This window comes from Brachyhypopomus gauderio, unplaced genomic scaffold (genome assembly GCF_052324685.1).
Source record: "Brachyhypopomus gauderio isolate BG-103 unplaced genomic scaffold, BGAUD_0.2 sc101, whole genome shotgun sequence".
Classification (NCBI taxonomy): Eukaryota; Metazoa; Chordata; class Actinopteri; order Gymnotiformes; family Hypopomidae; genus Brachyhypopomus; species Brachyhypopomus gauderio.
The window spans coordinates 302,754-363,701 of record NW_027506922.1 but is presented as its reverse complement, the minus strand read 5'-3'; the positions used below and the strand labels follow the sequence as shown (position 1 = coordinate 363,701).

Here is a 60,948-nt window from a genome sequence, read left to right as displayed (position 1 = left end):
TGGGCGTCACCTTTGATAATGAGCTCAGCTTCAAATCACACATCATGACTACATGCAAGACAGCTTACTTTCATCTTCTACTTAAAGTACAGTTAAAGGTATATTTAAAGTGTAAAAAATTGAAACTAAATTGAAATTATTGTATACTTAAAACATATAAGTAGTAAACTATAATTATTATGTTAAGTTCAAAAGTAAGCTTATTTGTATACTGTTAGTTTACTAGTTATATACTTATATCCCACTTTTAAGTGTATGAAAGTACACTTTTAAGAATGCTCTTAGTAAACTAGCAGTATACAAATAAGCTTATTTTAGTATATTAACAGTACAAAATAAAACCTAAATGTAAACTAGTTGTGTACTCAAAGTTTACTATTCTTACACTTAAAGTATACTTAAAAGTGTACTTTCATAAACTAAAAACTAGACTAGAAGTATATAACTAGTAAACTAACAGTATACCTGTAAGTTTACTTTTAGTATAGTTGTAGTACAAAATAAAACTTGAATATAAACTAGTTGTGCACTCAAAGTTTACTACTCTCTCACCTAAAGTCTACTTAAAAGTATACTTTTATAAACTAAAATGTGAGCCAATTTAGTCCCAAGAAGTATTGAATTAGTAAACTTACCAGTATACCATTAGTACATTGATATTAGTATACTTACTACATAAAGTATACTTGGGAAATATACTTAAGTTTACTTTAAAAAATTACCTTTAAGTATACTTTTTTTTGGTAAGGGAGGAGATGCCCAAGTACAGGCAACACATCGCGTGCGCTACACGTGAAGGCAACGCGCTGGACAAACGCTACACAAGCATCAAGAATGCCTATCACGCTGTTGCGCGCGCCACTCTCGGGCTCTCTGATTACAGCCTCGTTCACCTCATTCCCACGTACCGGCAGAAACTCAAAACCAACAAGCCGGCCGTTACAACAGTGAAGAGGTGGACCAGTGGAGACACAGAGAAGCTGCAGGGCTGCTTTACATCCACAAACTGGGCTGTGTTTGAGGAGGCGACAGACGGACTGGACGAATACACAGACGCTGTGACGTCATACATGAGCTTCTGTGAAGACAGCTGTATTTCAACCAGAACACGTCTTAAACACAGTAACGGCAAACCCTGGTTTTCTATAGAACTGAATCAGCTTAGGCGAGAGAAGGAGGGCGAGAAAAAAGCCAAGTACAAACTGGAGAAAGAGGGAAAGCAGCGAAAAGAAAGTTCTCAGAGCAGATGAATAACCACATCACAGCTAACGACCCATCGTCAGCCTGGAACAGTCTTCAGCTTCTCACTGGCTACAAGGTGAGAAAAACCTCCTGAACCACCGACAGTTCACCAACGACCTGAACGAGTTCTTCTGCAGATTTCAAACAATAGACAATCAGCAGACTCTCTCACCCCATCATCAACCCCCCTCCTCCCCCACGCTGGCTCTCACACCTCCACCCCCAGCTTGTCTCACCATCAGCCTGCAGGACGTCCACAGGCTCTTCATCAGACAGAAGGTGAGGAAAACCCCGGGACCTGATTCAGTCTCTCCATCCATCCTAAAACACTGCTGTGAGCAACTAGCACCAGTCTTCACCAGCATCTTCAACAGATCACTGGAGCTCCGTTGTGATCCAGCCTGCTTCAAGACCTCCACCATCATCCCAGTCCCCAAGAAACCCACCATCACTGGATTTAATAATTACAGTCCTGTCACCCTGACATCTGTAGTCATGAAGGTCTTTGAACGCCTGGTCTTAGCCCACCTAAAGACCATCACAGACCCCCTGCTGGACCCCCCAGTTTGCATACAGAGCAAACAGATCTGTTGATGACGTGGTCGACCTAACTCTCCACTTCATCCTTCAGCACCTGGACAGCCCTGAAGTTTGCGGATGATTCCACCCTGGTGGGCCTCATAGCCAACAGTGATGAGTCTGCTTACAGAAAGGAGGTTGATCAGCTGGTGTCCTGGTGCAGCGACAACCACCTGCTGCTAAACACAGACAAGACTGTAGAGATGGTGGTGGATTTCTGACGCAACCCACCCCCTGTATCCCCCCTCTACATCAATGGCTCTGCAGTCTCCACTGTAGAGTCACTCAGGTTCCTGGGCACCACCATATCCAGGGACCTGAAGTGGGAGAGGAACACCGTCAACATCACCAAGAAAGCTCAGCAGAGAATGTTCTTCTTGAGACAGCTCAGGAAATTTGACCTGCCGCAGACCCTGATGATCCAGTTCTATACAGCGATCATCGAGTCCATCCTCACCTCATCCATAACCACCTGGTTTGGTTCCTCTACCTCAAAAGAAAGAGCCAGACTCCAGCGCATCATCAGATAAGCAGAGAAGATCATTGGATGTAACCTGCCAACGCTTCAGGAGATCCACACCAGCAGGGTGAGGAAACGCGCTCACAAAATGACACCTGACCCTTTCCATCCTGGACATCACCTCTTCCAGACTCTCCCCTCTGTTAGAAGAATAAGGACCATCAAAACCAGCACAACACGACATGCTAACAGCTTCTTTCCCAGAGCTGTAGCTCTCCTTAACCACAGTGGACTCCTCTGAGTCTTTAAACCGCTGAACTGAACCAACTGGACTTAACTGCACTGAACAGGACATGTCGTTCACTTGCACTACGCTATTTTGCACAGCTGTACAATGTTAACATCATCCGCAACATCTACAACATTATTAAACATAAACCTACCTCAGGAACATCTGGATACATATTCATACTCACATATTCATACTCACATGTGTACAGTACAGTCTACACGTTGCCGTGTCCGTTAAGTGTTCTCCGTGCGCTATATGCGCTATCTGTGTAGAATAATAAAAGTGACGTCTATCGCAGCCAAGGATCCCGTGTGTCGTCCTTCGCCGCTCCGCCGTGCGTCACAGTAGGTAAAGTGTTTAGGAATGTGGACGCTATTAATATCTAGAGGACAAAAGACATTGCAAATGTATTGTGAGATGAAGATGAAACATAATCATGACAAAGAAGCGATTGGGCTCTGCACAATACTAAAGACATTCATACTAAAGACATTCATACTAAAGACATTCATATTAAAGACAATCATATTAAAGACAATTATGAGACAGTGCTAGGCTTCATTCCTTCACTAAAATGAAAACACTTGTCTGTGTTGTGATACGTGTCTCTCTCCGTTTGGTTCAGTGCCACTGTACATAGGCTATTGCTTCAATAATTATTCTATAAGCAGCACCAACATATCACAGAAAATTTAATATTTAATGGGGAAAAGGTTCTTTTCATGGTTCATAATGTGATTTTCACTGCTGTGAATTTGCTAGGGTACTATTCATAATGTTTAAGGTTGAACAAAATTATTAAGGGTCATTAAAAAATACCATTTTCATGGTAGTTTAAAATGGTTTTACAGATAACTGTATATAGCTTATAGAATGATTAATGTGAAAAATAGTGAAACCATAACTTTAGCATTTATCTTAACAGCTATATAACAAATGCTTTACAATTCAGGGGAGTTAGAAAATAAAACTATAACGTGCTGAGAGTGCAGCGTATAATGCTGCCAAAACGTTGTAAACAAACAGGACATATTCCGCAAGTATCATACTATTTTCAAACAAATGCAGAGCAACTTTCTAATACTTCACACTACATGTACAAATACGTACCTACAATACGTGCAACTGTCCTTAGTGGATCAGGAGTGCCTTCTGAAGAGATTTTCTCAAAAATACACACCGACTGGTACAAATACACCGCTCCTGGACAGTAGGTGGTGCTGTTGGTATCTTACGAGAGCAAAGACGCAGAGAAATACAAGAATTACACTGATGCACAGCTGGAACGGGCGTCTGAAGATTTACTATCAAAACTGCAAAGGCAGCAAGGATTTTTTACAAAGCTGCAGTCATGAGCTCATTTAATCCAGTGCAATCCACGACGTTAGTTATTTATTCGCAGCTCCCTTTGAAGTTTGTTTCTTATTCATAAAGTGTGTGTTCACGATGCGTGTTTGCTCCGCACTTTGTTTAACAGAGATGGATGAACCGAATGAACATGGGATCATAAATTTAAGAGTTTATTGTTTCCCATACTGATTTTGTTTATGTATGTTATATAACAATATTAAAATAATGAAAGCATTCTTTTTGTAAAATGTTTTCTATTCCAAGTCATTCCAGTTGTATACAGTTTGTACATAATTGATTTTGTTCTACATTTCTACTATATTGAAAACCTTAGAAAGACTCACAGGCAGTTTCACAGACATAGTGATGGCCTTATTCACAGCGGGCCAGATAAACCTGTTTTTCTTCAGCTTTTGGTTGATTTGTGTACTATGCATTAAAGTTCCAGTGATTTTGGTGTCAAATGTTTAATTTTTTTAATGGTATAATATGATAAAATATCAGCTTCCTTACAAAAAGAAAAGAGGGTTGTTGCCATTGTATATATATACACTATATTGCCAAAAGTATTTGCTCACCTGCCTTGACTCACACAAGAGTTTGAGTGACATCCCATTCCTAAGCCATAGGGTTCAATATGACGTAGGTCCACGCTTTGCAGCTAGAACAGCTTCAACTCTTTGGGAAGGCTGTCCACAAGGTTTAGGAGTGTGTTTATAAGGATTTTTGATCATTCTTCCAGAATATATATACACTATATTGCCAAAAGTATTCGCTCACCTGCCTTGACTCACACAAGAAAATTTAAGTGACATCCCATTCCACATCACTAGGGCGAGGCATCTTCAGATCAGGAAGGATGCAGGACGTCTTCCACAACACAGGGACGTGATCTGGAGACTCATGCTGATGTTGAAGACATACTGCAGGACTTCACACGGCCTGCACCGGCTTTAAGCACCCTGGGGGGGGGGACGCCATCGGGCCCTGCAGCCTTATTTGTGTGGAGTCTATTGAGGTGTCTCCTGACCTGGTCAGCAGTGAGGGTCACTGTGGGGATGGTTTGTGGTGGAGAGGTGGAGGTGTGAGCGGGACTATCACGTGGGGGGGGGGGGGGGGGTGAGTGGAGGGGGCAGCAGGGAACAGACAGCAGTGGAGTCAGGATGAGGGAGGGCAGAGCCTGTAGTGTCAAACCTGTTAAAGAACTGGTTTAGTTCATTGGCCCTGTCTTCACTGTCCTCTTCTACTCTGTTGTCGTTGGACCTGAAACTGGTGATGGTCCTAGTTCCACTCCAAACCTCCCTGATGTTGTTCTGCTGGAGTTCACACTCCAGATTTCTCCTGTAATTGTCTTGTGATTGTGGTCTTCATCTTCCCCTGGATCGTTCTCACCTCCTCTTTGACTCCAGCTCTGAATGCCCTCTTCTTGCTGTTAAGGAGGGACTTAATGTCCTTTGTTATGCTGTTTGGGTAACACTTTACTGTCCTGTTTGGGACAATGGAGTCCACCCAGAAGTTAATGTAGTCCGTTATGCACTCACTAAGCCCGTCAATGTCCTCTCCGTGTGGCTCACAGAGTGCCGGCCAGTCTGTAGTCTTGAAGCAGTCCTGCAGTAGTCACACAGATGAACATCAATGTTGGCCATTTTTAATCACACACACACAGACACACTTTTACCTACCAGTTAAACTTAAAACAGCTTTTTGGTCAACTCTTGTCGGTCAACCATGTTGTTTCTGCTGCTTAAAACAGCATTAGAACTTGAATATGTGCCTAAATTCTGCACCTGATGACCGGCACAATAACAAGGGCTGTTTTACAAACGCATCTTAGCAGAAAGATGTTTCAGAAAGCATCATTGAAGACACGTACATGTACATTTAACACCTCTCATGTATCTTAGCAGAAAGATGTTTCATAAAGCATCATTGAAGACACGTACATGTATATTACATTGAAGACACATACATGTACACCCAGCGCACCACTGACTGTGCTAACGGGCCACCCAATGGAGGATGGGTTCCCTTTTGAGTCTTGGTCCTCCCGAGGTTTCTTCCTATTCCCCACCATCATAGGTAGTTTTTCCTTGCCACTGTCGCCTTTGGCTTGCTCATTAGGGATTTGGACCCATACGATTGTTAACCTTGTAAATCCTGTAAAGATTGTAAAGCTGCTTTGTGACAACATGTGTTGTGAAAAGCGCTATACAAATAAATTTGATTTGATATATTTACCACCTCTCATGTTATTCTTGCAAATGTGTAATGGAAAGGACGCTAGATAGTAATTCACAGCACATTTGGACTAAACTCACCAATTTACAGTATTGTCTAAAATTCCACCTTAAATGGTCCCACCATATTCCTGAAGCTGTGAATAAGAAAGCTAGAGTTGACTTCACCTCACTATTATCACATTAAATTCAAACTATAAGCAGGCATGTTTCGACATCAAGAGTTCTGGATGTATTTATCTCCATGTTAACTCCATAACTCTCCCTATTAATTACAACTAACACAGTTGTTGTGTTTCCACTGTATTTAACAGCCCTGTTTCAAACTATACAGCTTGCTGTAATTTTATTTTCTGCAATAAAATAAAGCCAAACGGCGCATGTCTTCCTCTCAGACATTTCAATACTCCGGTGGTGTCTCTCTCTCTCCGTACTGTAAGGTGTCGACTCGAGGAGAGCGCTGAGTGGGCGGGGCCAGGCGGAGCCTACCTGCATGGTTGCTGAGCAACGTGACGGTGTAAAGACTAAAGACGAGAGGGGGCGGGTGCGCTGCTCCGTGCTGTGTGACTATTTTAAGCGAGTAGCGACAAATCTAGAGACTTTTTGTGGTGTTACTGGAGACTTTTGTAGATTCGGAGATGAACACACATGGTCTTCAGTTACTGTCCTCAGCGAGCAGCGGGTGCTGCCGTGAGCCCCGCCCACAACACTCACAATGCAGTCTGACAGTCAGAGCAGACCCACACCGCTCCACGTCCACGCTGCAAATGAACTGCGCATGCCCAAAGCCGCCGCTGATTGACCCCGCCCCGTATTTACAGAGCCGGATGTAAATATAAATGCGTCTTCAGTGTAATACAAAATAAATCACTGAATTTAACTCACACAGTCTCCGTCAGTCACTCTAACATATTTAGGGTATTTTAATCATTTTTTCTCTCCCACAACGTTATTATTTTACGGTTTTATGCAAATTAGGCGATGACGCCATTTTGTGACTTTTAGGACAGCCAATAGCGTCTTTCCTTACTGAGGAGTTGGCAACTTTTACGTTTTCTTGTAAACTTAAAAAAACGTGTATTGTGTTATTTAAATAACATTTAAAGAACATTTTGATCTCTAAACGGTAGCAGTCTTAAGGGTGAATTTATTGGATTTCTATTTCCTGGTCGGAAAACGTAAGCGACACGTAGGAGATGTTGGATTAAATGCAGCTCCGCCCCCTGGACCGACCAAAAGAAACTATGGACGGTGGGAGGAGTTGGATCTAGATCTAGCTCCACCCCCTGGACTTTTGCTTCTGCAGCGACGATACTTGTTGGCAACGCTGCTCTTACAGACAGAGAAGAGACTTTGATGAATCCACGTACGCAGCAGTCGGTGTGTGCGGGAGAGTTAAAAAGATTGAGTATTAATCTTTTTACACGAGTATTGCTCCAAATCAATAGCAGCGTTGGTATCGATATTTGGATCGATCCGCCCACCTCTACCTACCATCACCGTCGGACATTACAGACCACAGGTTTCCTTATTCTCAATATCAGCATCGGGCGTTTAGTGGAGTTGCGCCTATTGTCGTGTTGGTGTTTGGAAGTGTTGGACTACTGGTTGACCTGTAAGTACTTAACTTAGTAATACGTACCACTAACACCTTTTAACCAAATCTTAACCACACTATTTTGTTCGTTCCGTTACCTCACGGTTGAATCTCGTGTCTTGACTAAGTTGGTGGAAAATTCAATGTGTTAAAGTATTTTTATAATGGATGTTGTAGCGCTAACTAACCCAGCCAGATAACGTAGCTACTTATTTGATACTATACGAATATAATTATATTTGGTTCTTTTGTTTAGTAGCTCAGTGGTTCCTGTTACAAAGATAAAAGCTTATATGCTAGTTATGTTGTACGGTTTTATTACTGTGACGTTGGGTGCGAGGCGAAGGACGAGACACAAATCCAGCTTCACAGGCACAACGACACGTTTTAATGCATACAGGTTATTGCGCAATGGCGCACGCTAAACAGACACTTACACACGTAACGTGTAGACTCAAACATTAGACAACGACGAGCACAAGACACTGCGCGAACGCACATTAGACAGACCACATCAACCCCACGTGATGACGAGACGAGCCACAGGTGAGACGGATAATGACAAGACGCACCCGCACCCACGGAGGTACACAGACGCAGACGAATAGACGCAGACAACGTTAACACACGCCCCAAAGGAAGGGTTCGGGGACCGTAGCGTGACAGACGCCCCCACCAAGGGCACTACCCATCCCGGGGTGCCAACAGGACTGAGTGCCCCGAACCCACGTCAACGGGCGGATCTGAAGCGCCCAGTCCTGCGTCTGGGAGATGAACGCCCTCGGCGGAGAGTCCGCCACGCACAGTCTAGAACACCCTCCCTGGGAAGACGGGGGAAAACACGTTAGACACATTTAACGGGACATTCACAAACACACACACAGGTACACTTACACATAGTGGCACGAAAGGGAAAAACGGGTTAGGCACACAAATAGGAAGACTTACGAACACTGGCATACACAAACATGAAACAGGCGCCAGACTACGCGCCAGGAGTAGAGCGATAAGGGGAGAGAGATCGGGAGCTGCCGGTGCTGCAGCGGACGGTCCTCCTCCGGTCCTCGCAGCAGACCCTCTGCGGGGTGCAGCGCGACCGGCGGACTTGCCGGGTGCAGCGCGACCGGCGGACTTGCCGGGTGCAGCGCGACCGGCGTAGGCGCCGGGTGCAGCGCGGCCGGTAGACGCCCCGAGCGGACCGCCTGGGAGATCCCCTGCGGTCTCCATCTCCTCCTCCTCTTCTCCTTGGTCCCACTCCATGGACTGCTCCGGGCTGCCACCCCGGGAGCAGTCCATCCTCTCTCCTCCGTAACGATCGGAGGATGGGACCGTCTCTGGCAGTGTTAATTTCGTTGACGAATAATTTTCGTCATAGTTTTCGTCAACGAACCTTTTTTCAAGACGAAAACGAGACGATAACTAAATTAAAACTATACGAAGGGATAAAAACGATGACGAAATTAAAGGACATTTTCGTCAACGAATAAAAACGAGACGAAAATATTGTCCAGCGACGACATTCAATCAAACCTGATTTAGTTTAGTGAAAGGTAGGGATAAGTTAAGAAGAGATCCAACCGTAACTACTTTAGCGTACACGGAGAGGCGGGACAAACCGGGTAACCATCCAATCAGAACTAACGTCTTCACATCGCGCAGAACCCGTTAGGACAAAACCAGCGCGTGAACTGTGGTCACTCATGAAATTAAACTCGAAGTTAACTCGACAATGTCAGCAGGGAGAAAGATGAGCGGCGATATATGGACACATTTCTCCTTTGACTCCTTTGAGAAAAACAAGATGCTGTGTAAACCATGAGGAATGATGATGTCGGGACAAATACGACAAATGAAACGACATCTGCGGGCTATGGCATTGTTTTACGGCGCCCAGTTTTATATAGAATGTAATATGCATTGTTCATAAACTCCATATGTTTTCAGGTAGAGCGGACCTACTGGTCATCAATGTTTTGTTATTGTTATGCTCAGTAACTATAAGTTCAGGTCAATAGAGTTGTTTGGAAATTTGTTTTTGTATATATTGCACATACAAAAAATAATATTCTGTAACTGGTTAATAAATGTTTCATTTTGTGCAAGTGTATATAATGACTACTACACCATTTATATTTTAGTCAACTAAATTATTTTGATATTATTCGACTAAATTCTAATGATAATTAGTCGACTAAAACTAGACTAAGACTAAAAACAAATCAATGACTAAATTATGACTAAAACTAAATTACATTTTAGTCAAAAGACTAAGACTAAAACTAAATCAAAAATTGCTGTCAAAATTAACACTGGTCTCTGGTGTCCACCTCCCCTTCACAGTCCCAGCGGAACACTCAGAGGGAGGCGGACTGCCTTCCTCCTCCACCTCCTCATCGTAGCCCACAGCGGGGAAGGAGCGTTCTGACGGAGGGTAATCATAGTCTTCCTCTTCCTCACCGTAGCCCACGGCAGGTGCGTTGCATTCGAACGGAGGGTAATCGTCGTCCTCCTCCTCCTCGCCGTAGCCCACGGCAGGAGCGGAGCACTCGGACGGTGGGTAGTCCTCCTCGTTCCCCTCTCCCCCACCATAATCCACTGTGGGGGCGTAGCACACGGAGGGAGGGTAATCCTCCTCCTCACCGTAGTCCACGGTGGAGGCGGAACAAACCGAGGGAGCCTGATCCTCCTCTTCCTCCTCGCCCTCCGATTCCTCCCCCTCGAACTCGCTCTCAGGGGTCTTCTCTGTGGAGCAGAGTTCGAGGGAGCCGACCCTCAGGGGCGAGAGGTCTCTGGTGGGAGAGGGGTGTCGCTCCCTCCACATCCGCACCGCGGTCTGGCGGAAATACTCCGCCAGTTCCCCAGTGCTGGCCTCCCGAGCCCGGAGCAGCATGATGCTGCATAAAGGGTCCTGCTCCATAAGTTCGGGAGTAACGGTGGCGGCGCGGTGTTGGGCAGGAGCAGAGGCATGGCGGCGCTTGCTGGGCTTCTTGCCCTTCTTTGGCCGGGTGGTGTAGCCTGGCATGGCTTGTTGTGTCTCTGGCGGCTCGTCGTTCTGTGACGTTGGGTGCGAGGCGAAGGACGAGACACAAATCCAGCTTCACAGGCACAACGACACGTTTTAATGCATACAGGTTATTGCGCAATAGCGCACGCTAAACAGACACTTACACACGTAACGTGTAGACTCAAACATTAGACAACGACGAGCACAAGACGAGCGAACGCACATTAAATAGACAGACCACATCAACCCCACGTGATGACGAGACGAGCCACAGGTGAGACGGATAATGACAAGACGCACCCGCACCCACGGAGGTACACAGACGCAGACGAATAGACGCAGACAACGTTAACACACGCCCCAAAGGAAGGGTTCGGGGACCGTAGCGTGACAATTACTGCTTTAATGTACGAATTAATTGATTTTATGCTGTTATAGTGGATGTATTGTAATGTTACATACATTTGATTTAGTTTGGTTATTCATTGGAGTGTTTTTACGTTTACGTACTGTTTTACGTACAGTGCTGTGGTTCGGTCTAAATCCTGATTGGAACTTTTCATGGATACTATTTGATTGGAGATAATGGTATAACTGAATGTAAACTGCTTTTTTGTAGAATTTTAGAGATAAATGGGAGATTAGAAATTGGTCTATAGTTGGCTAGAATCTGCGGATCGAGATTCTGTTTTTTAATCAAGGGTCTAATTACGGCGCATTTTAATTGTTTGGGCACATATCCTAGGTTAAGGGAACTGTTAATCATATTAAGCAAGGGCCCTGTAATAGTTGGGAGTAGGTCTTTGAATAGACGGGTTGGAACTGGGTCTAATATACATGATGTAGGCTTAGACGAACGAATTAGTGTTTTGAGCTCTTTTTGTGATATAGGATCGAAGACTCAGTAATATAGCTCAGTAATATTTTCGGATGCGTAGTTACTAATACCTATACTACTGGGGTTGGATTGGAGGTTAGGCTGTGATGTAGACCTATTATGACTCTGTAGTCGGATAATATATATGTTATTACTAAAAAAGTTTAAAAATTCATCACTAGTGTGTGTAAATGCCGTATTAGAACTAGTGTCATTGATATTTCTTGTTAGTTTTGATACAGTCGCGAAGAGAAATCTAGGGTTATTTTTGTTGATTTCTATTAGTGTCGAATAATATGAGGCTCTAGCTTTTATTAGGGCATGTTTATATTTGACCACGGCGTCTTTCCATGCGATTCTAAACACTTCTAGTGAGGTGGATCTCCATTTGCACTCCGCTGCTCGAGCTGCCTGTTTTAGAAGACGAGTGTGGTCGTCATACCATGGTGCAAGCTTTTTCTCCCTAATTAATTTAGTTTTAACTGGAGCTACACTGTAGAACATGTTCCACAAATATTCTATTTGCAAGCAAACAACGTTATTTTCAAACGAAAACAGTGACTTACAAATACAAAATGCGATAGTTGTAAATTCATATGTGACGTTCAAGCAAATGCACAGCAACTTTCTAATACATCACACTACACGCACAAATACGTACGTACAATATATGTCCTTTGTGGATCATGTGACTTTTTGCACACTTTTAACAGGAGTGCTTTCTAAAGAGGCCAACATCATTTTTACCTTTAATCAACCTGGAAACATGGCACAATGAGTAATCGTGTGCACAGGTGAATTTTCTGTGATATGTTGGTGCTGCCCATAGATTAATTCTCTGATGCACAATAATTTAAAAGATCAAATCACACTGCTGGAACTCATAAGGAGCTTCAACAGACCAAAGCAGCTCTGCAGCACCATGAGAGAGAAAGGAAGGAAAAGAACAACTTTGAAAATAAAGTTGATGAACCATACAAAATAAAAGTCCCTATAGACTGGCACATAGAGTGACACTGAACCAAACAGAGAGAGACACGTATCACAACAACAAATGTTTGCATTTTAGTGAAGTAAGGAAGCCTAGCACTGTCTCCTGATGGTCTTTAGCATGAATGTCTTTAGAATTAATGTCTTTAGCATTATGCAGAGCCCAAATGGTTCTTTGTCATGATTGCAAATTCATTGTGAGAAGAAGATGAAACAATGTCTTTTTCCTCTAGGAATTAATGCTATCCACTTTCCTCAACAGGTAAACTTTAAAAAATCCTGTAAAGCGCTTTGTGACAACATATGTTGTGAAAAGCGCTATACAAATATATTTGATTTGATTTGTATCAAAACTAACAAGAAATATCAATGACACTAGTTCTAATACGGCACTTACACACACTTTTTTAGTAATAAAATAGATATTATCTGACTACAGAGTCATAATACATCACAGCCTAACCTCCAATCCAACCCCAGTAGTATAGGTATTAGTAACTACGCATCCAAAAATATTACTGAGCTAAATGGCTTCGATCCTATATCGCAAAAAGAGCTCACAACACTAATTCGTTCGTCTAAGCCTACATCATGTATATTAGACCCAGTTCCAACACGTCTATTCAAAGACCTACTCCCAACTATTACAGGGCCCTTACTTAATATGATTAACAGTTCCTTTAACCTAGGATATGTGCCCAAATAATTAAAATGCGCCGTAATTAGACCCTTGATTAAAAAACAGAATCTCGATCCGCAGATTCTAGCCAACTATAGACCAATTTCTAATCTCCCATTTATCTCTAAAATTCTAGAAAAAGCAGTTTACAATCAGTTAAACCATTATCTCCAATCAAATAGTATCCATGAAAAGTTCCAATCAGGATTTAGACCGAACCACAGCACTGAAACAGCTTTACTCAGGGTAGTGAATGATTTACTAATATTGTCAGATAATGGGCTCATCTAGTTCCTTATACTGTTAGATCTTAGGACAGCTTTTGATACTGTAGACCACAACATTTTGATGGATCGACTAGAAAACACGGTAGGTATTAAAGGAGTTGCACTCTCCTGGTTTAGATCATATCTGACCGACCGCTTCCAATGTGTAAGTGTTAATAATAAAACATCTAAATCTGTTCAGGTTAAATAAGGTGTCCCACAAGGGACAGTCCTAGGACCACTTCTATTTACACTGTACATGTTACCCTTAGGCGAGATTATGCATAAGCACGACATCAGTTTCCACTCCTATGCAGACGACACCCAACTATATTTATCAGCTAAACCCGATGATTTAGGTGTAAACAGTAAAATCAAGAAGTGTGTAGAAGAGATAAAACATTGGATGGCGTGTAACTTTCTAGCACTAAATCCAGATAAAACAGAGCTAATAATAGTTGGGTCTAGGGCAGCGAGAGACAAGATACGTAATGTAGCATTGAATCTACATTCCTTTACTATAACCCCCAGCGCAGACGTAAAGAACTTAGGTGTCACAATAGACCCAGATCTCCCGTTCGATTCACACAATAATAATATAACTAGGGTAGCGTTCTTTCACTTACGCAACACTGCTAAAATTAGAAATATATTAACCCTGATGAGATCCGGGCGTGGTCTACCTTCTAGGGGTCCAGCAGGGTGTGGGGGACCCATTGCATTTTTTGTTAAAATAATCAGCAGATTTAGCCCAATTGCAAGTAAAATAAACAATACATATGTTAAATTAGTTTGCTCTCATTTATTTATTAGTTACTTTTTTATTAAAATGTAACACAATAAGGAAATGAATCATAAATCATGCTGGCTGACAGGCTGGTCCTATGGCTAGCTGCTGACGGGCTGGTGCTAACGGAGCTGGCTGCTGCTCATCCTCCTTTTCATTATCACTATCAGACTCTGATATTTCAGAAATGTGATCCTGAAATTTTTTCTTCTGAATTACCATCAAAATCCTCTGTCTCTTCCAATAGCAGCTGTAAGGCAGTCTGAACTGAGAATCGCTTTGCCATCTTTTATAGCATTTTTAGCATTTATAGCATCATGTCCCCATGATTGGATGACACACACACACACACACACACACACACACACACACACACACACACACACACACACACACACACACACACACACACACACACAGGTCCAGAGAGGAAGGAGGGATAATGAGGGCTGAGAGAAAAGATGCTTCTTTCAGATCTCACCCCTTTGTCTCTATAGAGATTCTTCGTCTGCTGTCTGACAATATGCAATCAACCCCTGATGTGACAACCATCAAAAGTGTTGATGGTTGCTCACCTTTGCATGCCAAACTCCTCTGTCCTTTGTTTGTATATCCTTTAAAGTCATACAGACGACTATCAACTACCCAACCCAATGTTGATTGCCCACTTTGACTAGCCCAGGGCCCAGTGGACCCTGGACCCTGTATGTAATACAAATGTGAAGGGGGGGGTACGGGGGGGTGGTCATTGAAAATATTTTCTGATTTATGTTGCTCACAGAAAATGAGCCAAGGACCAATGAATCTCAGTTTGAAAAAAAAAAAATTGTAGAATTTTTTTAAGCTGATTTTTTAAAAATGGGTCCCACAGACCCTTGGACCATATAAGGGTTAAATACTAGTGATGCGGAAAAGCTAATCCATGCATTCATATCCTCTCGCCTAGATTATTGCAATAGTCTTCTAGCTGGATGTTCTGGTAAATCGATAAACAAACTCCAGCTGGTTCAGAACGCAGCAGCACGAGTTTTAATGAAAACTAAAAAATTTGATCACATTAGTCCTGTACTATCATCATTACATTGGCTGCCAGTTAGATTCCGTATTGACTATAAAATACTTTTATTAACATATAAAACACTGCATGGCTTAGCTCCAGAGTATCTTGGTGAACTTATTGATCATTACAATCCAGCACGTTCACAGGACGCAGGCTTATTAACTGTTCCTAGAATCAAAAAGATCACTGAGACTCAGACACAGTCTCAATGTTTAAAACTCAAATAAAGACTTATCTGTTTAGTTTGGCCTTTGAATAATCTGTTACATATTTACCACATCACATATCTTTCTTCTCCGAGGTTCACTTGTGGAGTAACACTGCAGTTGGAGCCTACAATTCCAGTATCGTCGCTCCGACGCGGAATGAAAACCTGGCGTTCATCATAAGACATTTACATTGACAATATCAACACCCAGAACTTTCACTCTAGTTACCTTATACTTAGCCTGATTGTGTGATTTATTTGTAACTTGTGTATTAGTCTGTATAATTTGTTTTTGTGTAATTTGTGTGTTAATGGGCCGCCCAATGGAGGATGGGTTCCCTTTTGAGTCTTGGTCCTCCCAAGGTTTCTTCCTATTCCCCACCATCATAGGGAGTTTTTCCTTGCCACTGTCGCCTTTGGCTTGCTCATTAGGGATTTGGACCCATAGTATTGTTAACCTTGTAAATCCTGTAAAGCGCTTTCTGACAACATATGTTGTGAAAAGCGCTATACAAATATATTTGATTTGATGTTCTGTTTGTTTACAATGATTTGGCTGCATTATAACTCCATAGCAGAGTTACTGTCCTGATCAGAAGGGTCTATAACCCAGTCTGTGTGTGTATAATGAGATTGGGAGATACTGTGTTAATACTGTGTTAAAGGATGTATAATCCAGCCTGTGTGTGTATAATGAGATTGGGAGATACTGTGTTAATACTGTGTTAAAGGATGTATAACCCAGCCTGTGTGTGTATAATGAGATTGGGAGATACTGTGTTAGTACTGTGTTAAAGGATGTATAACCCAGCCTGTGTGTGTATAATGAGATTGGGAGATACTGTGTTAATACTGTGTTAAAGAATGCATAATCCAGCCTGTGTGTGTATAATGAGATTGGGATATAGTGGGGAAAATAAGTATTTAGTCAGTCACCAATTGTGCAAGTTCTCCCACTTAAAAAGATGAGAGAGGCCGGTAGTTGACATCATAGGTAGACCTCAACTATGAGAGACAAAATGTGAAAAAAAAAAATTGAGAAAATCATTTTGTCTGACTTAAAGAATTTATTTGCAAATAATGGTGGAAAATAAGTATTTGATCAATAACAAAAGTTCATCTCAATACTTTGTTGTATATCTTCTGTTGGCAATGACAGAGGTCAAACGTTTTCTGTAAGTCTTTGTGGATCATGTGACTTTTTGCACACTTTTAACAGGAGTGCTTTCTAAAGAGGCCAACATCATTTTTACCTTCAATCTACCTGGAAACATGACACAATGAGTAATCGTGTGCACAGGTGAATTTTCTGTGATATGTTGGTGCTGCCCATAGATTAATTCAGATTTGTAATGTGCAATTCTTCCTCATCAAAGTCACAAGTGAACTAAAAAGTATCATCTTCCCATCACTAAATTACAGCCTGGCACACAACAATGACCAACACAGCATCAATACAGTGTCAACACATCATGTGTTCATCTCCGAGTCTACAAAAGTCTCCAGTAACACCACAAAAAGTCGCTAGATTTGTCGCTACTCGCTTAAAATAGTCACACAGCACAGAGCAGCGCACCCGCCCCCTCTCGTCTTTAGTCTTTACACTGTCACGTTGCTCAGCAACCATGCAGGTAGGCTCCGCCTGGTACCGCCCACTCAGCGCTCTCCTCGAGTCGACACCTTACAGTACGGAGAGAGAGAGACACCACCGGAGTATTGAAATGTCTGAGAGGAAGACATGCACCGTTTGGCTTTATTTTATTGCAGAAAATAAAACTACAGCAAGCTGTATAGTTTGCAACAGGGCTGTTAAATACAGTGGAAACACAACAACTGTGTTAGTTGTAATTAATAGAGAGAGTTATGGAGTTAATATGGAGATCAATCAATCAATCAATCAAATTTTATTTATATAGCGCTTTTTACAACAGTTGTTGTCACAAAGCAGCTTTACAAGTGCCGAGTCCTAGCCCCCAGTGAGCAAGCCAAAGGCGACAGTGGCAAGGAAAAACTCCCTAGTTTTTTGCATGAGGAAGAAACCTTGAGAGGAACGAAGACTCGGGGGGGGGGGGGGGGGGGGGGGGAGCCCATCCTCCTCTGGCCGTTAAATACATCCAGAACTCTTGATGTCGAAACATGCCTGCTTATAGTTTGAATTTAATGTGATAATGGTGAGGTAAAGTCAACTCTAGCTTTCTTATTCACAGCTTCAGGAATATGGTGGGACCATTTAAGGTGGAATTTTAGACAATAAATTGGTGATTTTAGTCCAAATGTGTTGTCTAGCGTCCTTTCCATTACACATTTGCAAGAATAACAAGAGAGGTGGTAAATATATCAAATCTAATTTATTTGTATAGCGCTTTTCACAACACATGTTGTCACAAAGCAGCTTTACAATCTTTACAGGATTTACAAGGTTAACAATCGTATGGGTCCAAATCCTTAATGAGCAAGCCAAAGGCAACAGTGGCAAGGAAAAACTCCCTAGATGGTGGGGAATAGGAAGAAACCTTGGGAGGACCAAGATTCAAAAGGAAACCCATCCTCCATTGGGCGGCCCGTTAGCACAGTCCGTGGTGCGCTGGGTGTACATGTATGTGTCTTCAATGTAATATACATGTACGTGTCTTCGATGTAATGCTTTATGAAACATCTTTCTGCTAAGATACATGAGAGGTGTTAAATGTACATGTACGTGTCTTCAATGATGCTTTATGAAACATCTTTCTGCTAAGATGCGTTTGTAAAACAGCCCTTGTTATTGTGCCGGTCATCAGGTGCAGAATTTAGGCACATATTCTAGTTCTAATGCTGTTTTAAGCAGCAGAAACAACATGGTTGACCGACAAGAGTTGACCAAAAAGCTGTTTTAAGTTTAACTGGTAGGTAAAAGTGTGTCTGTGTGTGTGTGATTAAAAATGGCCAACATTGAAGTTCATCTGTGTGATGCTATACATTCATCTATAACACGTCTCCAAGTCCAACACCCGAATGCCTTCATAGCCATTTCAGGCGATTTTAACCACTTCACTTTGGCAAAGGCACTACTGAACTTTTTTCAGTATGTGGACTGTCCCACCAGAGAGGAGCGAACACTGGATCTGCTGTACTGCAATGTTAAAGATACATACAGCTGCTCCCCCCTCCCCCCTCTGGGTAGATCTGACCACAACCTGGTACACCTCAGCCCCTGGTATGTGCCTATTGTTAAGAGCCAACCTGTGACCACGCAGACAATGAGGAGATGGTCAGAGGAGACTCGTGAGGTACTGCAGGACTGCTTCAAGACTACAGACTGGCCGGCACTCTGTGAGCCACACGGAGAGGACATTGACGGGCTTAGTGAGTGCATAACGGACTACATTAACTTCTCTGTGGACTCCATTGTCCCAACCAGGACTGTAAAGTGTTACCCAAACAACATAACAAAGGACATTAAGTCCCTCCTTAACAGCAAGAAGAGGGCATTCAGAGCTGGAGTCAAAGAGGAGGTGAGAACGATCCAGGGGAAGATGAAGACCACAATCACAAGACAATTACAGGAGAAATCTGGAGTGTAAACTCCAGCAGAACAACATCAGGGAGGTTTGGAGTGGAACGAGGACCATCACCAGTTTCAGGTCCAACGACAACAGAGTAGAAGAGGACAGTGAAGACAGGGCCAATGAACTAAACCAGTTCTTTAACAGGTTTGACACTACAGGCTCTGCCCTCCCTCATCCTGACTCCACTGCTATCTGTTCCCTGCAGCCCCCTCCACTCACCCCCCCCCCCCTCATGATAGTCCAGCTCACACCTCCACCTCTCCACCACAAACCACCCCCACAGTGACCCTCACTGCTGACCAGGTCAGGAGACACCTCAATAGACTCCACACAAATAAGGCTGCAGGGCCCGATGGCGTCCCCCCCCAGGGTGCTTAAAGCCGGCGCAGGTCGTGTGAAGTCCTGCAGTATGTCTTCAACATGAGCATGAGTCTCCAGATCACGTCCCTGTGTTGTGGAAGACGTCCTGCATCCTTCCTAATCTGAAGATGCCGCGCCCTAGTGACGTCAAGGACTACAGACCGGTGGCACTGACGTCCCACATCATGAAGACCATGGAGAGGCTCGTCCTCCATTAGCTCCGGCCCAGAGTTCAACCACTCCTAGACCCCCCTCCAGTTTGCCTACCTGCCCCGCCTGGGAGTTGAGGACACCATCATCTACCTGCTCGACCGAGTCTACGCTCACCAGAACAAGTTTTTTTACTTCTCCAGTGCATTTAATACCATCCAGCCTGCTCTTCTGGGTGAGAAGCTGACGGCGATGCAAGTAGACATTCCCCTCGTGTCCTGGATTACAGACTATCTGACTGTGAGACCTCAGTATGTGCGTTTGCAGCACGCTGTGTCGGACAGAGTGATAAGCAACACGGGGCACCACAGGGAACTGTCCTCTCTCCATTCCTCTTCACCCTCTACACCACAGACTCCAGCTATCGGACTGAGACCTGCCACCTTCAGAAATGTTTTGATGACTCAGTGATAGTTGGATGTATCAGCGGGTGATGAGGATGAGTACAGGGCTACGGTCACAGACTTTGTTACATGGTGCAGGCTGAACCGTCCAAGGAGCTGGTGGTGGATCTAAGACGGAACAAGGCACCCTTGACCCCTGTGTTCATCAGTGGTGTCACTGTGGGCACTTTAGAGGACTACAAATACCTGGGAGTGTATATAGACAATAAACTGGACTGGGGTAAAAACACCAAAACACTACAGGAAGGGCCAAAGACTCATTCCACCCAAAAGCACCACAGAGCGCCACAGGAGGTCATTCCTACCTGTGGCCATCAAACTCTATAAAGACATAGATGGCAGAGTCTGGTGAGGATGAACTTAACCGGCCTGCACAGAGTCCTGACCTCAAACCAATTGAACACTTTTGGGATGAATTAGAGAGGAGAGGAAAGCCAGGCCTTCTTGTCCAATATCAGTATTACGAGTATGTGACCTCACAAATGCGCTTCTGGAAGAATGGTCAAAAATCCTCATAAACACACTCCTAAACCTTGTGGACAGCCTTCCCAAAAGAGTTGAAGCTGTTCTAGCTGCAAAGCGTGGACCTACGTCATATTGAACCCTATGGCTTAGGAATGGGATGTCACTCAATCTCTTGTGTGAGTCCAGGCAGGTGAGCGAATACTTTTGGCAATATAGTGTTTTATATATATATATATTCAATAGTGTCTTGGCCAAGACAATGGCAACAACTCTCTTTTCTTTTTGTAAGGAAATTGATATTTTATCATATTATACCATAAAAAATTAAACATTTGACACCAAAATCACTGGAACTTTAATGCATAGTACACAAATCAACCAAAATCAGAAGAAAAACAGGTTTATCTGGCCCGCTGTGAATCAGGCCATCACTATGTCTGTGAAACTGCCTGTGAGTCTTTCTAAGATAGGTTTTCCATATAGTAGAAATGTAGAACAAAATCAATTATGTACAAACTGTATACAACTGGAATAACTTGGAATAGAAAGCATTTTACAAAAAGAATGTTTTCGTTATTTTAATATTGTTATATAACATACATGAACAAAATCAGTATGGGAAACAATAAACTCTTAAATTTATGATCCCATGTTCATTCGGTTCATCCATCTCTGTTAAACAAAGTGCAGAGCAAACACGCATCATGAACACACTCTTTATGAATAAGAAACAAACTTCAAAGGGAGCTGCGAATAATTAACTAACGTCGTGGATTGCACTGGATTAAATGAGCTCATGACTGCAGCTTTGTAAAAAATCCTTGCTGCCTTTGCAGTTTTGATAGCAAATCTTCAGACGCCCGTTCCAGCTGTGCATCAGTGTAATTCTTGTATTTCTGTGCGTCTTTGCTCTTGTAAGATACCAACAGCACCACCTACTGTCCAGGAGCGGTGTATTTGTACCAGTCGGTGTGTATTTTTGAGAAAATCTCTTCAGAAGGCACTCCTGATCCACTAAGGACAGTTGCACGTATTGTAGGTACGTATTTGTACGTGTAGTGTGAAGTATTAGAAAGTTGCTCTGCATTTGTTTGAAAATAGTATGATATTTGCGGAATATGTCCTGTTTGTTTACAACGTTTTGGCAGCATTATACGCTGCACTCTCAGCATGTTATAGTTTTATTTTCTAACTCCCCTGAATTGTAACGCACTTGTTATATAGCTGTTAAGACAAATGCTAAAGTTATGGTGTCACTATTTTTCACATTAATCATTCTATAAGCTATATACAGTTATCTGTAAAACCATTTTAAACTACCATGAAAATGGTATTTTTTAATGACTCAATAATTTTGTTCAACCTTAAACACTATGAATAGTACCCTAGCAAATTCACAGCAGTGAAAATCACATTATGAACCATGAAAATAACCTTTTCCCCATTAAATATTACATTTTCTGTGATATGTTAGTGCTGCTCATAGAATAATTAATTGAAGCAATGTGTACAGTGGCACTGAACCAAACAGAGAGAGACACGTATCACAACATAGACAAGTGTTTTCATTTTAGTGAAGGAATGAAGCCTAGCACTGTCTCATAATTGTCTTTAATATGATTGTCTTTAATATGAATGTCTTTAGTATGAATGTCTTTAGTATGAATGTCTTTAGTATTGTGCAGAGCCCAATCGCTTCTTTGTCATGATTATGTTTCATCTTCATCTCACAATGAATTTGCAATGTCTTTTGTCCTCTAGATATTAATAGCGTCCACATTCCTAAACACTTTACCTACTGTGACGCACGGCGGAGCGGCGAAGGACAACACACGGGATCCTTGGCTGCGATAGACGTCACTTTTATTATCCTACACAGATAGCGCATACAGCGCACGGAGAACACTTAACGGACACGGCAACGTGTAGACTGTACTGTACACATGTGAGTATGAATATGTGAGTATGAATATGTATCCAGATGTTCCTGAGGTAGGTTTATGTTTAATAATGTTGTAGATGTTGCGGATGATGTTAACATTGTACAGCTGTGCAAAATAGCGTAGTGCAAGTGAGCGACATGTCCTGTTCAGTGCAGTTAAGTCCAGTTGGTTCAGTTCAGTGGTTTAAAGACTCAGAGGAGTCCACTGTGGTTAAGGAGAGCTACAGCTCTGGGAAAGAAGCTGTTAGCATGTCGTGTTGTGCTGGTTTTAATGGTCCTTATTCTTCTACCAGAGGGGAGAGTCTGGAAGAGGTGATGTCCAGGATGTGTCATTTTGTGAGCGCGTTTCCTCACCCTGCTGGTGTGGATCTCCTGAAGCGTTGGCAGGTTACATCCAATGATCTTCTCTGCTGATCTGATGATGCGCTGGAGTCTGGCTCTTTCTTTTGAGGTAGAGGAACCAAACCAGGTGGTTATGGATGAGGTGAGGATGGACTCGATGATCGCTGTATAGAACTGGATCATCAGGGTCTGCGGCAGGTCAAATTTCCTGAGCTGTCTCAAGAAGAACATTCTCTGCTGAGCTTTCTTGGTGATGTTGACGGTGTTCCTCTCCCACTTCAGGTCCCTGGATATGGTGGTGCCCATGAACCTGAGTGACTCTACAGTGGAGACTGCAGAGCCATTGATGTAGAGGGGGGATACAGGGGGTGGGTTGCGTCAGAAATCCACCACCATCTCTACAGTCTTGTCTGTGTTTAGCAGCAGGTGGTTGTCGCTGCACCAGGACACCAGCTGATCAACCTCCTTTCTGTAAGCAGACTCATCACTGTTGGCTATGAGGCCCACCAGGGTGGAATCATCCGCAAACTTCAGGGCTGTCCAGGTGCTGAAGGATGAAGTGGAGAGTTAGGTTGACCACGTCATCAACAGATCTGGTTGCTCTGTATGCAAACTGGGGGGTCCAGCAGGGGGTCTGTGATGGTCTTTAGGTGGGCTAAGACCAGGCGTTCAAAGACCTTCATGACTACAGATGTCAGGGCGACAGGTCTGTAATCATTAAGTCCAGTGATGGTGGGTTTCTTGGGGACTGGGATGATGGTGGAGGTCTTGAAGCAGGCTGGATCACAACGGAGCTCCAGTGATCTGTTGAAGATGCTGGTGAAGACTGGTGCTAGTTGCTCACAGCAGTGTTTTAGGATGGATGGAGAGACTGAATCAGGTGAATAGTAGTAGACTTCTAATAATAATAATAATAATAATAATAATAATAATAGTAGACTTCTAGTCTAGTTTTTAGTTTATGAAAGTACACTTTTAAGTATACTTTAAGTGTAAGAATAGTAAACTTTGAGTACACAACTAGTTTACATTTAGGTTTTATTTTGTACTGTTAATATACTAAAAGTAAGCTTATTTGTATACTGCTAGTTTACTAAGAGTATTCTTAAAAGTGTACTTTCATAAACTAAAAACTAGACTAGAAGTATATAACTAGTAAACTAACAGTATACCTGTAAGTTTACTTTTGAACTTAACATAATAATTATAGTTTACTACTTATATGTTTTAAGTATACAATAATTTCAATTTAGTTTCAATTTCTTACACTTTAAATATACCTTTAACTGTACTTTAAGTAGACTTACCAGTGGATTACATACATAAAAATAAACAAGACATACTCATGATTAAGAACATATTTCTTTATATATCAAAATGTAACAAATAAATATAACAAATAACACTGGATGCCAAATTAAGAACATAATACAGAAACACAAAGTCTTTAGAAATGTTTGGTATTAGAAACTTTATCATGCAGCCTTTCTGAAATCACTCCCTGTGACGCGCGGCGGAGCAGGGAAGGAAGAGACACGATTCCTCCTGGACTGACGTCACTTTTACTTTTAATGCACAGATATAGCGCACAAAGCGCACGAAGAACATACAACTGTCACAAGAACTGTAGACAACGACGAGCACAGGACACTGCGCGAACGCACATTAAATAGACAAACCACATTAGCCCCACGTGATTACGAGACGATTTACAGGTGAGACGGATTATCACATGACATAACCATAACCACTGAGTTGCCAGGTCCTACAAAAATATCCAGCCCAAAGTCAGTGTAAAATCCGCCCCTCAGAAGCCAAAACTAGCCCAAAGGCCAAAGTTGTTGAGCGGGGGGGGGGGGAGGTGTAAATTGTCGACCGGGGAAGCAGTGTTAAAATGGAGACAAATTAAGTATTATATCGACATTGATTCTTAGTGTTGACATGTAACTCCCGCAGTGGCCCAACTCAAAAGTAGCCCAAAAAACCGCACCTCGCAACCCCAGAATTTTTACCCGCGGAAGGAGTTTTAAACAAGCCCAATTTGGCGTGAAAACCGCAATCCTGGCAACACTGCCACGGATATCCATGGACGCAGACAAAGCACGTGGACAACGTTAACACACGCCCAAAAGGGAGGGGCCAGGGTCCTCAACGTGACACTCCCAGGCTGCCCACAAGCAGGGTTTTTGCCTTGAGCTTACAAAAATATGTTTTATATATGTGTGTGCATGTGTATAATGTTATGTATTATAATATGAATCAAGCTTGTTAAAATCCTCTCAAACCTTGGAAAACTACTGTCAATAGAATTAGCCAATTGTTTATCTGTTTCTGTACTGGTTAATAACTCTGTGTACATAAAGATCTGATTCACTTCCGCCCATGTACTATTTACTCTAAGCTATTCCACCCCAAACTACAAGTCAAGTATACTTCTGTATAAGGCAAGAATACTTAATTATACTTTTCTTAAGTATATATTGATCAAAGGTTTAAGTACAAGTAAAGGCCACATATACTTAAACTATTCTGTATACTTGTCAGTATAAGTCAAGTATACTTAAGTATAACTGTGTTAAGTACATCACTGATAAGTGATAAGGAGCTCGTCACCGTGGCTACCATCCTGCAATCATGTTTTGAAGCTAGACTGTAAATCTGTCCCTCCTACTGTTAGTAACACCTCACTGACACAGACTTGGCACATTCCACCACGTGCATTAGGTTTAAGCCCAAAACCTGTTAATACAGTGACGGTGTCAAAATTAAAGTCATCCACAGCAACTCAACTTCTGAAGAAATATAAAAGATGCTGTGATGGTATCATTCCTAACCTCTATTGCCCCATTCCAGCCCCTCTTCCAAGTGATCAGTTTGCTCATGTCCTTACAGAGAACCTTTCTGCTATTGGAAGCACGTCTCAAATGGTCCAGCTACTTCAAGCATCAGCCAGACATCCAGTGGATAAAGTTGCAACAGAGTTTGGAGACCTGCCCTGTGGATCACTGTTTACTTACCAATCCCACAAGCTGCCCACCACTACAATCACTGACCCTCACCCACTGTTTCCTCTGCCACCACAGCCATGTAATTACACCACTGCTTTAAATGAAACTGAGAGTAACTACTACTGTGGCATGACTGTCACCCTCTCTGATGCAGAGTTACTGGAGATGGAAACGAGGGACCAGAGCACAAACAAGACCTGGCACAGTGTCCGCTCCCAGCGTCTGACCTCATCTGTTTTCAAAAATATTGTTTCTAGAATTGCAGACTCTGACTGCTTAGTGACAAATATGCAAAGACAGAAAATGCCTGTGCAGACCCTGGCAATGAAAAGGGGCCTAGAGGTGGAACCCATTGTAGCTTCAGAGTATGAACAAGTAACAGGTAATCACACATGACCTTGTGGCTTCATCATAAATCCTCATGCCCCCCCATTAAGGTGCCTCACCTGATCGTAAGGTGGTTGACAATTCTGGGCTTCTTCAGGGGCTTCTGGAGATTTGTTGAGTGCAGTTACCTGTCTGCAAGCCCAGATGGCACTTTTGCTCTTAAATGCAACCATGACTACTATTACCAGGTAATGGGGCAGATGGGCATCACTGGAATGAAGTGCTGTGATCTTTTTGTTCACTGTACCAAAGACAATCACCTGGAGCAGATCCACTTTGATGGCAAGATATCGGAGTCTATGAAAACTAAACTGGATATGTTCTTCTTTGAATATTTTCTGCCTGGCCTGTGCAGATGAGGAGACTATAAATAAAGGAAGCACACATAAATTTGGCATTGTTCCTTAAGGAAACTACTGTTAATAGGTAAATGTTTCTGTAATATGACAGTTTTAAGAATTGATTTTAAAAAGTGAGAGAATGTCATGACCATAAAAATGTCAGAACCATAAAAAAAACTAAGAATGATTTTTAGAAAATTAGTACATTGTTTTTATTGGTTCACAATGAGCAAAAATGTGTTACATTAATTTCATTATTAACAAAAAAAATGCACATCAATAAAAGTTGAGATGAATAAATGTTTGAATGTTTGTTACTCAGTGGAAGAATAATTTTCAAGCAATTCAAAGTCCAGTATGGCTAATAAAAATAATACTGAATTTGTAAAATATACTTCATGGTTGTACTATGCATGTTAACATTTGATAATACACTTTGAATATGTTACTTCATAATTAAAAAAGAGGTCCCTGAAAATTGGTAAGTAGAGCACAAACACAGCTGGTTAACTGAACCACACAGGGAAAGGGGCAGAACTCCGTCAAATATCTGGTATTCTTTAATGCGTCTGATTGCTCAACATGGATCCTCAAGTGAGCAATTTCTTGCATGTATGTAATTTCTTCTTTACTAAACTGCCCACATGGCCCCAAGAATGTAGGAATTACAAGTTTCACACAAATGTTACTGAGGAGGTCTTTGATAAGAAACCCTTTATCTACAATTACTTCATCTCCTGGTTCAAGTAGGCTCAGAATGCCAGACTCTGTGGTAATTTCTTTATCTGAGATGAAGCCTGTGTACAGCTTGCTGACTAGACTAATTGACCCTAAAGGATTAATACCAATCAGTGAGTTTAGTGTGGTGGAACCTTTATAATGGGAGTATGTGACAGTGTTGAGAACCTTTGAGCTTGCAGTTTGGATGTAGATCTCTGTACAGTCTAGTATCACTCATGCTTTGGGGAATGTCTGTTTAAAGGAGGGTGGGATCAGTTCATCTACAGCCTCTCTACTTGGCCATATTGGTAACGTACCAAGCATAGAGTACAGGTAATTGCACCATATTACACAAACCCTGCTGACTGTTGCTTGCAATACATTAAAGTACTTTGATAATAGTGTTATGGATTACCAGACCTTACTTCATACACTGCATCAACTCGTTATGGGCTTAGACCATTATTTTGTTTACATAATAAAGATAAAATGTTTCAAATATTTCCAATATTTACTGCCGTGAGCCCCGCCCACAACACTCACAATGCAGTCTGACAGTCAGAGCAGACCCGCACCGCTCCACGTCCACGCTGCAAATGAACTGCGCATGCCCAAAGCCGCCGCTGATTGACCCCGCCCCATATTTACAGAGCCGGATGTAAAATGCGTCTTCAGTGTAATACAAAATAAATCACTGAATTTAACTCACACAGTCTCAGTCAGTCACTCTAACATATTTATAGTATTTTTATTATTATTTTTTCTCTCCCACAACGTTATTATTTTACAGCTTCAAAAACAGGTATTATGCAAATTAGGCGATGACACCATTTTGTGACTTTTAGGATAGCCAATAGCGTCTTTCCTTACTGAGGAGTTGGCAACTTTTACGTTTTCTTGTAAACTTAAAAAACGTGTATTATGTTATTTAAATAACAATTAAAGAACATTTTGATCTGTAAACGGTAGCAGTCTTAAGGGTGAATTTATTGGATTTATATTTCCTGGTCGGAAAACGTAAGCAACACGTAGGAGGAGTTGGATTAGATGCAGCTCCGCCCCCTGGACCGACCAAAAGAAACTATGGACGGTGGGAGGAGTTGGATCTAGATCTAGCTCCACCCCCTGGACTTTTGCTTCGGCAGATACGGATACTTGTTGGCAACGCTGCTCTTACAGACTAGTGATGGGATTTTCGGCTCTATTTTGAGATGCGGCTCTAATGGCTCTTCTTACTGTGGAGAGCCGGCTCTTTTCGGCTCCCAAACGGCTCCCCATATATATTTTTTACATTATTAATTAATAGCTTAAACCTAATTTTATTACATTTTGTTTCATTATTGACATTGTTAAGCACTTGTGATGAGTAAAAATGCTGCATAACAATGCTTTATAAATAAATATTTTATTATAGCAATTATTAAATTATCACAAAATAGAACGCAATACAGCTTGGTCAATTGCCTTCCACAAAAAAAGTGGAGACTTTTTTTTTCAGTGTTTTCCCACCACATTATTAACTGAAAGCTGTGTGTGATTGGTCAGATGTGTGGAGCACACGCTTGACAAGCGGGCAGTGGAGACATTCTTTGCAGTGTTGTCCGAAACGATATGTGAGAAAAAGAAACACCCCTCAAAAACAGGGGAAGGAACAATTACCTGACGAAAATTAATGTTGCATTGTGTTCCAGGTTTGAAAAGTGCTAAAGTAGGCTAAAGTAGGCTACTTGAAAATGTAACTGTATTTTGTTTCACAACAAATAGATGTCTGACTGAATCGATGTGATAAAAAAGCGAATTATTTCGAATAATTTCGAGTATATGTATAAATATTTAAGTTTAAGGTGCTGGGAAATATTGAAAATGGCCTTTTCCAATATTGAAAATTGACGTACAAGTGCTTAAATTCCACCTTGTAAAGGTGTATGAAGCCGGCATACACGACTTTGTTCATTGCGCTGAAGAGGTGCACGACCTCGCTTCGCACGAGGGTCCTCGCGCAGGGGCGGAGCCACCGCGATTGCGTCATTTTCGGCGCACGGACCCTCGCGCAGGTCGCGACGCGCCAAGTATGCTCTACCACTGGCAGAAACAGAGCAATACGCGCAAGGAGAGGGAGAGACAGCGAGGCACCGAAGGACAAATAAAAACGATGTTGGAAAAAAACTGTGGCACTTGCAGAGCACAAGCGCAATACTGAAGGAAAAAGCGGCTCCCAAATAGGATCCTAAAACGGCTCCCATTGTGGAGCCGGTTCCAATCGTTCACTTCAAAGAGCCGGCTCTTAGAGCCGGATCGTTCGCGAACGACACATCACTATTACAGACAGAGAAGAGACTTTGATGAATCCAGGTACGCAGCAGTCGGTGTGTGCGGGAGAGTTAAAAAGATTGAGTATTAATCTTTTTACACGAGTATTGCTCCAAATCAATATCAGCGTTGGTATCGATATTTGGATCGATCCGCCCACCTCTACCTACCATCACCATCGGACATTACAGACCACAGGTTTCCTTATTCTCAATATCAGCATCGGGCGTTTAGTGGAGTTGCGCCTATTGTCGTGTTGGTGTTTGGAAGTGTTGGACTACTGGTTGACCTGTAAGTACTTAACTTAGTAATACGTACCACTAACACCTTTTAACCACATCTTAACCACACTATTTTGTTCGTTCCGTTACCTCACGGTTGAATCTCGTGTCTTGACTAAGTTGGTGGAAAATTCAATGTGTTAAAGTGTTTTTATAATGGATGTTGTAGCGCTAACTAACCCAGCCAGATAACGTAGCTACTTATTTGATACTATACGAATATAATTATATTTGGTTCTTTTGTTTAGTAGCCCAGTGGTTCCTGTTACAAAGATTAAAGCTTATATGCTAGTTATATTGTACGATTTTATTACTAAAACTCACTTACGCGCATACAGGCGGTATTACGGTAGCGCTTTGGGACACGACACAGAGAGATTGAAATGTTATACATTGATGTTCTGTACTTATCTAAATAATTAAATGTGCCCATATTTTGTTTTTCAGTTATTTTTTAAGTGTGGGAATTTTAAGTCGTATGATACCGAACTCAAATAAGAAGTTGGCAAAATACTGATACATGATTACTCGGTTGTTTATGTTCACTATTTGGGGCTGTGTAAAATACACAAATTGTTTTCAAATTACTCTACACTTTCTAGGGTATTATTCATGTGATTTGCCAGTGTTTTTACTGTAGGATTTTGAAATAATGAGATGGAAAAAATATATTACTTTTTTATACTGTGGTGGACATTTTTATTATTTCATTATATTCCATTATATAATATATATAATAAGAGTTATAATTTTAACTCTGCATAAGAGATATGTAATCACTTGATTAACCATTATATTGGATATGTAGATTAATGATGCACACACATATGTAACCTTTCACTGACACACACATGACACTCATGTGGTCTTGTATAATTTTGGCTGTGTTTTTATGAAGGGAAAGACAGGAGCTCTTTTCTCCATCATTGCTCTGTCTTTGCCTTAGTTTTTTCTCTCCTGTAGGAAAAAAGAAACTTAAAGGCGAAACGAAACTTTGTTTTCTTGGAAGACTGTGAGAGAGCAGAAGGGAAGAGGCCACAGTGGCCTTGAGAAGAACAGAATGAGCCCTTTCAGTGCAAAATGCAAGGCACGCAGTTTTGAGATAAGCAGACAGACAACTAGAGAGGAGCAGGTGGGGTTTCGAGGGAGAGCAGCAAAGGTGGGGGGAGTTATCGAAACTTAGAGAGAAATAGAAACTTAGAGAGAGAAAGAGTATGAAAGGGAGGACATCGTCCAGCACAGGCGAGCACCAGTGCACTGGAGAGTTTGTACCACGTATACTTTGGCTATTCTGTACTCACTTATATTACATATAAATTGATCTAAAAGAACTTTTGGTGTCAAGACTTTGCTTGGGTAACTCAGTCAAAACCAATCGGATCATCGGGGTAGTGTTGGGGCCTATCTGGGTCAGGAGAAAATATCCCAACACTCCTCTAAATGGCACTCATCTGGTCTCACTCCTTCACATAAAACTGTAGCAAAGGCCAGTGCAAAAAGTCCACAGTTGCTACCTGACTGCTGAATTTGCACAGCAGGTCTCCTGAGGAGGAAATAGGGTGCTTCTGGACGAAGCATCCAAGACAGCATTTGATGGGTGGTCTTATTAATTGATGCATTCAAACTGTCATAAATGCACACCTTGTTTGACCCACAGAAAATGTTGCTTGCTGTAATCCAGTGATTGTCATTAATGTTCAGTACTTGTACAAATGGCTTTTCTGTCATCCCAACAATCCCTCCCTCAATTATCTTGGCTTCCACTTCTCTCTCTCTATTCTGTGCTCCTAGAAAATGAAATGGTTTGATTTTAGTATTCTTGAGGGTTTATGGAGAGATTTTAATTTAGAGGTATTAACAATATATATTGGTAGAGTACGGCATATGACAAAAAGTGATTTACGACTTTGACCTCTAGTTGACCCCGCCCCTTACCACCCCCTCCCCCCTCCCCCTCCAACCCCCCCCACTTCCCCCCCTTCCTCCCCCCCCCTCCACCCCTCCACCCCACCCCAACTCATGACATCATCATCACATCAGTCAACGTCAAGACGACCAAAGAGTATTAAGTTGTGCTTTGATATTTTGCTTGATAAGGTTAATTAAAACATTAATTTGATCTTCTTTGATGTTGACTCTCCGGAGCCGTATAACCCTAGACACCTGCGACACACACACATACACACACACACACACGCACACACATAAACAAACACGTGCACAAACCCTAGTCACACAGACCAGCGCTAAAAGATAGGGATCTCAGACACACACACCCGTAGTCACACACACACACACACACACACACACACACACACACACACACACACACACACACACACACACACACACACACACACACACACACACACACACGCACACCCTGAACAGAACAGGAGGATCTCAGACACACAAACACACACACACACACACACACACCCACTCCCCTGAACAGAACAGCGCACACACACCCCTAGTCACACACATACATACATACCCCCTAGTAACACAGAACCGCGCATGCGCACACAAATATGCTTACTTTGAATAACTTCAAACAGTTAACAAAACTCTGATGAACCAATGAGGAGGCATTCTCAACGCACCAATCCAGGGTGCGTGTTTAGAGCGCGAGCATTTAAAGAGAGAGAGGGGGAACGTTTCCTTGAGGAGTCAACATGCATTCGACTGTGGTATGCGAATATCCATACAAACCATTTTTTTCCTGAGTGAGGCCCCATACTGACTTGAAGTAACTCTGAGGGTCCTCGGCACGCTGAGTTGACCTCGTCACCTTTCCCTCAATGAATTAACTCAGGTCTTCCCACACACACACACACACACACACACACACACACACACACACACACACACACACACACACACACACACACATACCGATGCACTCGCACATGACCTTGACTAATGCTGTAGGGAAACCTCCGTCCACTGCCCGCGACACACACACACACGCGCGCGCGCCCCCTAGTCACACACTCCCCTAGTCACACAGAACAGCGCACACACAAATATGCCTACTTCAAAGTAGCGTACTTCAAACAATTAACAAACTCTGATGAACCAATGAAGAATCATTCTCAACCGAGTTAAACCACACTGTATAAACATTAAAATTACCTCTTTTAAAATTTTATGTAGAGAACTTGTTAAACTATCAAGTTTATAATGACAATCTTAAAACAATGTAAATATATGTAAAAGATTAATACATTGTTTTATTCACTGTTTTTTTCTGAAAACATGGAACTCAGATTTCAGTCTCCCTATATCAAAGAAACTGCCATAACTTTTTATCAAATGTTGGAATATCTCCTCAGGAATCACCCGACTCTTTTAAAACATATCCTTTCTAAAGTCTGCAGGAGCCTATGATACATGTTGGGTCATAGTGCTTAATATCCATTATGTGAAGCTCCACTGTGTAGCAGAGTTTCAGGGAACTTCCTGAAGACTTATAAAAGGCCGTCCTTTAACAGTAAATGTGGGTTTATCAATAAATGTGACAAACCCATAGAAAGTTGCAAAAAAACACTGGACCGAGGCATGAATTGTGCACCAGTTTAACACCAAGTTTAATCAATGTGCATAGCAGTTCACAAAAATTGCTTCTGGGGCAATTTCTTTAACTTTATCTTAAAGTCCTTTAGCGGGAGCCATGACAGTAGTCACAATGTACATCACATTTTTTACATCACAAAGTGCTGCATCTGTTATTTTAAAACACCAAAGACAGATTGGACATTTTGTCGTTCTGAAATATAAAACATCCACAAATCATTACTAAGTTTGGGCCTGCGGTATTTACATAACAAATTATCAGACTGTTGTGCATGACATGAAAATGTCAGTTGTCTTATCTACTCGCCAGTCAAAAATGTAAGCAGATGGAACTTCATCTTTGATTTCATTAAGGCCAGAGGCTGTAATAACAGAGCCTACAGTTGTAAATAACTCTGAATGTAGTTGGACATGCCAGAAAACTGGAGTGGTTAAGACATCATCGTACACGGATATTCTCTGTAATTGCCCTTGTTAGTAGATTCTACCCTCATTACAACCTCTAAAAGTGAGCTGTTTACCATCGAGCAGTGAAGAACATCGATATCTGGATAGTTGCTATTTTGTGCTGTTAAATCTTTATCTTTTGGTCCCTTAATATGTAGCCCATCATCAATCACACGTTCTACTGTGACTCTACATAGGAAACCTGACCATGAACATGAGCTCACGTTCCTTGTTTTTCTATTGAGTTTTGCATATCTAGTCAAAATTAACCAAACCCTCCAAACACACCTTTCACCAAACAATATGTAACTGAGATGATTGCGGCCAAACATTCTCTTCGTTTAAGGTAAGACACTACAGGTGAATAGGGTAAAAATGTCATCTAGCAATCACTATGAAACTTACCACATTGATTATTGACATTAAGAGAATTACAAGTTTTCTGAAATGTTATGTTTAAATATGCAACTTAGGCGTTATCTAATTAAATATATGTTAATTTGCATTTATTTCAAAAACAGAAATCTAAACAATGCATAAAGTCAGGTTCAAAATTCTTGTTTTGAGATTCTGAATATCTCTTTATTACTTTATAAATCAGAAAAAAAACTGTTTACTTACTCTCAATCTAATCATATAGATTAGAGCATCCCCATATGTACGTGTTGTGCTTCTATGGGGGAAAAACGTTAATTAATAAAGTACCCTGTCTTTCAATAATGTCAGTTTTACCCTACAGATTTTTTCTTTAGTGGTAGAATGGACAAAATATTAATAAAAGTGAATGAATACAATGTTTTGTGACTAAAGGTTTTAAACTCATACCTATGTTATGTAAAAGTAAAAATAAATACACCAATTAAACGTGAGGAGATGAACAGGTAGTGATATCCTATACATTTAATTTTATTGGTAAATGCAGGGTTGAGGCAGCAGGTATGACCATTTCTACCTTTAGTGAAGGTGTCTCTGCTATGATGACTGATATGGAGAGGTTGTGGCTGCAGAGCAGTCTTACTGTCAATGTAATGAAGCTGATATGATCAGATCAGTCTTACTGTCAATGTAATGAACCTGATATGATCAGATAAGTCTTACTGTCAATGTAATGAAGCTGATATGATCAGATCAGTCTTACTGTCAATGTAATGAAGCTGATATGATCAGGTCAGTCTTACTGTCAATGTAATGAACCTGATATACTCAGAATATCAAAAGCAGAGGTTGTCGCATCTGACACGTCTGCCAGTGTGAAACACAAGTGCAAACCTGAGCACAGCTAAAAAGCTGAAAAGACATCATGAGGAAATGTGTGAGGGACATACATATGGAGCAGGGATGGATGACTAGGTTGTAAACAGGACTGGGGAACTATTGTGCAGGACAGACATACAACAATCTAAGGTAAAAGTTCTACAGGTTGCAGTGTGTGCGCTGTGATTGCGTTTTATTGAAGTTAAACTTAGTCATTACATTGCTCTGTTTTGCTGTTGTTTGTCCTTTTATTGTTGGGGATGCTCTAATGATGATTAGATTGAGAGTAAGTAAACAGTTTTTTTCTGATTTATAAAGTAATAAAGAGATATTCAGAATCTCAAAACAAGAATTTTGAACCTGAGTTTATGCATTGTTTAGATTTCTGTTTTTGAAATAATGTAACGTTCTGCGTAGCGCAGAACAGGGAGATGGACACAAACGCGGAGGAGAGCGAGATTTATTCAAGGAAATTCCAGAAGCAGCATCGATATAACAGGCATGGGTCACAACGGGCAGGCAGTCCAGACATGAAACGCGAACAGACATACTCGGACAGAATAACCAAACACGACGGGGAAACACGGAACAGGCAGGAATACTTTGTAGCGGAAACAAATACTCACTACAAACAGGCAGACAAAGCACAAGGCACGGAGTAGACAAAATCACGGATACTGGACGGGGGAAATACTGGGACTTTATACATAGAAACTAACTAGGGACAGGTGATGGCAATGACACTGGGGCAACAAACAAGGAAACACGAAGACAAACGAGCAGGGTGGGACAAACAGGCAGGGAACACGGACAAAGAAGATCAAATTAATGTTTTAATTAACCTTATCAAGCAAAATATCAAAGCACAACTTAATACTCTTTGGTCGTCTTGACGTTGATTGATGTGATGATGATTTAATGAGTTGGGGTGGGGTGGAGGGGGGGGGGGGAGGAAGAGGGGGGGGGGGAGTGGGGGGGGGAGGGGGGAGGGTAGTGGGGGGGGTTGGAGGGGGAGGGGGGGAGGGGTGGTAAGGGGCGGGGTCAACTAGAGGTCAAAGTCGTAAATCACTTTTTGTCATATGCCGTACTCTACCAATATATAAGTCATCATAACACAATTTATATATCTTGACAAATTTTCTCTAATATTTTGATATTTATCCATATTTTTAATATATATATTTTTAACAAACCTTCCTTCTTGTATATTCTTGTATATCCGCAAATTCTCTTAAAAGGGCAATATGAGTGTCCTGATAAGTCATAACGAAGTCATCGAGTCTAGTCGGTCGTCGTCTCTGGAATAGAATTCTCTTGAGAGCCCACTGGCTTTTTTCCATGATCCTTTGGGTCCTATTGTCTTTTGTGAAATTCTGAAATGAAATTTGCATGCATCAATATTTCATCCATCATAATATTCCCAGTATTTAGCTAAATGCATATTTAACTTTACATGTGTTGTCTTCTTTGAAATTCTCAAAAATTTCTTTGAAAATTGCTGATAAGCAAACCCTACACCATGTCTTCCCAGGTCTCCTAAAACATTTTATGGATGTTAGATTTTACATACATGCATTTCTGAAGAAAGAATCTCAGCGTAAATCATATGTATAGTATGTGAACATTATAAATAAAAGGAAAATGTATATTATTCGTTAAAATGTTCATTGCCTTATCTGATTTTACAAGTGATTGTATGATGTATCCTACCCAGCATCAAACTTGTCCACAGAGCAAGAAGTATGTAGCCAAGTAGGGGGTGAATGTGTTGTAATAGTACACATTAGGAAGGGATGAATGTGTTGGAATAGTACACATTAGGAAGGGATGAATGTGTTGTAATAGTACACATTAGGAAGGGATGAATGTGTTGGAATAGTACACATTAGGAAGAGATGAATGTGTTGTAATAGTTCACATTAGGAAGGGATGAATGTGTTGTAATAGTACACATTAGGAAGGGATAAATGTGTTGTAATAGTACACATTAGGAAGGGATGAATGTGTTGTAATAGTACACATTAGGAAGGAATGAATGTGTTGGAATAGTACACATTAGGAAGGGATGAATGTGTTGTAATAGTACACATTAGGAAGGGATGAATGTGTTGGAATAGTTCACATTAGGAAGTGATGAATGTGTTGGAATAGTACACATTAGGAAGGGATGAATGTGTTGTAATAGTACATATTAGGAAGGGATGAATGCGTTGGAATAGTACACATTAGGAAGGGATGAATGCGTTGTAATAGTACATATTAGGAAGGGATGAATGTGTTGTAATAGTTCACATTAGGAAGGGGTGAATGTGTTGTAATAGTACACATTAGGAAGGGATGAATGTGTTGTAATAGTACACATTAGGAAGGGATGAATGTGTTGGAATAGTACACATTAGGAAGGGATGAATGTGTTGTAATAGTACACATTAGGAAGGGATAAATGTGTTGTAATAGTACACATTAGGAAGGGGTGAATGTGTTGTAATAGTACACATTAGGAAGGAATGAATGTGTTCGAATAGTACACATTAGGAAGGGATGAATGTGTTGTAATAGTACACATTAGGAAGGGATGAATGTGTTGGAATAGTTCACATTAGGAAGTGATGAATGTGTTGGAATAGTACACATTAGGAAGGGATGAATGTGTTGTAATAGTACACATTAGGAAGGGATAAATGTGTTGTAATAGTACACATTAGGAAGGGGTGAATGTGTTGTAATAGTACACATTAGGAAGGGATGAATTTGTTGTAATAGTACACATTAGGAAGGGATGAATGTGTTGGAATAGTACACATTAGGAAGGGATGAATGCGTTGTAATAGTACACATTAGGAAGGGGTGAATGTGTTGTAATAGTTCACATTAGGAAGGGATGAATGTGTTGTAATAGTACACATTAGGAAGGGATGAATGTGTTGTAATAGTACACATTAGGAAGGGATGAATTTGTTGTAATAGTACACATTAGGAAGGGATGAATGTGTTGGAATAGTACACATTAGGAAGGGATGAATGCGTTGTAATAGTACACATTAGGAAGGGGTGAATGTGTTGTAATAGTTCACATTAGGAAGGGATGAATGTGTTGTAATAGTACACATTAGGAAGGGATGAATGTGTTGTAATAGTTCACATTAGGAAGGGATGAATGTGTTGTAATAGTACACATTAGGAAGGGATGAATGTGTTGTAATAGTTCACATTAGGAAGGGATGAATGTGTTGTAATAGTACACATTAGGAAGGGATGAATGTGTTGTAATAGTACACATTAGGAAGGGGTGAATGTGTTGGAATAGTTCACATTAGGAAGGGGTGAATGTGTTGTAATAGTTCACATTAGGAAGGGATGAATGTGTTGTAATAGTACACATTAGGAAGGGATGAATGTGTTGTAATAGTTCACATTAGGAAGGGGTGAATGTGTTGTAATAGTACACATTAGGAAGGGATGAATGTGTTGGAATAGTACACATTAGGAAGGGATGAATGTGTTGGAATAGTACACATTAGGAAGGGATGAATGTGTTGGAATAGTACACATTAGGAAGGGATGAATGTGTTGGAATAGTACACATTACAGGCATGAAAATCTGTCACCTCACCGTTTTTAAGTTGAAAAGGGTGACCTACGCGAATCGACAAGGCAGAAGAGCGAACATTTACCGGTTTCAATCGTTTTCACATTTTGCGGTAAAACAAAGTTACTGCCGTTTGCTACAGTGTTGAACACTGTCAGAGCTAGCCACAAGCTCATGATAAATAGGTAGATAGATAGGCCTATTAAGTTCGCCTCAACCCGGTGTAGTTAACGGTGACATAAAAAAAAAAGTCAAAAGTCAAATTTATTTATATAGCGCTTTTCACAACACGTTGTCACAAAGCAGCTTTACAATCGTATGGGTCCACCCGTATCCAGGGTTGCCAACTCTCACGCATTGAGTGTGAGACACACGCATTTGACACACGCATTTTCCCACGCTCTCACGCCACACTTGCGATACTACCTCTGATCCACATCTATGATTCAATGAGTTACTAGTTCGCTCTGGCGCCAACCACTGGCGATCGATAGATCGCGATATAACACTTAATTTGTGTCCATTTTACGTTTGCCACCCCCCATCACATATAATCATTTGGTATTTTTTACAATACTCCCTGTTGCATCCAGGTACACTATGTCCTCCTTTTTGTTCACCTGTGGAAAATGTCAATGCTCTTCTTGGACCAGAGCATTACACCTTTTGGAAGAAGAGACACCTTTTGAAGAACTTCATGAGATGAGCCAGTTTTTTCATCTATCATTTTCTGCAGACTCAGAATTTCATTTTGATGTTTCCTCTCCTTATGTCAGAACCCCAGGAGGTGGAGCTTCATCTCTGCATCCAGACTCCAATACAGAACTCTTTGGTTTCTGCATATTTTGAAGATAAAGAGCTCTTGGGAGTATGGATACAAGCTGCTGACATATTTGTGTTTTATCTTCTGCTCTTACATGTCGCCTCTGAAGAACATATAGGCTTCACTATGCACTACAACTTCTACTTCCACAGGGTAGTGTAAGGAATGCCACCTGATCTTCCCTAACCAGCCTCACCTGCCTCTCATCACCACATCCCCTTTTCAGTCATACTTATACACCTTCCCCACCATGTCTTAGTCGCGAAGTATTGTCGACTCATGCGTACCGAGCGTTTCAACTGCCTGTTTGAACTCCCGTGTTCTGACCCTTGCTCACTCCCCAGACCTCGTCTCCTGCCCAGCCCTTCTGTACCTCCGGCAGCCATTAAGTTGAAAAGGGTGACCTACGTGAATCGTGTAGATCCAATGAGTTTTTTGTTGGGGGGGTCGGGAGATTATATGTATATATTTTAATTATCATATTGACTTAATAAGCAAACAGAGCACTTCCGAAATCGGCAATTTCAATGACAGTGGCCAGAAGTTTCCACCCAGATCCATCATAGAGGCCAAATAGCGTTTCAATCATACCAACGTTCTTCATTCATGTTATTCATTTACTGCTAAGCGGGAGAGAAGCAGGACCTAGTGCTACACCACGGACAAGTCAGAAGAGCGAACATTTACCACATCGTACATTTACCACTACATTTACCACATCGTACATTTACCACTACATTTACCACATCGTACATTTACCACTACATTTACCACATACCACATTTACCACATCGTACATTTACCACTACATTTACCAGATCATACATTTACCACTACATTTACCAGATCATACATTTACCACTACATTTACCAGATCGTACATTTACCACTACATTTACCAGATCGTACATTTACCACTACATTTACCACATCGTACATTTACCACATCGTACATTTACCAGATCGTACATTTACCACTACATTTACCACATCGTACATTTACCACATCGTACATTTACCACTACATTTACCACATACCACATTTACCACATCGTACATTTACCAATATTTGGCATCACCTGTCGCTGTACCCCCGTACACCAGCAGCCACCCCCCCGTCGCCGTATCCCCATGACGTCACATGTCAACCCCCCATCGCCGTATCCCCATGACGTCACACGTCCCGCCCCCCGGTCTTCTCAGCTTTTTATCCCCTGACCCATTTTCATGCCTGCTCCTGGATTCTGCTCTCCCGTTATGACCCTGGACCGTCCCGACCACCCCAAGAGAACATTAATGCTAGTGATTTACCTGTCGTTCTCTGTACACGTGATTTATGTAAATAAAAGCGGTATACTTCCGCAGTTGGATCCCTCTCCATCTGGTCAATACGTTACACATAGTCATTAAATGATCAATACCCTGAGCATTTAAAAAGAGGAATATTCTGATTAAACCCAATTACCTTAACCCTGTGGCCTAGTAATGCAAAACTGCAGTATGGATGTACTGACCGAATGCCTTCTGCAATAACATTTGTGCACTGCAGTCCCATAAGGTGTATTTTTTTTCTTTCTTCTAAGATTTTTCCATGCTGAATGTGGAATGAAAAAGAATGAAGGTGGTGAAGGAAGAGACTGGATGAAGAATTCCAGATTACTGTCATCACTGACATCTTCCTCTTCTTGAACATCCTCCTCCTCCTTCACATCTTCCTCCTGCACATCCTCCTCCTCCTCCTTCTCCTGCACATCTTCCTCCTCCTGCACATCTTCCTCCTCCTCCTGCACATCTTCCTCCTCCTCCTCCTCCTGCACATCTTCCTCCTGCACATCTTCATCCTCCTCCTCCTGCACATCTTCCTCCTGCACATCTTCATCCTCCTCCTCCTGCACATCTTCCTCCTCCTCCTCCTCCTCCTGCACATCTTCCTCCTCCTCCTTCACATATTCTTCCTCCTCCTTCATATCTTCCTCCTCCTCCTTCATATCTTCCTCCTCCTCCTGCACATCTTTCACCTCCTGCTGCACATCAAGTAAAACATTAACTTGTCAAATCACTGATTGTTTCAATTCATGTATGTCTACAGAGTACATAAGCATAATTACTTAATTAAAATCTTTATAGCGAGACAGACATGCCGAATTGTTCAGCAACTAAACTTTTTTAGAAGTCTAATATTTACACCATTAGAAATTTAAATACTTAAATGTATTCAACTGTAAATATTTAAAAGGCATAACTCACATTTCCTTCCTTTTTGGATCCATAATACTTGTTTTGAAGTGTTCTCAATGTTTTGGACACTGTCACTGTATGCTTATTAAATTAAAATGGAGCAAACTAATTTTGACAAGACAACATGATGCTTCGAATCAATGCAAGAATGGTTTAACCTTTGGTGACCCTGAATAGCTTACACTTGGACCAATCCAAACATTAATGTAACATACTGCAATTAGAGATGAATGTTATTTGTCTTTAGTCCATTAGTAACTGAATGTAATGCATCAAATGTACGGAAATTCTACAAAGGAAATAAATAGTGTTGCACGGTATACCGATACTAGAGTAGCATCGCGATACTTCTTGATTAAAAATGGTACAATACCCAATTTGCTTAGTATCGGTGCTATAGGACTGGGTGCGTTTATTTTTTTTAAGAGCAGTATTTCCAAAGAGTTCCACACGGGGGCAGTGTCATTGCAGTCATGGCAACCCTGTGGACACATCAAAACCGGTCTGCAAACGGTGTTTTAAAGCTGTACCAACCAAAGGAGCCAACACCTCCAACTTAGCAAAGCATCTTTCTGACAGACACGCGGATTTATTTAAAGAATTCAAAGAACGTCAGGTCAGTGATTATGATATAACAATTACATCAAGTCAGAGGAGTTTGAGTGTTTTTCTGTCAGTCTTTTTCATTATGTGGTTTAGGGCAGTGATGACTGAGTTAACTGGTATTGGACTTTTTTATATAACTACCAATGTGGCTAACTGCTAACGTTATGTTTACCCAAACTTCCATGCTGCTAAATATCAAGCGTTCACAAGTAGATCAGCACCAGTTAAACCATCATTTTAAATTGTACTGGTGATTCCAATGCCGGTGTTACACCAGATTCTGTGACCATCGAGTTTTGTGACCACAGGGGGCGCTATTTCATAGTTTCTTTTCACACACACGTGCGCTTTACGAACGCTACATAAACTACACTGATGCGCTTTCTTTTCTCGTTTTGTTGGTGTCCGCGAGCCAAAAGATGACAGATGTTTGTATTTACATTTTATCGTCTCTTAATTATATAAAGGTACTTAAACAAAAATGTTTCATTACATAATTTTACACGAAAAGAGCCAGCTTCATCGTAAGCATGCTCTGTAAGATGCTGTCATTATAAATGCTAATTCTGCCCCTTTGGATAAAATGTTTAAATATAGATTAATAAAATGTTAGGGTTATTTTATTCATTGTTTTCTGCTATTGTGGAGTCACGGTGTACTATTGATTCAGTGGGTCACATATTCTGATGGCCAGTGGAGGAGCTAGACTCTTTTTCAAGGAGTGGCCAAAGGGTGACCAAGGCTTTATCAGAGGGGTCCATATACAAATGGTGAACGAAAGGAAATGCATATTCAGGTTTGCCAAGATCGCTTGGGAAGAGATTTGAGTGTAAATTGTTGGCGAGTGTAAATTGTTTATTTGTTTAATTGTTTAATTAAGTATTATGTCACGATCGACCAATCGCCAGTGGTTAAAATGACCATTTCCAGTGGGGTGGCACTAGGGGTGGCACAGGCTCTGTTGGGGGGGCGGCATTGCCCCCCCCCCCAGCCCCCCCTTTGGCTCCACCACTGCTGATGGCTGCCATCAGAATTGGAGACCCCAGGCTCACCTGTCCATCCCATTCATGATTTCTTTTGTTGGCTACAATGGTGAGGGGATGGTCAGTCTTATTTAAGTACATTTATGTAATTAAGAGACGATAAAATGTAAGTACAAACGTCTGTCACAGAATCTGGTGTAACACCAGCATGAACATTTCTATTTCTAATAAAGGCAACTGCCATAGACGTGTATTGAGTGTTCTTAAATGGATTAGTAAATGAGATTTGGTTGCAAATATAAAGTTAATGATCAAAGAAATTCCATACACTCAAGGACACATAGGCAGAGGTGGGTAGGAACGCGTTACATTTACTCTGTTACATTTACTCAAGTAGCTTTTTGGACAAAAACGTACTTGTGAGAGTAGTTGTAATATGAAAGACTTCTACTTTTACTTGAGTAAATATGTGGTGAGAAAAACGCGATTTTTACTCCGTTACAATCGGATTTGTGCCACGCGCTACCATTACTTTAGTTTTGTAAATAATTTGTCTTTTCAGTGAGAAGACTAACCAACGTCTTGTCATCTGAGTATGTCTGACCAATGAAATGAAGCCGGTCAGTCACGTGATCACATACGCAAACTTTCTCCACCGGTAGCAAGAAAGTATGGTGACAGAAAAACCTACCGAGCATCCCTGGCCTCATACAGCCAATGTTTACATTACAAATGTGTAAAAATTTGTTATATAATGGTTCAGTGTTGTATAAAGTATTAGAGACCCATACTTGAGTAAAAGTACAAGTACTCTATCAAAAAATTGACTTGAGTAGAAGTTTAAGTGTTCTTTAAAAACTTTACTTAAGTAGAAGTAGAGAAGTATTCAGCATTTTTTGTACTTAAGTATTGCAAGTAGTTTATTAAAAAATTTATTACTCAAGTACTGAAAGTAAAAAGTACAAGTATTATGTTTTGAATTAAAGAAAGCCATCAAAGTTTGATTATCAATTGTTTTTATATATCACTTACACTATACACTACACTATAAAAATGACTGATTAGTCAGCATGAAAAGAGACACGGTTTACTGTTGCAAAAAACACAACTCAGCGTGACATCGCCTTTATGATTGCCAGCTAATGTTAAGTGAATACTGCAGCAGTCATGAACATAATTAGGTTAGTTAGCTAGGATATCTAACCTAACTAGCGCTTACTGACACAGCTAAAGCTGGTGTGTCTTCTGTGCGTTATAATTATAACTTACATTGATGTGTTTCTTCAAGTTCGAAGGTGATTTTTTGAAGGCCAATATTTCACCCTCTTTAGGGAGGCAGGGATGGCATTTCATCCTATAGGAATTTACTTTCACTCCAGCAAACACAAACACTGTCTCTAGGTAGGGCCAGGGTGGTCTCCTTCCTCACCCTCACCGCCACGATCACTCGACGTTGAAAGTGCGGAAGGTGCCAATATATGTACAATAAAACGCCAACAAGCTTATTATGCAGCAATTATGCTGCACTTCTGCTGTTACCAAATACGGTACCATCTCTTTTAATGAGATAAAAAGCGAATTATTTGGAATCATTTAGAGTATATGTGTATTTGTATAAATATCTAAATTAAGCTGAAGGTGCTGGAAAATACTGAAAAAAGACCTTCAAAGTTCCGTACAAGTGCGTGAATTCCACCTTGCAACTTCGCACACACAAAAATCGAGAGGTACACGACCGGAGCCACCAGGATTGCGTCATTTTTGCCACGCGGACCCTTTAGCAGTCAGGACGTGTCAAGTGAACCTAGATTACGAAGCTCAATTGTTCAGTGAAGGCAGCAACAGAGTAAACGAGACACGATCGGAGCATGCACAGTTTTCTCATAAGACAGCCTGATTGCTTGACCCGGTGACAGCGCCAGCTAACATATTTAAAATTGTAACGAGTAACTATACAGCACGTAAAAAATGTATCATAGTAAAAGTATTAAACTGATGGAAAATATGTAGTGAAGTAAAAGTGGAAGTAGGAGAAAAAAATAATACTCCAGTAAAGTACAGATACAGCATTTTAGTACTTAAGTACAGTAGTGAAGTAGTTCTACTTCGTTACTATACTACTCTGTAATGGTTATATAATATATTAACATGGCCATAAAGCTCTTAATTAAGTTTTTTAACGTGCTGGGAAATATAGAAATGGACCTTGAAAGTGACGTACAAGTGCTTGAATTCCACCTTGTAAAAGGTGTATGAGCCCAGCAAACATGACTTTGTTCATTGCGCTGAGGCGCGGCGCGCGCAAAGTTACAAAACTCGAGAGGTGCACGACCTCGCGAATCGACAGCGCGCGAGACCCTCACGCATGGGCGAAGTCACCGCGATTACGTCATTTTCGCCGTGCGGACCCTCGCAAGTATAAAACCAGGCTTCAGTAAGTTAGTGTCGGCTGGATTTGCCGCTCTTGCGTCTTTGTTATGTGCGCAGCTAACGTCTAGACAATCGATTGTTGTCATTTGTGAATCGATTCTGAATCGTCCACGTTGCGCATCGAGATGCATCTAACAATTGAAAATTTCCCGCACCCCTATAATGTTACATACATTTGATTTAGTTTGGTTAATTTGGCGAGTGTAAATTGTTAGTGGAGGGGAGGTGTAAATAGACACAAATTAAGTATTATATCGCGATCAATTGCCAAGTATAAACGCCTCCGCCGAGCAGAGCCTTTAAGCGCAATTTCGATTGGAGGATCTATTTTTCATTATTAATTTTTTTTGCTGATGCTGGTCCAGCGTGTCGCGTGCCAGTAATTATGCCTCGGCGTGCCCCCTGATATGCATAGATACGGGTGTACTTTTCTTAAGCACAATAACAACATTTGGGAGAAGCTTTGATGCCCCCTCAGGAACTCTTTTAGAAAATGTTTACTGTGTATTGTCTCCCCACCCCACATTGAAATGTAATTTACGCAGAGGTGGGACCAAGTCAGTGTTTTGCAAGTCTCAAGTAAGTCCAAGTCTTTATCCTCAAGTCCCGAGTCAAGTCTCAAGCAAAGACACTCAAGTCAAGTCAAGTCTCGAGTCAAGACAGGCAATAGTCAAGTCAAGTCCCAAGTCTGAAACTTGGAATTTCAAGTCCTTTCGAGTCTTTTTTTTTTTTTTACCAATGTTGTAGGTATATTTTAAATGTAAATAATAGACATGTGTTCTTTTTTAAATCTGTATTCTCCTCAAATCTTGATAAAACATGTGCAACTGAAAACACGAAGTATAAAAAAAATTAAAATTACACCTCTTTATTGCACAGTTCAATTTGTTAAACTTAGCTGCAAAAATATTCATACTTTAAACCAGGGGCGAGGCTAGGGTATTTTTAGTGGTGCTAGAGCACCACCGTGAAGTTGCTCAGCACCCCCTGGCTCAACACATTTTTTAAATATTATATTATGCAAAAACCTTGCTCTGCACCTGCGCAATACTTTGGTATTGTGCCTCTGTGAGCACTGGGGGCTGGGCACCCCTAAAGACCAGATCCTAAAATCGCCCCTGCTTTAAACTACAATTTTCCAGAAATAAATATTCTGTGAAAAAGTCATAAGTAGAACTCCATGTTCAAATAAAAAGTGCTGATATTTTCACAGTACAATACAAAGAACCATAACAGCATTTTTCCCTCTCTTCTCTTATCTGGTTTCTTGGAGAACATGTGTGTCCATGTGTGAGTGACACAAGACAAACAAATATAAGAACTGAACAATTAACAGGAATCTGCAACTTTAGACATTTCAGTAAACTATTCTGCATTGCATTTGCTGGCCAAAAGTCTGTATGTCATCATTGTGCACGATGAATGATGTCCCCATAGCTGAAAACTCGCTCCACTTTTGTCAATATATTTTTTTCTCGACGTAGATGTCTTCAAATACACAATCCATGCTGAGATAGAACTGGATATTATGATGGTGACAGAGAGAGGCTCTCTTCCCCGAGTTCAGATACAGAACCCAGGGTTGCCAACCCTCACGCACTGAGCATGAGACACACGCATTTGACCGTCTTCACACGCTCTCACGCCAGACATCCGATTTCTCACGCCGGAAAAAATCTAGTTTATTTACCTCTGATCCACATCTATGATTCAATGAGTTACTAGTTCGCTCTGGCACCAACCACTGGCGATCGATCGATCGCGATATAATACTTAATTTGTGTCCATTTTACACCCCGCCCGGTAAAAATTTACGTTCGCCAATCCCCCATTTGATTGGTTGTGCTGCAGCTCATGCACGCACACACACACACACACACGTACAGAGTGTGGAAAAGCAGAGGACCGGTCTGCGTCAGAAGGACGGAAATGAAATTAATGGGGCGCACTTTATAAATATTAATATGCGTTTTAAAATTTAGATTTGGGGTAAAAAAAAATCAAGTCTTTGCAAGTAAACAGGTTCAAGTCCAATTCAAGTCCCAAGTTATTGGTGGTCAAGTCAAAGTCTTAATATTAATGACTCGAGTCTGACTCGAGTCCAAGTCATGTGACTCGAGTCCCCACCTCTGAATTTACGCCCTTGAATTCTGATTATTTTCCCATTGTTAATCGGTTTCTCTTTTTGTAAGTATCCATTGCACGGTAGAAAATTATCTCTAAAGGAATCTAGTCTTGTAAATAGTCACCCTGCAAGATCCGTTGTCTTTTTCAAATCAGTATTCTTACCATTCATCTATGTTTCAGAGCAAACAAAATAAATGACGGCAATAACATGTATTATTTGAAGCTTGCATGTTAATGTTGTGACCCTGAGTTCATGTAGTCTTGGTGAAGGTCGTAGTGATCTGTGGGATGTTAATGTTGTGACCCTGAGTTCATGTAGTCTTGGTGAAGGTCGTAGTGATCTGTGGGATCAGCATTTGAGTTTTCAACCCATCTGTCATTTTCTCCAGTTGTTTGTACATTGTTATTTATCAGTGACAGCCAATATGAGATCAAATGTACATTTTACTAAAACGTTATGTTGGTGTTTATAGGAAGCTGTGCTTTAGTGCAGGCATGTTCAAAATCCAGACCGGCGGACAATATGCGGCCTGCCAGCACAGTATAAAATGCCCTTGTACAAAAAAGCTATTTTATATTTCACCAGAAGATGGAAGTAGATCTCGCCTATACTGTAGATCTTGAACACCATTTACCAGACCCTCCAGAAAGTCGCGATGTTGCAATTTGCAACTTCAACGCAACTTCAAGCAAACCCCGCGAATTCAGGGCGGTGTTGCAACTTCAGCCAATCAACGCAACTTTCCCGCAAATTTGACCGACAAACTCCCGCCTTACTTCCGTATATACGTTCAAGAGGAGCAGACTGAAAGCAGACTGAAAGCAGCATGAGCGACGAAAATAACGGCAAAAAGATCGGGAAAAGCAGTATCCCGGTACACTACATGAAAGCGGGGATAAACTGTCCAGATCCGACCCACAAACTGATTATCTATGGCCCCCTGGATGATATTTAATTACTATTAGAACCGGCCCGCAGGCCACAGCCGCCCGATGGTGTTTTGCACGCACAAACACTACATTCCCCGCGAAGTCACTGCAGCGCACGCAAGCAGCGAGGGTCTGAGATAAAGTTTATAAGTTTAAACTTTAAACTGAGATAAAGTTTAAAGTCAGAGATAAAGTTTATTTATCTCTGATCCATATCTATGAGTTACTAGTTTGCTCTGGCGCCAACCACTGGCGATCTATCTCGATATAATACTTAATTTGTGTCCATTTTACAGGCCGCCCGGTAACAACTTACGTTCGCTAACCCCGCCCCCCCCCCCCCGTCAACAATTAATGTTCGCCACCCTCTCCAGGTTCAAATCTCACTTCAAGCGATCTTGAAAAGTTGGCAACCCTGATTAAATAGGTAAATAGATAATTAAAATAGACTACTAAATAGAGGAAACCATACAACATTTACTCCCTATTGTAATGTACTCACAAAAAAGCAAAAACACACCGCAACTTCCATCACAATTTTTTTGAAAAACACCCGCAACATCAAACATTTTGGCCCGCAACAATCACAAAAAAGGCCCGCGAAATCCTGGTGGGACTGATTTACAGCTTTTACAGATACGCTGTAAAAATGACATGGCATTTAATAAGAAATGGCACAGAGATCTACGTTGAGAAAGAGTTCGAATAAAGTAGATGTGTTAGATCTACACCACATATTCATGTTTTACTTTTAATGTCAATTTTAATAAATGTGAAGTGTGGAAATTAAAATTTTTTTCATTCTAATCATTTTCAGTCCAACAGAAATGTTGAAGAAGTTGTCTTAACAGTGAGACATTTGAGATCTTCTGAAGAGGTGAGTTATATTTTAAACCTGCGACTGATAAATTTCTCAGTATAATCCAGATAAATAAGCAACAGTTTAAAGCACACACAGCCTACAGGTAGCCTATAGGCCCAATTGTACCTTTTGGATTTGGATACATAATGCAGCCTTTGTTGTTTTTGGGTCTTTGAACAGACTCCCAATCTCATTATACACACACAGGCTGGGTTATACATCCTTTAACACAGTATTAACACAGTATCTCCCAATCTCATTACACACACAGGTTGGGTTATACATCCTTTTACACAGTATTATCACAGTATCTCCCAATCTCATTATACCCACATAGACAGAGTTATAGACCCTTCTGAACAGGACAGTAACTCTGCTATGGAGTTATAATGCTGCCAAAACATTATAAACAAACAGAACATATTCTGCAAATATACTATTTGCAAGCAAACGTAACGTGATTTTCAAATGAAAACCATGACTTACAAATACATAATTTGATAGTTGTAAATTCATATGTGACTTTCAAGCAAATGCACAGCAACTTTCTAATACATCACACTACACGTACAAATATGTACGTACAAAAAAAATCCTTTGTGGATCATGTGACTTTTTGCACACTTTTAGCAGAAGTGCTTTCTAAAGAGGCCAACATAATTTTTACCTTCAATCTACCTGGAAACATGGCACAATCAGTAATCGTGTGCACAGGTGAATTTTCTGTGATATGTTGGTGCTGCCCATAGATTAATTCTCTGATGCACAATAATTTAAAAGATCAAATCACACTGCTGGAACTCATAAGGAGCTTCAACAGACCAAAGCAGCTCTGCAGCACCATGAGAGAGAAAGGAAGGAAAAGAACAACTTTGAATATAAAGTTGATGAACCATACAAAATAAAAGTCCCTATAGACTGTCACATAGAGTGGCACTGAACCAGAGAGAGACACGTAATCACAACATAGACAAGTGTTTTCATTTTAGTGAAGTAATGAAGCCTAGCACTTTCTCCTGATGGTCTTTAAAATGAATGTCTTTAGAATTAATGTCTTTAGCGTTATGCAGAACCCAAACGGTTCTTTGTCATGACTGTTTCATCTTCATCTCACAATGAATTTACAATGTCTTTTTCCTCTAGGAATTAATGCTGTACACTTTCCTCAACACGTAAACTTTACCTACATAAACACATTTATCTGTGAGGAGTATGTCAGACTGCTGAAATCAGTAAACATGGAAAAGGAGAAAAGCTACAACTGCTTAAAGTGTGGAAAGAGTTTTACAAAACACAGTAATCTCCAGAAACACCAGCGCATTCACACAAGAGAGAAGCCATATCACTGCTCAGAGTGTGGGAAGAGTTTTACTACACAAAGAAATCTCAACGAACACCAGCAAATTCACACAGGAGAGAAGCCATATCACTGCTCAGAGTGTGGGAAGAGTTTTACTACACAGAGTAGTCTTCAACTGCACCAGCGCATTCACACAGGAGAGAAGCCATATCACTGCTCAGAGTGTGGGAAGAGTTTTACTAGACGGAGTAGTCTTCAACTGCACCAGCGCATTCACACAGGAGAGAAGCCATATCACTGCTTAGAGTGTGGGAAGAGTTTTATTAAACACAGTCATCTCAATGAACATCAGCGCATTCACACAGGAGAGAAGCCATATCACTGCACAGAGTGTGGGAAGAGTTTTACTAGACAGAATAGTCTTCAACGGCACCAGCGGATTCACACAGGAGTGAAGCCATATGACTGCTCAGTGTGTGGGAAGAGTTTTACTCAACAGAGTAATCTTCAACTGCACCAGCGCATTCACACAGGAGAGAAGCCATATCACTGCTCAGAGTGTGGGAAGAGTTTTACTACACAGAGTAGTCTTCAACTGCACCAGCGCATTCACACAGGAGAGAAGCCATATCACTGCTCAGAGTGTGGGAAGAGTTTTACTACACAGGAAAATCTCAACGTACACCAGCACATTCACACAGGAGAGAAGCCATATTACTGCTCAGAGTGTGGGAAGAGTTTTACTAGACAGAATAGTCTTCAACAGCACCAGCGCATTCACACAGGAGAGAAGCCATATGACTGCTCAGAGTGTGGGAAGAGTTTTACTACACAGAGAAGTCTTCAACTACACCAGCGCATTCACACAGGAGAGAAGCCATATCACTGCTCAGAGTGTGGGAAGAGTTTTACTAGACAGAGTAGTCTTCAACTGCACCAGCGCATTCACACAGGAGAGAAGCCATATCACTGCTCAGAGTGTGGGAAGAGTTTTACTAAACACCGTCATCTCCAGCAACACGAGCGCATTCACACAGGAGCGAAGCCATATCACTGCTCAGAGTGTGGGAAGAGTTTTACTAGACAAAATAGTCTCAACGAACACCAGCTCATTCACACAGGAGAGAAGCCATATCACTGCTCAGAGTGTGGGAAGAGTTTTACTACACAAAGAAATCTCAACGAACACCAGCGAATTCACACAGGAGAGAAGCCATATCACTGCTCAGAGTGTGGGAAGAGTTTTACTAGACAGAAAAGTCTTCCACGGCACCAGCGCATTCACACAGGAGTGAAGCCATATCACTGCTCAGAGTGTGGGAAGAGTTTTACTCGACAGAGTCATCTCAATGAACACCAGCGCATTCACACAGGAGAGAAGCCATATTACTGCTCAGAGTGTGGGAAGAGTTTTACTACACAGAGAAGTGTTCAACTGCACCAGCGCATTCACACAGGAGAGAAGCCATATCACTGCCCAGAGTGTGGGAAGAGTTTTACTACACAAAGAAATCTCAACGAACACCAGCGAATTCACACAGGAGAGAAGCTATATCACTGCTCAGAGTGTGGGAAGAGTTTTACTACACAGGGAAGTCTTCAACTACACCAGCGCATTCACACAGGAGAGAAGCCATATCACTGCTCAGAGTGTGGGAAGAGTTTTACTACACAGGGAAGTCTTCAACTACACCAGCGCATTCACACAGGAGAGAAGCCATATCACTGCTCAGAGTGTGGGAAGAGTTTTACTACACAGGGAAGTCTTCAACTACACCAGCGCATTCACACAGGAGAAAAGCCATATCAGTGCTCAGAGTGTGGGAAGAGTTTTACTACACAGGGAAGTCTTCAACTACACCAGCGCATTCACACAGGAGAGAAGCCATATCACTGCTCAGAGTGTGGGAAGAGTTTTACTACACAGGGAAGTCTTCAACTACACCAGCGCATTCACACAGGAGAGAAGCCATATCACTGCTCAGAGTGTGGGAAGAGTTTTACTACACAGGGAAGTCTTCAACTACACCAGCGCATTCACACAGGAGAGAAGCCATATCACTGCTCAGAGTGTGGGAAGAGTTTTACTACACAGGGAAGTCTTCAACTACACCAGCGCATTCACACAGGAGAGAAGCCATATCACTGCTTAGAGTGTGGGAAGAGTTTTACTACACAGGGAAGTCTTCAACTGCACCAGCGCATTCACACAGGAGAGAAGCCATATCACTGCTCAGTGTGTGGGAAGAGTTTTACTACACAGAGTCATCTCAACGTACACCAGCGCATTCACACAGGAGAGAAGCCATATCACTGCTCAGAGTGTGGGAAGAGTTTTACTACACAGGGAAGTCTTCAACTACACCAGCGCATTCACACAGGAGAGAAGCCACATCACTGCTCAGAGTGTGGGAAGAGTTTTACTAGACAGAGTAGTCTTCAACTGCACCAGCGCATTCACACAGGAGAGAAGCCATATCACTGCTCAGAGTGTGGGAAGAGTTTTATTAAACACAGTCATCTCAATGAACACCAGCGCATTCACACAGGAGAGAAGCCATATCACTGCTCAGAGTGTGGGAAGAGTTTTACTAGGCAGAGTAGTCTTCAACGGCACCAGCGCATTCACACAGGAGATCAAACAAAATACACACAGGAGAGTTTCAGAGCAAATAAAATAAATGACGGGAATAACATGTATTATTTGAAGCTTGCATGTTAATGTTGTGACCCTGAGTGCATGTAGTCTTGGTGAAGGTCGTAGTGATCTGTGGGATGTTAATGTTGTGACCCTGAGTTCATGTAGTCTTGGTAAAGGTCGTAGTGATCTGTGGGATCAGCATTTGAGTTTTCAACCCATCTGTCATTTTCTCCAGTTGTTTATACATTGTTATTTATCAGTGACAGACAATATGAGATCAAATAAACATTTTACTAAAACGTTATGTTGGTGTTTATGGGAAACTATGCTATACTGCTCAGTGTGGGGAAGTCCGATGCTTCTAGCTCCAGTTCTAGCTAACTGTACATTTTCTGTAGTGCACTAATACTGCACTGTATTAGTACAGAATGACGCAGGCTGGACTACATGTGATCTGCAATAAACAGTAGTGGGAGACACTGAGCACAGACGTTTGAACGTTTCCTCATCAGTCTGAATGATTTTAGTTTCCTTATGTTTTCATTCTCCATGGCCAGCAGGCTAACTGGAGTATTCACATGCATCAGTGTCCCTGCTTGGTTAAGAATGATGTCAGTTTGTTAGTGTAAATGTGGATCGGCAAATAAGAGATAGTAGTTGGTAACTGGAACATGACAAACATTACTGGATAACAATACAGTGGTGAATATATACGAAAAGCCACATATACAAATATGCCCCGTACCCCCAAAAATGTTTTGGTACCTCTGGGGATTCTAGGGGTGCCACCAGGGGCACATGAGCCGTAACAGGTCCTATTGAGCACTGTATTGATGTAGAGTCTTGTTAGCAGGTCGGTGCTGCATTGTACAGCCACAGACACTCGTCCGCTGGTCTTTGATGTACACTGTACCGCTACAGATTTGGAGCAGCGAACTGTAGGCTTGTACTGAACAGCCATATTAACGTCCTGCTGCTCTGTCCTTGTAGCAGGTCTCTTAGTAGTTGGGGCTGTGGTAACCTTCTTGGGAACTGGTGCCAGTGCTGAGACTTCCTCTCTGAGTGCTCTGGAAAATGAACTACCTCGGGAGCAGAGAATGCACCAAATTCAAAATCATCAACAGTGGATCCACTCTTGCCAAATCGTGCTCTAAGAAGTTCAAAAACCCATCGAGGGTGTTAATTTCCTCTCTCGGATGAGACAAGGACAAAAAAAAAATTGTCTGCTCTGGAGAATGAACCCCTTCAAATTATCCTTCTCATTGAACTCGTGGGAGGGACAAATCGAGGAGGGTAGCTCAAACGGTTCACCATCCTTAACCTGTTTAATCAAATCCTCAGACAAGATACGTATTGGAAGATAACCGTAATCCTCTTCCTGATAATGCCTCACCTCGTAAAGCTCCCTCACTGTCCTTTAATGGTGGATTATTCTGTGACGTGGTGGGTGTTGCTCAATCACGAAGCAAACACAGTCTCTGAGGTGATTGGTTTTTTAACAAATGTGTTTTACTTTGAACATACAGGGTTGCACACAAATTGACAGTAGACACAAACAACACGAACACAATGAGGCATGATAACAGAACTAACAGGCTAACAGATATGACCAACTAATCATTAGACATAAAGACAAGACAACTAGTGATGTCAAGCTCGAAACGCAAAATTGAACTGAATCGATTAATTTGAATCACGGTGTTCCGAAACACTGTTTCGAAGTCCGTATTAAAAGGGGAAAGTCACGTGACTGTTCCAAAAACAGGTTTTGTTATGTCATGCAGTTTCGAAGCGTTTCCCGCATTTTAGTCCGCACTTAAGTTCAAGCAGCTGGTCTGAGATCAGAATGTTTACTAATTACTTGTAATCAGTTGTGATTACAACAGATTACTTGTAATGTTTAATAAATAAAAGATTACACAAGCATTTCCCTACCTTGCAATGTAAAATTAATAATGTCTTAATGAAAAATACATCTTAATGACATAATTAAAACAACCCTGTTTTCATGACTAAAATTTATTTAGGAACATAATATACTAGGGGTGGGAATCGTTTACTATCTCACGATTCGATTCCGATTTTGAGGGCCACAATTCAATTCAAAATCGATTTTCGATTCAAAACGATTTTCGATAAAAAAAACGATTTGATTTATAAAAATTTCTGCTTAAGTCTATAAAATCTGCATGATCTACTACAGTCTGCTTTGCAAGACAGAATGACAAATACAGAAAATAAAGTGTCTTTCACATTTAATTAACAAAAATAATGTGCTTTGGTAAAATAAAATGCTTTTTGTTGTTACCAAAATTCTTGAGCTTCATTTTACAAGCTGTCAGGGCTGGCTCGGATGCTGTTCCCCCAGCCGTGGCTAGGGGCACCAGAGTCAGTCCCAGACTATATTGGCGTAACTGTACGTTCTCAGCCAGTCTCTGATTTCTCTGTGATTGCTTCTCGTTTGAAGGTGTCTCGCCACCTCTCTGTTATGCTTTTTCTTTACTTATCCGAGTATCTATCTCCTGCGTCGCTTCCTGACTTATCTCAAGTTTTCCCAATCCTGCATTTCTTCCTATCCGTTTTGCCTTTATTTTTGTGAAGGGTTTTATTTTGCTGTGGCGTTTTTTGCCAATTACTTCTTCTGGTGTCCTTGGTTTCGTTTTCGCATTGCATTTATCCGCGCTGTTTTTTAGTTACTGTTGTTGTTTTGTTTCTTTCTCCCATCTCACTACGGTTAACTGTTATTTTTCCCGTGTTGTATTTTGCACATTGTTTTTTGTTTCTATTTGCTCCATGCCCTCATGGTTTTGGTTTCTATTCTCTTGCGTGTTAAGTCTCCCGTGTTGTTTTGTTTGTTCGTTCTGGGTCGCTGTGCGCGTTTCCCTCTCGCTAATACATGTGACGAGTGTCAAATGTATTGCTTTTGCGAGCCAGCACTTGGGTCCACCCTTCTCTATATTATTTCACGCTGTGCGTACGTTCCCGTGCTCACCGCGTTACACACGCCTTGCACAAGTGCTACATACATTGTGTCCAGTTCGGTCTTCCCTGGCATTCGTAAATACCAAAATGAACCCATATTTTTGCCTTAAATGTAGAGAAAACAGAAACAGATTAGATTAAATTTAACTTTTTTAATCCCAGAGGGAAAGTCGGTTATATAAATATAGAAAGATTAACTGAATCTGACGTCCAAAACACAACAGACTGCACCACAAACGATCACCATAATTTTTACTTTCACAATAAGTTTCACTATAATATTCACCATCACCTTACAATAACCCAGATGATTAAATACCAGAACTAAATGAGACACAGCTGAAGGGGAAGTAACACTGGGCATGACTGAACAGACTAAAAAGTGATACATGATTGACAGGGAGGCGGGGCTAAACATGACACCCTCCTTAAAATCTCAGCATCACCTCTATTCCGTGACCTACAGAAAGCATGGACTACACTTGCTTGCAAAGTGAACATACAAGTTACTGTGTGTTTTGGATTCCTGTAAAAATATTAGGCCTGAAATTTCAATGTGTTTCAATAATTTAACTAGTTTTGAATGTGACGAAAGCTGATGTGAAATGTGCATAAATGTTTTAACTGGGACTCCATGGAAACCATAGTGGTGTTTTTGACTCTTCTGAAAGTCTGTAAATGCTCTAGAGACAGATTAAAAGCAATACTACACAAACAGACCTTTTAGTGTTTTGTTTTTTCTTTAGTTTGTTACACTCGCATCACACTTGAATGTCTTGAACATATAACAATCGAAACATTACTTGGTAGCAACTGAAAATAAATACCACTTTGCATTTATACAGTATGAATTACACTGTATTGTGAATGCATTATGATACTTCCCCTAGCTATATCTCCAATAGCCTACATTGACTTTACATTCCATCTATTTAAAGAAAGTGGTCAAATGTTGGATGAGTACAGATCATCACACCAGGACCAGGTACTTTATTACTTTTCTGAGTGAGAATAATGCTGCAAACCTGATGGAAAAAATGCTGAGATAACCAAACAGATCTGACACACTCACACTTCCTCCACAAATATCAGTCAGTTGGGGAAAGAGGAACAGGGACGTCCACTCTCTTCCAGGGTCTTGCTGGGTGTCCCATATGAAGACAGAATGTGATGGGAGATCACAGAGATGAAAGAAAACACAACTGAGTCTCAGACATGAAGAATTTAAGGCATTTTCCCCACTGTTTCCAAATGTTTATCTGAAGTGACAAACCCAGATGTGTATCATCACTATGTTGCTGAAACAATGTGCTTACTGCAATTTGGATGCTTATAATTACTTTCTCAGTGGAAAAGTTGGGAATATTTGTTCCTATAGTGCAGAGGGCATCAGAATTGTATATGGTGAAGTTGGAGAAACCTGCCAAACATGTCACTATTTCTAAAACACACTGTTTATTAAGGAGTGGGGGGTTGTTTTGTTAAACTCTATATTTAATCATATATTTTCTATGGTTTAAATATCGCTCTGCTTTGCTCTTTCTTGACCACGATGCACTTAGGCTTCAAGTTCAAGTCAAAGTCAAATTTATTTATATAGAGCTTTTCACAACACACGTTGTCACAAAGCAGATTTACAATCGTTTGGGTCCAGATCCCTAATGAGCAAGCCAAAGGCGACAATGGCGAGCAAAAACTCCCTATGATGGTGGGGATTAGGAAGAAACCTCAGGTGGACCAAGACTCAAAAGGGAACCCATCCTCCATTGGGCGGCCCGTTAGCACAAGTTCATGGTCGCAGGGTGGTTCCACAGTTCTACAGTCAAGGCTCCTGTTCTTCGGCCAAGTAGCCACAGTTCCCTCGGTGCAGGCGATGGGCCTCAGGCAGGAGCCAGCACCAACACGACCCCCAACGGCAACGGCACATCCAACCCCGGCATTAGCATATCCACCGGCAAGCCAGACCATCCCCCAGGTGCCTGCAGGTGCCTGTATCTAGGGGTGTATTCAACTAAGGATTTTCATAGTCAAATCTGATTCGTCAGCTTTTCCCTTTAGTCGACTAATAGTCTAATCGGGTTTATTTTTCTTTTTTTTATTTAGAGCACCTTAAACGGGATCTCGTTCTCATTCAGGACTTTTTTCCTCTTCAAAGTAAAAACCTAAAACACTTAGATAAATGAATAAACACGGTAGGTTGGCTTTATTCAGCTTTTTTTACTTATTTATTTTTTAATTAAACGTTAGAGAACATTAACCGTTAGTGCGCAGTGCGCATATCAAACTGTCAAACAGGCACTGTGCAAAATGTCAAAAATATTTTAAATAAAATATGCCTGCCTGAAAATATAAAAAAATTGCCACACAACAGCAAAAAAATACAAGGAAAGGTTCAAGTAACCAAGGGGCTATTCCACAAAGCGAGCTAACTCAGTAAGCCGGGCTTTTTAAGACAAGCCTGGCTCATTTTGCTCAAATTCGGTTCCACGAAAGAAGCTAGACTTGAGCCTCGCTCAGTTACTACAGCAACATATACGTTTGAACTAACCTGCTCCGTACCAGGCTAGAGTTGAGGCTTAGCTTAGCGGGACCGATTCTATTGGCTGAGCAGCGTGATGACAGTCTCGCCATCCGGGAAACTGAATTGAGGAACAATGTTCTGCTGCAGTTCTATCCATTAAATTGCTGTGGATGTAGCATATATTATAACATCTTTATACATTTAATTGAGTACTGTAATTATTAGTTCGGAATGATTGCAGGTTATTTTTATCAAAATTTAATAATTATATTTCCAAATGCAATTTATATTTCGATCTTAAGAGTACATATTCATTGTTAATCAGTGAGGTTTCTGCACATTTTAATGTATTGGTTTAATCTTCACAAATTCAGGTCAGTGTAAAATGGAATACAGTGTCTAATCACAGTTATGGTGCAGAAACATACATTAGTATAAACTCTATGAGTATTAATAATTATTAATACTGAGTAATTTAGGTGAAGATACTTTTAGGTATATATTTATCCCCATACTTCCTCTTTTGTGTTCAGATTACAAGCAAATCATATCACTCTGCAATTTATATATGTTCAGTATAAATAATGTAAATGTGTGGTTAACTTAATGGTGCAAAAAGGAAATGGACACAGACAACTACCTTACCAAGATTTTCATACAGGTGATACAAATAATCCAAAATGTAGGCTATAAAAGAGCAGCTAACAGTGAAGGCTGAAGGCTGATTGACCATGGCATGCCCATTTGTAGAGAATCCAGTAGATGAGGGAGCGTGTATAGTGCACAGAGCATTCATGCTACCAGCTCCAAGGTCATTCCAGGACAAGACAGATCCACTGGGCTTTCCTGGATGACTACTTATTTGTTCAGAAGACACAGTATTATATATCTTTGTAAATTACTGGGGCCATATATTGAGAAGACCACTAGACGTAGTAAAGCTCTTACCAAACCCCAAACGGTCTGTATCGCTTTGTGCTTCTTTGCCAGTCGTGCATTTCTGTACAGCGTTGGGGATGCAGAACATCTTAGTAAGGCAACGGTCTGCCGCGAAATTTGAAAGGTTTACCTTGCGCTTAAGCGTTTCCTTAATATATTCATCAAATTCCCTGGTCACAGAGGCATCCTTCCCATCCTTTTCAGAACAGCTGGCATGTATTCATGAGAAGTAGTGTTGGTTTGATCAGTAACTTGGAGTCAATCAATCAATCAAATTTTATTTATATAGCGCTTTTTACAACAGTTCACAAAGCAGCTTTACAAGTGGCGAGTCCTAGCCCCCAGTAAGCAAGCCAAAGGCGACAGTGGCAAGGAAAAACTCCCTAGTTTTTTTGCATGAGGAAGAAACCTTGAGAGGAACCAAGACTCAGGGGGGGAACCCATCCTCCTCTGGCCGACACCGGTCGCCATGACAACAACAATTTAGACAGAAAGAAAATAAAGAAAAGGAAAAGATGTAGTAATGTCCATCATGGTGTAGGTTTATCCGGTCAGGCAGTAGGGGGCTGGCACTGGAGTTAAATGTATATGACTTTAACAGAAATGTATATGACTTACCGAAGTGCTTTGTATTCATCTTAATCAACTATTTCATGCTAAAATTCATTCAATTCAAAACGCATTGAATTCTCTAGGATTTCCAAGTGTCATTGGTGCTAGATTATACTCACATCTGGATAAAGGCTCCATC

At 41.2% G+C, this 60,948-nt stretch overlaps 1 protein-coding gene and 1 long non-coding RNA gene across 2 annotated transcripts; one reads left to right on the top strand and one right to left on the bottom strand.

Annotated features, from left to right (window-relative positions):
• Positions 1–1,766: 1,766 nt before the first annotated feature.
• On the bottom strand, positions 1,767–4,809 carry LOC143497169 (uncharacterized). The gene is made up of 5 exons (XR_013125719.1): positions 4,704–4,809; positions 4,502–4,612; positions 3,684–3,803; positions 2,772–2,955; positions 1,767–2,481 (listed from the first exon to the last, which is right to left on the bottom strand). It is a non-coding gene; the product is annotated as an uncharacterized LOC143497169 (long non-coding RNA).
• A 24,087-nt stretch (positions 4,810–28,896) lies between these two features.
• Positions 28,897–57,353, top strand: LOC143497148 (uncharacterized). Its single transcript, XM_076992949.1, has 3 exons — positions 28,897–29,956; positions 49,770–49,829; positions 50,958–57,353. The coding sequence occupies exon 3, from the start codon at positions 51,053–51,055 to the stop codon at positions 53,834–53,836; it is 2,784 nt and encodes a 927-aa protein (XP_076849064.1). The 5' UTR covers positions 28,897–29,956; positions 49,770–49,829; positions 50,958–51,052; the 3' UTR covers positions 53,837–57,353.
• Positions 57,354–60,948: the final 3,595 nt, after the last annotated feature.

Bases quoted from the DNA above. Each gene is read 5' to 3' on its own strand.
- LOC143497148 (XM_076992949.1), top strand. From the start codon at position 51,053: ATGGAAAAGGAGAAAAGCTACAACTGCTTAAAGTGTGGAAAGAGTTTT.